The 72,089-nt window shown below is 43.1% G+C and overlaps 1 protein-coding gene and 1 non-coding gene across 2 annotated transcripts; one reads left to right on the top strand and one right to left on the bottom strand.

The window, feature by feature from the left end:
* Positions 1 to 4,544: 4,544 nt before the first annotated feature.
* On the bottom strand, positions 4,545 to 4,615 carry TRNAR-GCG (transfer RNA arginine (anticodon GCG)). The gene has a single exon. It is a non-coding gene; the product is annotated as a tRNA-Arg (tRNA).
* Positions 4,616 to 21,298: 16,683 nt separating this feature from the next.
* On the top strand, positions 21,299 to 65,111 carry LOC146206191 (spermatogenesis-associated serine-rich protein 2-like). The gene is made up of 15 exons (XM_084590819.1): positions 21,299 to 21,424; positions 26,941 to 27,020; positions 28,530 to 28,638; positions 32,950 to 33,002; positions 33,447 to 33,621; positions 34,395 to 34,545; positions 35,873 to 35,991; positions 36,567 to 36,696; positions 41,449 to 41,507; positions 43,109 to 43,218; positions 45,647 to 45,727; positions 47,255 to 47,276; positions 47,358 to 47,483; positions 49,698 to 49,747; positions 62,532 to 65,111. The coding sequence occupies exons 1-15, from the start codon at positions 21,406 to 21,408 to the stop codon at positions 62,880 to 62,882; spliced, it is 1,635 nt and encodes a 544-aa protein (XP_084446945.1). The 5' UTR covers positions 21,299 to 21,405; the 3' UTR covers positions 62,883 to 65,111.
* The last annotated feature ends 6,978 nt before the right edge of the window (positions 65,112 to 72,089 follow it).

The following is a 72,089-nucleotide window of genomic DNA, read 5'->3' as shown; positions in this document are numbered from 1 at the left end:
TTTGTATGGCTGCCACTCTTCACAATCGTCCCCGACCATCATGCGCTCGGTTGGCTGTCGTTGTTAAAGAACTTATCAGGTCGGCTCGGCCGCAGTGTTGCCAAATGTCGGTGAGCAAAAGTAGCTAGATGGCAACGTGAAAGTAGCTAAAAGTAGCGAAAAAATCTAGCAAGGAGCTAAAAGTAGCTAGATTTTTTTCCATGAATTTTATTTTATATTTTGGATATATAATCCATTTATTGGCAGCTCTATTACTGTAAAATTAAACACAGCTATCAAGACATGGTTTCCTGCAGGCGACTACGCATGACAAGTGCTAACTAACGAATTACGAGTGGTAAATGTGCTCAGGTTTCGATTCCGATAATTCAGGCAAACGTAGTTTTCGCAAAGCGTTAAGGCTTGCGCGCTAAGAAAAGACGACCTGTGAATGCATCACTGCTCTGTAAACATGTAAAGAATGGACTTTTATCTACTTTTTGCGCGTACACAGAGGCCTATGAACGGAGAGTTGGCTGTCCAGGCGATATCTTTAGTCCGTGACTCGGCGTAACTAGGACCGGTGGGCCTCTTGGCCTCTTTCATTGCTCGCTGCAACACTGAAGCCGCCCAGCAAGAACGGAAGCACCGCTATGACCAGCGCCACCGCACTGCCTCCTTCTCAACCGGTGATGAAGTGCTACTCTGAACGCCGATCCGCAAGCCTGGATTGTGCGAGAAGTTCCTCCATCGCTATATCGGTCCTTACACCGTGCTCCAGGCAACATCTCTCGTGAACTACCGCGTTGTCCCGTCGAATACCGTCGCCGATCGGCGTCGGCGCTCAGAAGTAGTTGTCCATGTTTCGCGCATGAAGCCGTACACCCGCCGACCCGCTTCCATCTAAACAGCGACCAGGGCGGCCGCTTCCTTGCCGGGAGGATATGTATGAGCGCAGTGCCAGAACTTCCACCTCTTTCACCTGTACATACGCAGCACCGTCATCATTCATCGGTGTTCGCAAGATCACGCGCAGCGTTCCAGATTGTGGCTGGAATAAAGACGCTTGTTCGAGCGGTGGCTCACAATATTGTTACGAAAAAGATCGGCAGTGGCGCGAGAGGAGCCCTCGCGCTAGGCCAACCATTAAATCATCCTTCACCCTATCGTCGTGTTGTGCTGTCCTTTTCGCTTGTCACCACGTAACTATATATATATATATATATATATATATATATATATATATATATATATATATATATATATATATATATATATATATATATATATATATATTGAAGGCCTTGCCTTCAAAAAACGGGTCCGCGAGCCATGGTCTCGTCCGACGAGTGACAAGTCGAGTCTCTTAAAAACACCGGTTTATTCCGGATAAACGAAAATGCAAAACAAAGAAACATAAGGCGCTACTGCGCTGAGAACAGGCTGTTCATGCTCGCGACAATAGAACACCAACGGAAAGCGGGAAGAATGTCAAGGCTTTACCGAGGCGAAACAAAACACACTCCGGAGCGAATAAAACGAGCAATAGGGCCAAAGCGCTAACGGCGGCACAAGAAACATTGCTCCTCGCGGCACAGCAACTCACACGAATACGCCTAGGCAGTTCCCGCAGGCACTGCTTCCATCTTCGTGTCAGCGATCTTCTTTCAGTCGTCCGTGCACGCCCTGCTGGCCCATGACGCTCGCCGGCTGCCTCCGCCGGCCTCTGCGCCGGGGCAAGAAAGGCCCCGCGCTTTGCTTCTGACGCGCTTATCTACCATCGTCTGTCGCCGCTAACATCACGCACACCAAGATGCTGCGCACTCGCGCTGCCCGTGCGAACACAATACAAATAGAAAGACGCGCGCGCGGTTTAAAACACTTAAAGGGGCTGCGGAGCCCACATATATATATATATATATATATATATATATATATATATATATATATATATATATATATATATATATATATATATATATATATATATATATATATATATAACAGATTACATTACTAATCTCTGTAATTATCCAAGTAAACATTAAAAAAAAATAAGACGTAAAGTACCATCCCCAACGCTTTCCTTGGCCTCGCCGACTGTCTATATATATATATAGTATACAGGGTGTTTCATCTAAGATTTTACCTATTTTTTTTAAATATGAAAGTTAAGTTTTATTGTCGATTCTGCTTTTAGCTGTTGTATTAAGAGCACAGAAAAGTCAGGAGCACTAAAGGGTACTAATTAGCTTAATAATTAACTAAGATTACCTAATTAACTTTTTAGTTATACCAGCTAGGAGCTGCTTTCAAATTGCAGCAGTGAGCTACCGGTATGAGAATGCCAAATAGTATTTTAAACGACAAAAAACGCGCATTTCTTAAGGACTGCAGCGCTGGCAATTCTGGCCGCTTTCGACGCACGAAAACGAAACCCAGCAGTCGAGGCGCGCGCTTATGCACGCCCATGAGTGACGCACCGTGACGTCACCGAGAAAAACCAGCCGTCTGGAGGCGGCCGCTGCCGCCCGCGAAGTACGCGCCTGGAGCTGCGTCATGGTCTAGTAGGATCTTGAGATATCACCAACTCATTGCGGACGAAGCTTGTCATGGTGCGGGCGTAGCGCTGCCGGTATGGGCAAATCACCCCTCCCTCTCGACTACAAGCTTTGGCTCCCAGAGGGTGAAATAAAAAGAAAAGCAGTGCATGCACAGATATCGCACCACTGCATGTGATAACGCAGCGCCAGACGAGTAGTTCACGAGGGGCTTTAGTTCACGAGCGGCAGCAGGCGCCTTCAGACGGCTTGATTCGCCCGGCGACGTCACGACTGCGTCACTCGTGGGCGCGTACAATTGCGCGCTTCGTCTGCTAGGTTTCGTTTTCGTGCGTCGAAAGCGGCCAGAATTGCCAGTGCTGCAGTCCTTAGGAAATGCACGTTTCTTGTCGTTTAAAATACCATTTGGCATTCTCACACCGGTAGCTCACTGTTGCAATATGAAAGTAGCTTCTAGCTTGTATAAAGAAAAAGTTAATTAGTTAATCTTAGTTAATTATTAAGCTAATCAGTACGCTTTAGTACTCCTGATTTTTCTCTACTCTTAATACAACAGCTAAAAGAAGAATCAACAATAAAACTAAATTTTCCTATTTTTAAAAAATAGGTAAAATCTTAGATGAAACACCCTGTGTATATATATATATATATATATATATATATATATATATATATATATATATATATATATATATATATATATATATATATATATATATATGAAGCAAAGAAGCCAACAGTCGGCGAGGCCAAGGAAAGCGTTGGGGATGGTCAGTTCAGTTCAGGCGTTCAGTCGTGTCCGACTCTTCGTGACCCTATGGACCATGTCACGCCACGCTTTCCGGTCTCTCACTATCTTCTTAACATCACACAGCTTCATCTGCAATGCCTCGAGAATGCCATCTAACCATCGCGTTCGCTGCCTACCCCTTCTCCGGCGACCCTCAACCTTTCCCAACATCAAATCTTTCTCCAGCGACTCCTCTCTTCTCATCAGATGACCAAAGTAGCTGAGCTTTAACTTTAGAATTTGACCCTCCAATGAGCAGTCAGGGTTTATGGTCGACAATATCGACTGATTTGATCTTCTGGCAGTCCAAGGAACTCTTAAGAGTCTTCGCCAGCACCACAATTCAAACGCGTCAATTCTTCGGCGGTCAGCCTTTTTCACAGTCCAACTCTCGCATCCATACATCACATTAAGCTAATCAGTACGCTTTAGTACTCCTGATTTTTCTCTACTCTTAATACAACAGCTAAAAGAAGAATCAACAATAAAACTAAATTTTCCTATTTTTAAAAAATAGGTAAAATCTTAGATGAAACACCCTGTGTATATATACATATATATATATATATATATATATATATATATATATATATATATATATATATGAAGGGATGGTACTTTATGTATTTTTTTTATGTTACTTGGATAATCACAGAAATTAGTAATGTGATCTGTTAGGGGAAAGATAATTAAACACAAAGTAGAAGAAAAAACAACGTGCCGATGGTGGGAACCGAACCCACGACCTCCGAATATCGCGTCCGGTGCTCTTCCAACTGAGCTACATCGGCCGCTGTCCCCCCTGCTACTTGCTTGGGTATTTATGTTGTCTGTATACAAACCTTGAGAGTGTTCACCAGCGCCACCTTCAACCATAGCGGCGGACGTGGAATGTCTTTTGTTACCGCCAGCGTCACGTAGAACGTGATCAAGAGCGAGGGCGAAAGCTGTGCTAGAACCCTCTTACGCTACCTATGGCTTCAAGACTGCCAGAACCAAGACCCCCGTAAGCTACAAGCAGATAAATGAAGGGGAAATGAGGGTGCTCGTTATAATACATGAAGGAAAGAAGTCAACAGTCGGCGAGGCCAAGGAAAGCGTTGGAGATGGTACTTTATGTATTTTTTTTAATGTTACTTGGATAATCACAGAAATTAGTAATGTGATCTGTTAGGGGAAAGATAATTAAACACAAAGTAGAAGAAAAAACAACGTGCCGATGGTGGGAACCGAACCCACGACCTCCGTATCGCGTCCGGTGCTCTTCCAACTGAGCTACATCGGCCGCTGTCCCCCCTGCTACTTGCTAGGGTATTTATGTTGTCTGTATACGAACCTTGGAATATAGGAATATAGGAGAGTCCCCTTTGAAACGGGGTGGTAGCAGTAGCTATCATGCTCATTTTTCTCCATATATCTTAATTATTGATTTAGAATGGATAACTAAACCATCATTCTATTTATTAAATTTTGCTCCTACACTACTAACATTATGTCACTTCTCTGCTTTTAAGCCACCAATCCTCCAGCCGTTTTTTGCTAGTTTCCACCGCCGGTTTATTCACCCGGCCATTGTTATCTCTAAACCCCAGAGCTTCAGGAACAGTGATTGCGCCTGCATCAGCTTCGGGATGGATACCATTGCATTCGAGTATAATATGGTCAATTGTTTCACTGGAGTTTCCACATACAGCACATGCGTCATCTCCATTGTTAAATTTCTTTTTGTAGCTGCGTGTTCTAAGGCACCCTGATCTAGCTTCAAAAAGTAGGGCACTGCCCCTTGAGTTATCAAAGAAATTTGACTGGAGATAAAGCGCACGGGAAGACACACACAAGAGAAGAAGACACAGGACACGCGCTATGTGTGTCTTCCCGTGCGCTTTATCTTCAGTCAAATTACAATGCACCATCTAGCCCAACTTCAAGTTTTGTTAAACTATCAAAGAAATCTTCCTTCCTGATCTGCATTTTCCACTATCGGTATAATTCCACACTCTGTTTTTTTTTTTTTTTCATCGAATTTATCCAATTTTTACCTTCTGTGTTTTTCACCTGTTGCTTAATGCTCTTTATTTCTCCGTCCTTGTTACTAGCATACTTACTAGTTAGTTTCCTAGTTCTTTTCCTCCATTGTGAGTCAACGCTTTTTAGGTACAGGTATTTAATACCTTATCTGCCCATCTGTTACTGTCCAATTTCCTCAGGCGTTCCTCATATAATATTTTACTCTGAGCTTCCCGTACTTCGAAAGATGCCCAGCCCATATCTCCTTGTACCGCCTCATTTGTAGTTTTGCCGTGGGCACCTAGTGCTAATCGTCCAACGGATCTCTGATTTGTTTCTAATGTCGACTGTACCTCTGATTTTAGGCACAAAACCGCATTTCCGAAAGTAAGTCCGGGCACCATAATTCCTTTCCAAATACCCCTCAAAACCTCATACCCGTTGTTTCCCCACATTGCCCTATGCTTCATTGTCCCGGCATTTCTTCGCCCTTTGGCCTTAAGTGATTGCTCATGCTTTCCAATGTATGCCAATCCTTTGTTTACCCATACCCCCAGATATTTATATTCTTCTACTCTGGGTATTTCATGGCCTTGTATTTTAAGACCCTGATTAGTTGAGCCGTTGAAAATCATCAGACCCGACTTAACTGCGCTAAAACTGAAGCCTAGAGCGTCCCCTTCGTCTCCGCAATACTTAACTAGAGTTTTCAATTCTTCCAAACTCTCAGCTAGCAGCACAATATCGTCTGCATACATCAAACCGGGGAGGCGCTGCTCTACCGCCTTTCCACCTAATCTATATGACAGGTTAAAACCTAGGTTAGTGTCTTGTATCCTCCGTTCCAGGTTTATCACATAAAGCATGAACAGCAGCGGTGATAGAGGACAGCCTTGCCTTAATCCTTTGCATACTTTGACATCCTCCGTACTTCTTATCCCTTCCCGTGTAATTTGTACTTTGTTATCCCGATATATTTCCGGTAGGACCTCTATTATCTCATAACCGATACCTTCTTCTTTTAATATGTTCCACAGGAGTTCCCTGTTTACATTGTCGTAGCCCCGTTTATGTCCAGGAAGGCCAAATACAAAGGTCTATTTTCCACTCTAGATACTTCGATGCATTGGGTAAGCACGAACAGGCTATCATCTAAGCGCCTACCATTTCTAAAGCCGTTCTGAAGTTCTCCGAGTATCTTGTTACTTTCTACCCATGCTTGCACCTTTCATTTCACCGTCTGCATAGCCAACCTGTACATAACAGATGTTATGGTAATCGGCCTGTAGGATTTTATGTGCATCCTTTCTCCTTTCCCTTTATAAATCGAATTCATTTTACTCTGCCGCCAGCTGTCCGGAATTTGCTTATTCGCTATGACCGTGATATGATACGGTGTGACATGAGCGATGGAATGGCGATGGATTGTCTCAGTGCTGTGATACTGGTTTTCTTTGAATAGCAAGATGTTATAAATCGGATGGCGCGATTCTGTACGGCTTCAAGGTCGGTGGCGAGATACGCTTGTGATGGATGCCAAATGGAGGACGCATATTCTAGTTTGGGGCGAATGAAAGTTATATAGGCTAGTTGCTTTATTTCCGGGGATGCGGCCTTCAAGTTACGTCGCAGATAACCGAGTGTGCGTGAGGCTTCAGCGCGAATGTTTTGAATGTGGGTTACCCATGATAGTGATGGTGTTAGGTGGAGGCCAAGATATCTGTAGGATAATGCGGGGGTAATTAAAAGCGAGCCAATACTATATTGATGCTGATTCACAGTGTGCTTCCTCGTGAAAGTCATGGATTTACACTTGCTAATGTTTAAAGGAAGGAGGAATTTATTAGACCAAGAGGCGAGTGTATTAAGATCAGATTGAAGCAAACATGAATCGTCGGTCGTCCTAATCTCTCTGTATATGACGCAGTCATCCGCAAAAAGACGTAATTTTGATTTTATATTACAAGGGAGATCGTTAATGTAAATTAGGAATAGTAGCGGTGACAGTCCGGCGCCTTGTGGGACTCCCGATGTTACATTGGCGAGAGGTGAGTGGCTATCATTTGCGGAAGTGAACTGCTTGCGTCCTGAAAGAAAATTTTTAATCCAGCGGATTAGGTTGGCGGGAATTCCTAGGGATGAGAGTTTCTGAAGTAAATGACTGTGGGGAACGCGATCAAATGCTTTGGAGTAATCGAGGAATATAGCATCTATTTGAAGGTTATTGTCCATGGATTCTAGTAAGTCATGTATGAACTCAGCAAGCTGTGTTTCACATGAGAGATGTTTTCTAAAACCATGCTGTTGAGGATAAAAGAAGTCGTTAGATTCGAGGTGTGCCATTAGGTTCGTGGATATAATGTGTTCGAGAAGTTTGGATGGGACACTGGTTAGAGAGATAGGACGGTAGTTGGATGCTGATTTGCGGTCACCTGTTTTGAAGGCTGGAATGATTTGAGCGGTTTTCCAATCGTCCGGTATTTCCTCCGATTGGAAAGACTGGGTGAAGATTAATTGTAATATCTGTGACGAGGTTTCCGATGTGTTTTTCAGTAGTTTGCTATTGATATGGTCAGAGCCTGCCGATGAAGACAATTTTAGAGAATCAATGAGGTTACTGATACCGTTTGCATTAATCTGTATCTCAGGCATTGTGACTGGTGGCGACTCTGATGGAGGCTGGGTCGAACAGTTGTGTGCGGGGGTGAAAACCGAAACGAAATAACGGTTCAAGACGGCGGCACACTGTTCTGATTCCACTGGTTCACCATCAGTTCCCATGAGGGCTATTTGGTTCGGTCGAGACCTGGGGGACAGAATACGCCAGAATTTGTTGGGGTTCGATTGCAAGATTCCAAGTAGATCGACTGAAAAGAATTTATACGCTTTCAATGTATGTTTTTGCAGACTGGTGATATCGGTCCCACGTAGCACGGCAGTTAGATGACTTTGCTGATCGATAAAGGCGTTTTTTCCTGTTTAGGAGACGTTTCAGACTTACGGTAAACCACTCATTGGTATGATCGGTTTTTATGTTTATTTTAGGGATGTATTTGTTTCTTAGGTTTATTAATGTTGTTTTATATAATTCCCAGTTGTGATTGACCGTTCTCGACAAGTAGGACTCGAGAAAGTACGCGTGAAACTGTGAAAGTTCGTTATTCATAACTTAAACGTTCCCCTTTTTATAGTTGAAGATTATCTTTTGAGATGCTGATCTCACTTTTAGTAGCAGTGATATGGAAATGTGTAGGAGAGCGTGGTCACTGATTCCAGGGAGAATCGTTACGTTTTTAATGTCGTCAGGACTACTTGTCAGTAAAAGATCAAGAGTATTATTCCCTCTCGTCGGAAGTGATATGGACTGATGAAGATTGAAATCAAGAGTTAGATCGAGAAATTGCTTGGGCTCACTGGATTGTGAATTGCCAGGTACGCTGAGTAGAGGCCAGTTAATCTGGGGAAAATTAAAGTCGCCAAATAGAAAAATAGGTGAGTTGGGGAAGTTGTCAATGATATATGTTAGGCTATTGTACAGTGAGTTGCCAAAAGATGGACCATGATCGGGTGGCCTGTAACAAATGCCAAATACAGCTTTCGCAGTTGAAGTATGGACACAAATCCACGATAGTTCGAGTACGTCGTCGTGGCAAACTAAGGATGATGATAGTGTATTTCTTACAGCTATGAGTACGCCACCCCCTCGACGGCCACTGCGATCTCGACGATAAATGGTGAAGTTCAGATTAGTGGGAAGCAATTCGTTATCAAGGACTTCTTCAGTTAACCACGTTTCGGTTAGAATGATAATGTGAGCTTCAATGCCGTCAACAAAGCTAAGGAGCTGGTCACGCTTTGGAATAAGGCTTCTTATGTTGGTGAATGCGATTTGGATGTCGAGGTATGATGAAGGACGTCTGTTGGGAGCATGATTTGTTGCGCGTCATTCGCTAACATCGGCGTTGGAAACACGTACAGTGCATTCGATAACCGAGTCAGTAACATGGTTGTAAGTATAACACTTTTTTCCAGCGTACAATTTATCAAGTCGCAGTTTGAAGGCGCATTTTTGAGGGCGAATAAACTTCAGAAGTTTGGAGCGGGCAAGACGTGTTTCAGGGGCAAAATCTTCTCTGATTGCGTATGGCGTGTCTTTCAGTTTAGGCCCACACGCCAGGATGTTTTCCTTGGTCTTGAAATGCGCTAGCCTAATGATGATTGGCCGCTGTTTGTCTGAGCAGAATGATCCTAGTCGATGTGCGCGTTCTATACATCCTGCGTCCAGATGAACATCGAGCTCAGTGGAGCACAGGTCTCGAACTTTTGTTTCCGACTCTTCCCAAGTTTCCTTTTCGACGTCTTTAAGGCTGAAAAAAAGTAAGTTGTTCCTTCGCATGCGATTGTTTGCATCGATATTGGCGGCATGAAGAACTGCAAGCTCGCGTTTTATTATGTTGGTTTCGTCTATTTTCACATCGTTTGGGTCATTTTTGTGAGCGAATTCCAACAAAGAAATGCGGTTGTTAAGCTCTGATATTAGCTTTCCGTGGTTGTCTTGCGTAGCCTTAAGTTCTTTTAGTTCAGCAGATATGACGGATTGCGCGTCCTCGAGGCGTTTGAGTGCGTTTAGAACAGATGGGTCGCCGAGTGATGCTGGCGGGCCTGGGTTGAGCTCAACGTCCCCTGATAGATACAACAATATTTGGGACAACAGGTGGAAGGATATACAGTCGCAGCATATTCGCACAGCGCTTCGCCACTTGATCACATAGGGGCAAGACACCGCTACAAGACAACGGTTGCTAGTTTTACATTCACATGCAATTGTTCATATAACCAACCTGAAATGTCAGCAGAGGGTTGAGCATGTTGTAGCGTGCGGTGTCGAGCCCCAGATGACCGGCGGCAGATGGTGGGTCCGGTGACCGATGACGTCGATGAAGGGCTATGTTGCCAGGGGAGCAACAGTATCCGGGCTAAGTTCGGAGTGTCATTCACTACGGCGCTGAGCACACGGTCACTGACCACGCACTCCCCGCCGCGAGCGGGTGACGGGGCTTGAGAAAAGGGGCGTTCAGCAGCAGGCAGCCAGAGTAGCAGAACCTGAAATGTCAGCAGAGGGTTGAGCATGTTGTAGCGTGCGGTGTCGAGCACCGAAACATGACACTACACTTCGATCAGTGATGTCGTCGGAGCACATAATGGTGCGGAGAGACACTTGACCTCGACCAATAATTTCGACTGCGATCATTGTTTTTGTTATGAACGCCCCAATGTTTGGCCGTTTGGCCCATTCAAATTCGACGGGTCAAAGCACGGCGTCTGCGGCACGCCACGGGAACCGCAATCTTAGGCTGATAACACTATGAGCAACTACAACATGTGGAAATAAAAATTAAAAATAAAAACGGCGGAAACAAAATACAAACAAGGTTCAAGCTGAAACCATAAACGAAGATGTAAAGTAAAATCCATAAAATCCGCTGATGGTGAAAGCAATTCCCCACTGATAAGCAGGGCACTAGGCGAGGTGAAGCTTGACGTTACAGTATGCTTGATTGCATCCGTTTGGGGACAATTTTTCCTACTTCGTACTTCGCAGATGGCGACTTTCCTTCCGGGGACGTTTCTACGGGGCCATTTTTTTCCGGGGACGTTTACTCTGGGGCCGTTTTTTCCGGGGACGTTTTTACCGAAACCCGCGCTGACTAGCAACCAATTGGCTTATTGCTGCAGTTAAGGGAGCAAATAAAGGAGATGACATGAAAAAAAAAGAAACAAGAAAAGGAAAGGCAGAAGGCTCTTCCTAGACCGGGGCGAGTATGCCCAACCAACATGGCTGTCAAATTATTAATTCTATCTCTATAAACCTGTGCCTATTATTAGTGGGGAGCTCAGTAGTCAATTGCATTTCATTAAGTTCATTACAGAACACGTCAAAAATCTCGACAGCAGGCAGGTGTCTTCGAACCAAGCTCTATTTAATTGTTAATTTTTTTATGATTTTATAATTTGCGCAATTTTTTTTTGCACAATAATTATGCACGTAAAAGAGTTCGCTAAGAAAAACTAGTTAATTATATTTATAAATGTGAATCACTTATGACCTTGGGGGACATAATTAATAAGGCCTAAAATAAGAACCATCAAAATCGACGTTCAGCTAAGGTTTAAAATTTTTCAATCAGGAATGTTCGAAATATCAAAGCTTCAGAAATACTAGTACGAAACTGAGCTGGTTTTTCTGCAAAAAATATTGGCAAAACTGCGTCGGTGAGTACAGTCTTATCGCCTAAATTTATTTTTCTCTATCATCAAATCAACATATGTGTTTGCATATGATGCATAAAAAGCGCGAAGGACGGCATTTTATAAATATGCGAAGTCAACTCAGCATGACTTCAGCGGCGTATTTTTGCGTCAAACATTTCGAATGACACTGCCCAATAATAGGAGAAAATGTAAGAGGAATTGAGGCGCTCGTTAGGATATACAAAGGGAACAAGCCAACAGTCGACGAGGCCAAGGATAGTGTAAGCAGTGTTTATTTTTTAATTTTATTTTGGCTGTTGACCTGAATTAATACAACAATGAAATTGGCTTAAAAATCATTGAATACACAGTAGAAGAAAAAACAACGCGCCAGTGGTGGGAGCCGAACCCACGACCTCCAAATATCGCGTCCGGTTTTCTTACTAACTGAGCTACATCGACGGCCGCCCAACCTTTTACTTTTCGGGGTATTACTGTTAACTGTAACCGAACCTTGATAGTGTTCACTAGCGCCAGCCTCATCCATAGCGGTGGACGTAGAGTCCTTAGTTGCAGCGAGCGTCACGTGGAACGTGATAGATGCTGCGTTCGATTGAGCCGTGGTTCTCTGCACCGCCCCGGAACCGGTTCACAGTGCGCTGCACCAAAGCGCTCGATTCAGAGCGTTCCCTGCACCACCGTCCGCGATTGATTTTGGTGCAGTCGTGGTGCCGTTCTGGTGCAAAGAACCACGGCACCCTCCGAGGAGGAGGTGCAGGAAAGTGGTGCGCGTGTTGACGGCGCTAGCAGACGACGCGTGCTGCCGATGAGATGCTTGTAAACATCGATGGTCTACTATACAGGGACATTTTTTCCCGTCGTCGATGCGGCTTCATTTTCCGTGAAAATGGCGAGTTCCTCTAAGGTCTCTTGTGACAACCTGAATATCTTCCCGAGTTCAAAGCTGAAATATCTAGCAACAGCGCTTCGGTTGTTCGGGAACTCGGTGGCTGTCTGTCCGAACCAGTCGATCGGTCTCGGTATGAACCACGATATGTAATAACTCTGTTGCTGCGAAGGAAAGCACGGCGTCGGGTTCCTCGTCCTCACTGTCGGATGACTCTAGAAATGTCATAAAAATGACTTCGACGATGTTGTCGTGTCCATGAACTCGCGAGACATGACAATAGCCGCACTGCGAGAACTTAGCTCACGGCCAACAGGAACAAGCGAGCAGACGACAAGGCTCGATTTAAAATGCCGTACCAGTAATGTGTGGCGCTCCTGACGCGCTGCACCTGAACCAAAGAACTGGAACTGCACCTCGCCGGCACCTGACTGGCACAAGCGGAACTTTTTCACAATTGGTGCCGAGAACCAGTTCTGAATCGAACAGACCTTCGAGAGCGGAAGCTGTGCGAGAACCCTCTTACGCTACCTGGGGCTTCAAGACTGCCAGAACCAAAACCCTCGTAAGCTGGGCTTGTTTCGATACACGAAGGGAAGAAGCCAACAGTCGGCGAGACCAAAGAGAGCGTAGGGCTTTTTTGTTTGTTTGTTTTTCTTTTGCTGTTGAACTGAATTAGTACTATGACGAAACTAGCTCAAAGAAGATAATTGAATACAAAATAGAAGAAAAAACAACGTTGCATTATACCTGCTGTGTCAGCTACCTTAACCAAGGGCTAAAAGGCTAAAAATAAACTTAAAAACAAGTGATGGAAACCGGTCTCATATTGCTTTCAGCCACTTTGTGCAGCATAGGCAATTGTTTGATGTAAGTAGTGAATTAAGGTTATTTTCTCCAAATACTAAATATTCACTTTAGACAATAAATATGATTTGCAAAGTCGGAGAGCACCTTCAGAAACCCCCTTTTTCATTATTTGCGATAAGGAAACCTCACGTGAACGTTTTATTTTCCTATCTGTGGAGAATGTCTGCGAAATGTAAAAAAGAAAACTGTTACCAGCTCATTATTGCGCCACAATCATGCTGCTCTCAACCACAACTTGAGCGAACAAAACCTGCAGCCATGGCCCCTTTTTACAGCGTACGTTAATTTGCTAGCGATGATTGCTTCGCGTCAGCCATTTGGCGCACATGAAGGCGGAAGTTATAGCAAGCGCGCCGCCCTTTGCTATGGCGATAAAGGCTACAAAGCTGTGAGGACATAAATGAAAGGAGCATTATTTGTCAGTTGTAACTAAAGCAAGCAAATATAGTTGCGTGGAATCGATTGCCTGAGGCGGGCAAAGAAACCATCGCCAATATATAGGTCTACCGCTGCACTAGGCCATCTAGTCAAGGCAGCATTGAAATTCTCTGGCCACGTGATTTTTGTATATTTTCGGGGGTCTTCTCCTTTATCTGGGAAGAAAACACACATGCGAGGGTTCTTTATAACAAATAATGGAGTGGAGGTTTGTGGAGATGCTCTTCAACGTAGCAATTCCCATTTATTTTATCAAGTCGATATTTAGTAATTTAGGGAAATAATTTCAGTTAAATAATGAGAAGAAAAACTTTTCTGTGCCGCGCAAGGCAACTGCCGGCAATATATAATGCTTCCTTCTCCTGCCTTTGAAATTTTATTTTTTAGCTCTTGGATCATATTACCTGGGTCACCGCAGTAAAAATGGTACACCCCATATTTCAATCGCCTTCAGATATCATCCGATGACTAAAACAGAGAACCTCAGCACTGATGAAACTGACGACCATTATAATACTGGTCTGAGTGGCAGCCTTTTGTCATTTTTAGCAAGCTCCAAAGTCATCCTTCCTATGAATACGAAATTAAAGGAGACATTTTTCTTCCGTATATTTTCTATGATGCATGAGGAGGGACAGCGTGCCTCTGAGAGGTCCTGTCATGAGGTCGTGACGACAGCAGTCAATCGAAGGCTCATAACAGCGAAGGAATGATACAGCGCGTACAACGAGCAAGGAAAAGTGACATCTTTAACTCCGCCAAGCTGAAAGTCAGAATAGATTACTGTGGTGCCTGACAAACGTATTAATTGGATAGAAAAGTGCTATTTATTGTACTAGAAGAGTTTCTGGTCTGTTTCGATAATGTAAGAACAATAGACCATAAAAAATACTCCTTGAATCTGCCTTTGTCGGTGTGCAGCCTTTCTTTTTTTTTTTACCTACGTATGGGTTGCTTTTCACCTACCCGAAGAACTTCGGCAGTATATATTGTCAATGCTACAAAGTTAGACCCGCTTCAAGCAAAAGCTGCGCATCTGAAAATGCTGCCGCAGCAGATTTTTCTTGAACAGATTGATTAATTGATTTCTGGGGTTTAGCGACTCAGGTTATGAGAGACGCCGTAATGGAGGACTCCAGAAATTTCGACAACCTGGAGTTCTTTAACGTGCACTGACATCGCACAGCACACGGGCGCCTTGCTTTTCGCCTGCATAGAAAAGTGGCCGCCGAGGCCGGAATTCGATCCCGCAACCTTGAACACAATAATAGAGCGCTCTAACTATTGTGCCACCCAGGCAGAGCTGATCTGCAGACGTTGTGTGGGTAAACCACGGGCAGAGCCACGGGCTACGAGCGAGTAGACCACTGCCCAGGCATGGGTAAACCACAGGACAGCGAGTACCCGACGTGGCTAGACTGCGGCCATGGTTGGGCCATGCGTGCATAGACCATGGTTCGTGCATGACCAGACCACGGCAGTAGGTTGGCCAAGTCGGCCATACTCGTTGGCCCGAGGTCGACTGCCCACAATCGGCCATTTCTACAGCCATTGTCAATCGCTGACCTCAGTCCGAGCTAGGCGATCAAGCTCGGCCCGATGAGTTTTAGCAGGCCATGTTGGCAGTGTTTAAAGTATGACTCCATATGAAGGCGGGTCTACAGTGTTTCGAGCATATCTGGAAAGGGAAATAAAGAAGGAAGGTACCTGGTGGCCTGTTTGGCACATCGGTTTATTGAAAAGGAAGAAATCATTATTTTTCTCTGTCTCGACTTTTACAGAACATGTTAAACTACAAAACTGTCGAAACAGTTGTGAAGGAACGTTCCAACTACTCCTGACAAGAAAAAAAAATGGTTGCCCGGTTCGTATTCACGCATTCCTAATATTTTCAAGCGCAAGGGGTCTCAGACCCCTCTTAAATACTGGTGAGTGTGTGTGTGTGTGTGGGGGGGGGATCACTGACCCCTTGAGGCCCCCTGACTTTAAGCCCTACATATCGGAAATGGCCGAGCGCGGGCCGACCACATATGCTTGCCGATTGGTCATCATCATCATCAGCCTGACTATACCCACTGCAGGGCGAAGGCCTAGCTCTCCCATATTTCTCCACTTAACCCGGTTCTGTGCTAGCTGCATCCACTTGACCCCTGCGAAGTTCTTAATCTCATCCGCCCACCTAACTTTCTGGCACCCCCTGCTACGCTTTCCTTCCCTTGGAATCCAGTTTGTTACACTAAGCGACCATCGGTTATACTCTCTTCGCACTACATGTCCTGCCCATGCGCATTTCTTCTTCTTAATTTCCACTAGAATGTCGGTAACTTGAGTTATTTTTCTGACCCACTCCGCGCGCTTCCTATCTCTTAATGTTACCTCTACCATTTTTCGTTCCATAGCCCCCTGGGTTGTCCTCAACTTAAGTAGAACTCTCTTGGTTAGCCTCCACGTTTTAGCCCCATGGGTGAGTACAGGTAAGATGCAACTGTTGTATACTTTCCTCTTGAGTGATACCGGTAAGCTGCTAGTCATAATCGGCGAGTGCTTGCCAAATGCGCTCCATCCCAATCTTATTCTTCTTGTTATTTCCTTTTCATGGTCCGGATCTGCGGTTACTACCTGTCCTAAGTAGACATATTCGCCTACTACTTCCAGTACTTCGCTACCTAATGTAAACTGCTGTTCCTTCCCAAGGCTGCTGAACATTACCTTAGTCTTCTGCATATTGATTTTCAAGCCTACCTTTCTACTTTTCCTGTCTAGGTCATCAATCATTATTTGCAGTTCATCCCCCGAGTTGCTTAGCAAGGCAATGTCATCAGCAAATCGCAGATTACTGAGGTATTCTCCATCTGCCCTTATCCCTAACTGCTCCCATTCCAAGTCTCTGAATACTTCCTCTAAGCAAGCTGTGAAAAGTACTGGGCAGATTGTGTCTCCTTGCCTAACACCTTTCTTTATGGAAATTTTGTTACTTTCTTTATGCAGAACTATGGTTGCTGTGCAGCCACTATATATATCTTCCAGCACTTTCACGTACGGCTCGTCCACCCCCTGATTTCGCAATGCCTGCATCACCGCCGAGGTTTCAACTGAGTCAAATTCTTTTTCGTAATCAATGAATGCTATTTATAAGGGCTGGTTATATTCCGAGAATTTTTCTATCACCTGATTGATGGTATGGATATCCTGACTACTTTGGCTACTGTAGAGATCCGTATAGAACTCATCGGCTACTTTGACCATCTTGTCCATATTCGTGATGACTTTGCCCGCCTTGTCCCTTATCGCATACAACTGGTTTTTGCCTATGCCCAATTTCTTCTTTACCGCTTTAAGGCTTCCCCCGTTCTTTACAGCATGCTCAATTTTCTCCATGTTATACTTCCTTATATCGCCCACCTTGCGCTTATTGATTATCTTTGATATCTCGGCCAATTCGATCTGGTCTGTTGGATTGGAAGCTTTCATACTCTGGCGTTTCTTAATCAAATCTTTCGTCTCCTTAGACAGCTTACCGGTATCCTCTCTAACTATCCTACCGCCTACGTCTACCGCGCACTCAGTAATGATATCTCTGAAATTATTGTTCCTATTTCTTCTAGGGTAATGTCGCCATCCTCGGTTAGAGCTGAATACCTATTCCGTAGCGAGATCCTGAACTCTTCTGCCCTTCCCCTCACCGCTAATTCGTTGATGGGTTTCTTTCTTACTAATCTGCTGCGTTCCTTCTTCAGATTTAGGCTAATTTGGGACCTCACCATCCTGTGGTCACTGCATCGCACTTTCCCGGTTGCCTCTACATCTTGCATAATAGCGGGGGTTGAACACATTATGAAGTCGATTTCATTTTTAGTCTCCCCGTTAGGACTTTTCCATGTCCATTTCCGGTTCTTCCGTTCATGAAATGGCGACATTCACCAAGCGATATTCATCATTTGCCGCTTGGTGAATATCGCCATTTCATAAAATTTTAGGCGCAATTCTAATCGCGCTACATTTTTTGGGCCCACTGGTCGTGCGTATACTCTGTTTACTGTTTTCGAATCTATTTCGAATCCAATTAGTCGACTTTAGGTCCCAGCTAGGTAACAAAGCCGCGGCGTTTAAGCGTCCTAGCATTGAATATATGTTTGGCGATTGGATTTCAGCATTGCCTGCATGTCTCAGTCACCTATTTGCCGCATGCGGTGAGTGGCGCTCACTTTTTTCGACGGCGGGACTTGCTATCCTGTAATTTGTGCGACTGTACTGTTCGTCTGATGCTGCCGTCATGCTGACGTCTGACCAGATGAAACAGAAACTGATCCTTATGGAATAGTGACCTTATGAAATAATATGCCATAATGACCTTAGTGGAAGCTCCTTTAATGAACAATTATTTATTTATTATTTGTTATCCCATGTTCCCATGACCCCATTCACATTTATTATCGGCAGCAAAAATTAGTGAGATGCTTATTTTCAGAAAAAAAAAAAAGCTCGACCGCCGCTGGCGATTAAGAGCGTTACAGAAGGGAAATTGTTTGGGCGTGTTGGTTCATCGTCAACAAAGCAAAGCGCAAAAAACCACAAAGGAAAGGTTGAAAGTAGCGCTTGTCCTGTCCCCTCCTCGTCCTTTGTGGTTTTTTTTTTTTTTTGCGCTTTGCTTAGAGAATATGTGCCTAGGTCACCCATTTTGGTATCACGAAACAATTCGTTTCGTTTGGTAGCACCCGCACCTTTCTACGATCACTGGTTCGCCCGCCACGGCCCCCGAAGGTCGCACCCCATCATGGTTTCCAGGAATGAAAGTCGTTTGTACGAATCCCTAGAACGCGTTAGGACTCAGCTCGAAAAACAATTGTGTTCACCATGAGGTGCCTATTGGTTTGACACCACTCAGAACACACCCGTTCCCACGTGGAGTATATAAGGCTGGTCGATAGTATAGTAATGCAGCGGTGGTGAAAGGACCTCGGTCACATGGCTTTGGGAAATCATGACGTCACACATGGTGGACCAGGTGGTAGACTCCATTGTATGGGTGGTCACGGGGTAGTTAAGAAATTATTTGCAATGTTGTAGCTATGATCACATGACTTGGCCACCATATTGAATCTGAGAGCGACGAAGAAACGGGCGAGAAACCAACAAATGTAAGTAGTAAGCGCTTAAAAAAAAAAGGTTATTGTAGCATTGTTTCACAAAACATTACGTTGACAACCAATTTATTCGGCATTGTTGTCATCAAGCGGGACATGCATGGTCTTTCATGCCTTCATAAATTTCAGTTGACGGCCCCGAAATTCTTTTTACTCGCCAGACAGCATCTCGTAAATGTTTGCTGCAAATAACACCATCCTCTTGTTGTCAAACGCCTGCTTGTTGCACGAGTATGCGGTTTTTCCTGTCTCTTCATTACCAACACAACGTTCGGAACTCTCGCGAAAGTCTGCCAAGGCAAAAATAGGTTGGTGCTTGAAATTCATTGGGTCGTTCGTCTTCGCCTGGCTAGAAGAGTTGCAACTGGAACTGCTCGCAGCGACGCGCACGCACGAATACCACTGCTGTTAATCTTTTTGTCTTCTGTTATTCATATGTCTTCGGCTGTTATTCTCTTGTTAATTCGAACAAATGAAAGGAAAAAAATTGCTACCCGCGGCACAATTGTTAGCACCTGAGCTGCGGCCGGCGGGAATGAAACGAACAGGGAGGAGATAGTGAGGGGAAAGGAAAAATGGGCGAAAGGAAGAAAGAACAAAGACAGGGTATGTAAAGAAGCGTACAAAATATAAAAAACTGTAAAGGTAGCGCGCCGCCCGCCGGCTACTGAGCGCCCCACATAACAGAAAGGCGGAGTGGCGCTGCGCGCCCGAGTTCGTAGTGTTAGGAACACTACGAGAGAACACTATGAAAATAAACAGTTGTGAGTCAGCGCTGTGTTCGTCCCTACAGTCTTCCTTCTTCTTCTTTCCTTTGGCCGCGTGCCTTTGCGCTGTAAACTATGTTCTTTAATTCCAGGCTTGTTTCCTCCTCGCCGCGAAAGACTGTTACGGAGAAATTTTATATTCACCTCACTCTGACAGAAAAACTGCACTCATCCTTATATATCTCACTGCAACAGCCTCCTCGTATGTCCTCTTGGAGAACTAAGAGCAAGATTACACACGGTATTTTTGCGGTTATTAATATATTTGTGTATAGAAGTTACAAAGCAAGATTCTGTTGTTTAAACATTCTAGTTCTTACCAAAACACGAAAAATAAACTCAAAAGTGAAAGCTGCATTTTTATGGGCACAGCTAGCGCATTGTATATAAATTATCAAGCAAAACGTTTGTGTAGACCGTCAAGAAAAGGTGTGTATTAGTCGGCTAAAAGAATCCCTCTTATAAACGTCGTGTAGCGCCATTTCAGCCCATGCGGGACAATATATATAATATAAGCTTCTCTCTACATGACCGCAGGAGAGCCACAATTATCCTGTTTTTGTTTTTAAGGCGAAAGCCTTTCTAGGCTCATGGAGCGAAATCCGGTGCGTGAGAGTTGTGCGCGAGATCTGTCATATTCCGCGAGATGTGTTCTTGTCTCCATCTGCAATGCGAAAGGCAGAGGCACCCCGGTTCAATCAGGATCAAGCGCACTACAATAGGCAATTGTACCCTTATGCGACTCTCGCCCCCCAAATTGGCGGGGGTGACAGTAGGAGCACAATTCTCTATTATAGTGCGCAGGGGTGAGAGGCACTTAGGACTCCTTTGCCAATTTCGCAGTGCTGCAGATGTCTTGTGAGACGAAGTATAGTGAACGCGCGTCAATTGGAACGCCACGTGGCAGGAGCGATGGTGTACCGTCCAAACTCACACTTGCCGGAGGAAGTGTGACAGATACTGCGCCTTTCCTTTCCTGCAAACCAATTATAATTATATGTAGCATTGCAACGAACGCCTATAAGATGCAAACGATATGAGAGGCAAATGATAGGAGAAGCATGCTTTCGCCATTCTCCTCTTAAGATACTTTTCTTTTTTCGCCTGTTCATATCTATATGACTCTGAGTGCTGATCTGCACTTGTGTGAAATGTTTATCGTCAATTGTGTACCAAGACTTTAGAACTTTATTTCGCACAGCTGCGTGAACTGCCCATCCTTATGAGTGAAGTACGCAGCGCAAACTAGCAACGCGAACGCTACGCGTTTGGTACGGTTTCAGTGTACCCACCTCCGCGGTCGAGGCCGCTTTTATGCTTCCTGAAAATAATCATAGCTAAAGTATGAATCTTTTACAAAAAAAAAAAAAAAAAAAAAAAAAAAAAAAGAGCAGCTTGAATGGTTCTCCTAAGCCAAAATTTCCAACAGAGGACGAATTAAGAGATACATTTGATTTTATTATTTTTTATTGTTACGAATAACGCCCAATTTGTGCCGCCGTCATGTGATAAAGAAGACAGGAGAAACGCACTGCGCTCTTGATCGTGCGAACGCGCAACGAGCGCACGTACTGCAACGCTATTGTTTCAGTTTCAGTCTTCTCCATCCCCGCGAGGTGGCTGACAGGCTTTTCCGGTTCCGTCGATCTGTCAGGAGCACTGTTCGCGGTCAGGAAGCGTTCTGTATGTTATGGCGAGGAAGCTTGGAGGTAAGCCCTAAAAGCCTTCTTTTCTTGCAGTCTGTGGAATTAGTGGCCACAGAGGTATTGATTGCTGTCGTGTTGCTCTCTGCTGTATTCTACCTTGCTCTAACGCTGCGACTCTGGCTGTGTTGCGAAGACTAGGCCTAGGGCTTCTAGCAACTTCGATCAACGTTTTTTCAGTGGAATCTCCTTGCGCCTTTCCACGTCCACTCTGGTTATACGTGCGCAGTTGTAATAGGATTCGCTGCGCTACGCAATAGTTGGGATTGTAACGCGAAACTGTTTTCGCTGAATTCGAAGGTTTCGGTTTCGCGGAGTTCACGATATAGTGTGGGCGTTGACCTCATGTGCGAAGCAATCACAGAAAGCGAACGCGACTGACGCTGCTCAACAACTTTCACTTATCGCGTTTGAGAAATGTCGCTGCTCCAGGTCTTTCGCGAAAACAACGAACCCCGATATTTCCGTGCGCAGCATCGATTATGACGTTCTGCGCAGGAGCGGCACCGATCTTTTGTATTTATTTTCACAGGGTTTAAACAGCGACACGTTTGAAAACTGAGTTGCTACAAGCGCGTCTCTGTTTTCACGCTGTTTACGTAACTATGCGTGCTCGTTCGCTGTGCGGACGCAGGTGGCTTTTCGAAAAGAAAGTTGAAGAAAGCTGTCTTTTGGATCAGGTGTTTGCCGGGTCCAGTCGCGGCTCAGGGCCGGAAGTGAACAAGGCTTGGAAATAAACCGCGTTGTGCTAAAAATTGCAAATTGTGCCGTCGTGTAAAGCTTAACATAGCCTCCTGAAAGCAGTGTGCGGTTGCATCATCTCGATCGCATCATTTCGCAGTAAATTTCGCGTGAGCGAGGATGCATGAAATTCAAGTCAAGGAAACTGGTGGCCTGATTAACGGCACTTGGAATAGAATACTCGAGCGCGGTTTAATTCTGGCCGCGTACTGCCTGTTCTGGATGAAAGATGGGATGTTGACATTTTGGTATTCGTAAACCTCGTGAAATACTCAGTCCTCTGTGTTTTGTTGGCATGTATAACGTACCTGGCGAGTTCAAATTAGGAGTGCCTCATGTTGCCATATTTGTTTTTGCAATAAATCCTTTGGGTGCAGGGACACCATCCGAGGACACAGCTTGAGCATGTTCCTTTTACATGTATGTCGCAGTAAATGTAGCAAAAACGAAGCAAGCCAACAGATGACTTGTTAACCTTTTTGTGCCTGAAAAGCTCGTATTTGTGATTTGATTGGGGAAATGAAAAGCAAAAATACAACAGTGCAGAGAACAGGACAGAGCAGGGAACATAACAAGCAGTATGACCTCCCACATTGCAGAGAAATTTATTTGGCTTGAAAAAGCATGGGAGCAGAGCAGGAAAAAAGGCTGTAGTTAAGATTGCTTCCAATCAAGTTGTTGACTTTATCGTTACAAACAATTGTCTGAATGATGAGTGCATTTTCTCATCATTCAAGTAATTTGTGCTGCGTATTGATATGTGCGCATGCTCCTTGGACATTGTGTCTTGTATCCATTCAGTGTTGGCAGAAACTATCTGTTGCTGAGCTTTTTTACTGCAGTACATTTGCTTCATATTTAACGGTGCGAAATAAGCGTGAACCAAAGCTAAGAGGTAACAACACTGGTTACGTCTTTGCTCTGGCCCTTGTGTTTTTTATTTTTTTCTTATGCTATAAAATCTTACTAACTCTGCCAGTTTTCTTCTTATCTATATGCTTATCAAGCTTGATTTTCTGTGCTTCTGGTGGATAGATTGACGGTATGACCATTCACACACCACAGTATAGGAGATATACACTGGCACTCACGTGGCACCCAACTACGCAGCCGGCCGCCATACTTGTGGTGCAGGTAGCAGACGAACGCCTCCACTAGCATGTTTTCCTCGTGCGGTGCTTTCAGATTGCCTTTTGGAACTCTCGAACACGGGAAAATCGGCTGGCCGTCGCCGCGCGTTACAGCAGCAAGGAGCTAAATCTGAAATAAATGCCATTTCGGGTGGGCAGCAGTGCTGCTTAGCGCTGCTCGAGCTGAGGTCGAGAAACAGGTCCAATGACGCTGTGGACTGACTCTAAACGGAGAGAATGGTCAGGGGCAGCAGCGCTTCCGTGAAATTGGAGTCTGAATTTGGAAGCGATACACACTAATGATTTTTTTTTTTTACACAAAGGTAGCTGCCCACTGTCGCATTCCGTAAAATCGGAGAGTTGGATTGTAAAAGCATTATTGTTGGCACACTAGAGAAATATTTTGTACACAAAGATTGCTATCCACTATCGCATTTAATGGAAGCTCATTGAGGCACCAAAATGGGCTAAGTGCATCATGGTGGCTCATTTTTAAGCTTGACAATCGAGTGTGAAGCCGATACTCGGAACTCAGCGCTTTATCTCTGTCGTGTCTTTCGTGTTGACATCTGTAAACACAACGCACATACAGTGCAGTGATCAAGTTAAACTGGCTGGTTGCCGAGCTAAGCGGCGAGCTTGCATTATCGCCCTGGCGCAAGCATAGATTCCCAGCATGTGTACAAATAAAAAAAAAAAATCACCAGGGTGGCAACGATACCCCCGGGAAACGGCACATGTCCCAAGGACTCTATCATTTCAAGGTCCGAAACAGGACGAGGTCACGTATTTCATACATACAGCTTTTAGGAAAATTTAATTGGTGTCCATACTGAGCTTATCCGGGATGCACCTCGTCCTAAACGTTCGCAGGTAACCCCTTGGGTTAACTAGCACTATGTCTCGGTCACATATGCAGAAGAGATTGAAATCAAGGCGTCGCAGATATGTCTAGAGTAATGCAAGAACCTCCCGTAGACCCGGTGCAGAACTACATGCGGCTTTCGGCATTCACGGAATGGCTGTTGTCGCCATTGTCCGAACTTTCTTTTTGGAACAGAGGGAATCCTAATTTCACGAACAACGTTCGTCGCTGCCCGATTTCCGATGCATGCAGAGTCTAAGGGACATGAATGTGGCAAGCGAGCCACCGTAACAAGACGAAAGCACGCTTTCGGAGCAGTACTGGCAGGATTTAGTCTGCTACGTGCACCACAAAAATGACTGGCGGCGGCATAGTTAGGCGCCTTGTGGTCTCAGTGCATTCCACCTGTATACCATAGCGTAAGGAAATAGTGCACACCTGACTGATGAACATTTTTGCTTGTGATTATTTTACACATTAGTGTGCTTTAGTTCTACTTCCCTTATTGGTGCTGCATCTCTGTTATATTAAGGACACTTGTAAGTGCTACCTATGTGGCACTGAGGTAAGAAACCATAGGGCATAGTTCTACTCTCAACTAGTATTTTTTTACTGCGGCTTCTTTATTTACACGTATATATGTAAATCCAGACCACATGCTCCATGCTAGCTTTTGGGCAGGGCGAATTATGCAGATGTCTTTCTCATTTTCCGAAAGCCGCTCTCATTTGCAGACAGGCTGACAGACTGATCTTTCACACATCTTCTTAGTTTAGATGTGAAATGCTTCCACTACATCCTGTGTCACTCGATCTCTGTGAACACAACACTTGCTTTAGAAAAAGGCGGTGCATAACTATCATTGCACTCGCGGCACTTCAGACAGTGACTACCTGTCTGCTTTTTGTGCCTGCTTTTTGTGCGAGTGATCAGTGCGCATGCAAAACCCTAGCAGCTCAGGATGGAACCAATCTGAATGGCATTGCTCGGCACCACTCCCATAGGATACACATGGGAAGCGGCTGTAGTTTTCTGCTGGGCTGCCTTCCAGCGTGATGATGCCATACCCTTGTGCAAAAGCCCAATTGCTCAAAGTGTCATCATTACTCTTGCAGTTTGCATTCTCTGCACCTTCTGTGATGTGTGTGCCTGATGTGCACCTTCTCGTATCACAGTGGGACTTGATATATCACTCAGACTTTGTGGATGACAAATGACTCTACGTGCTTGACAGCACATTCCCCTTTTCCTTTCATCCTGCCACCCTCAGACTTCCTTTCTATTTATGAGCATGTACAATGTAGTTTTTTAGGACCTTTAAAGATGGCTGCACTGTCATATCTTTTGCCGTGCAAGAGCCACTAAACATACTGTGTTTGTCTTCCTGCTTATGCCTTTTGATTTTTAGCCACCGAATAATTTTCTCACTTGCTTTGCAAATAATGTGACCAGTCTTTCTACCTGATAGCTAATGCTTTCTTTGTTTCATGAAATGAATGGACTTAAGGCATGACACGGCAGTACTGTCCTTGATTGCCAACAAAGTCAGCAAATAAGAAGTAGACAAGTAAAGCCAACAGATTTCAACCCTAGATGGAGAAACTGCAGTTAACCTTTGTTGGGGACCTTATTCGCGATCATCAGTCAATTCTTAAACAATTTAATACGTTGACGACCATCCGGCGTTGCATGATATCGTTCCATGTAATGTCCCTAGTGGGCTTTTGAGGTACCAGTGAATAAAAAAATAAAGTATTGCAGTTGTTCGTTATGATTAAGTTGTCTATGTATCAGATCGCTCTTTTAGATAAGCCACTTGAATTCTGAGCTATGGTTCTGTCAGCAAAGCTTAAGGAAATGCTAAAAAGAGCCATAGCTATGCCGGACTTTGTGCACACACCTTCTTGCTGCACAGAAAAGAGGTGCTTTTGACTAATCACAGTGGACTTAAAACCAAAGAAAGTATCTGCAGGGAAGTGTCAAGTATATAACATACTTGAGGCTTTCCTTGATATTAGATATATGTGTCACTGTATCGGCTGCAGGAGATGATGGGTCAGAACAGGCCGCAGGATTCTTAATCACATGCTGACTTGCATGAAATCTGTGTACTTTTTGGTGGTCATATGTTAATCTTCAAAATTTCAAAACGAAATGATGGGGTGCAGTGGTCTAGTGGCTGTATTTTGCTACTGTTGAGCATAAATTTATAGGTTCGATCATATCCACATGGAGGCGGAATGCAAAAGAGCCTGTGCACTGAGATTGCAGTCAAATACTTAATATTGCAGGGATCGTGTAAAGCCATCGTGGCTATGCACAAAAAGGACAACACCTAGCCAACTAGCCCGACAACAACTCTTATTGCAGGGAGTCAAAATTAAACCGGAGCCCTCCACTGCAGTGGATCTTGCAGCTTGGGCATGGCTCTGACATGCAGAAATCTATTAATTTGAAATTAATATCAAACTCCTCAAAATATTTGGTATTGCTCATGGATGCACTTATGTTCGTTTTTTTGGACAGGTAACCAAATAGTGCCACATCTATGTGTTAAACAATGTGATGTGATGAATAATTGCTTTGCCTTTGTTGAAAGCTGACAGTTCATTATGCTTTCTCCTGTAAGAATTTTATTGAAGCCTTTTGTCGACTTGCTTCACTATTTTTTTTTTTTTTTTCTGTGACCTTATATCAAGGTTTATGCAAATGTTGTTTGTTGACAGAGTTTATGTCAGCAGTGTTGCAAAAAATGTTTTACGCTTATATTTTTCATGCCTTTACAGTTCGCTCAATTTATGACACTCACAACAATGTCGCTCTCGCTGATGGGGAGCAACATGGTCCTGAAGACCTCAAGGAAAAAGTAAGTGTCCAAAGCCACAGAATCAGCTACTGTTTGCTGAAAGGTATATAGACTCTGTGGAAGTGGCCTCAGTTGATTGATTCAGTTCAGGCCCCATTCCAAAGAGATTAAAGAGACAGCTAGCGTGAAGATGTTAAAATGCCTCCCATGATTTATAGTAGTGAGAAACATTGCTTTTCAGCATGAGTGCATAAAAAATAGCAGTATTACAATATCCTTAAAAGATAACTCTGGGAAATTTTTTAGCGTTTTGAATTAACAATCGAATTGCATTCCTTACGTCCCGCTTACACTTGCAACTTGCCGAGGTCGCGCAGCCGTTTTGATCAAAAAGGGACTGTCGCAAATGGTTGCATTAATCGAAAAGCGACAGTTGCAGGCCATTCAACCACTGCTCGAATTTCCAGCTTTGCTTCTGCTGGTCGCAAACCGTTAAACCAATCAGTGGCTCAGCTGATGTGAACGTAAGTTAGCTTTACTCTATGTGGTGAACAGTCAAGGTAGACAAGATGTAGAAAGTGACCCGGAGGTCGCATTTGCAAGTGTGAACAGCGGTCGCGCTGCGCGGCTCTCTGGTTGCATGAGACAGCCGGTCGCACGCCCTTCGCGACTCGCAAGTGGGAATAGACCCATAGTCTTCTCAGATTCTGATACAAAACACTGTTTCTTCAATACACCAAGTAGAAGTGTTTTCAAAGAGCAAAAACCAGAAAACCGAAATTGGTTTTTGAGCCAATGGTGACACCACTGACAGTGTCATGAAACCTGTTGTCTGCATGCTGTTTGGCTAAACTGACGACTGGAAGTGATAGGGGGTCGCCGTCTACAGTAGCCAAAAAGAAGCTCTCAATTTCATCCTTTCCCAAAAGCAGAGTGAATATCGATGGCTGTGCATTCAGTGACACCACAGAGAAGTTTCTGTGGCCTCTAGTAATCTCCATAACAAGGGCCACAAAACAAAAAATCTTCATATGCACTGCAACACGACTCCACCCCACTGCAAAATTTGGCACAAAAGACCAGAAAATTTTGGAGAACATTGTGAAAGTTTCAGTAAAATCTAAGCAGGTAGAAAAAATACTGGAGTTGACCTTTATATAATCGTGCTTGTTTAGCCTCTTGATATGTTGTGTAATGTAATATTGGCTACACATGCTAATAGTGAATGACATACCTCCAGCAGCCGTTGAGCTGTAAGGAGTGGAAAGTTACTTTGAGTGGTAGTTGGTCAGGTCTCTTTGGTTGTACAAGACCATACACAATTCTTGCAGACTGAAAAGCGTAGTGATAACCATTTGCGGAAGAATAACACTCAATTGCATTTTAGTTCTACTGCTGTAGCGATGAAAGTTCTTGTTCGTGGTCTCTTGATGTTGATGTATAATCTTGTCTTGGAAATGAATGGTAGTTAGTAAGCTTTCTGAAGCTTTCCTTCTAAGTAGACCCCTTCTATTGGTTGTGTATTGTGATCAGCATAGAGAAAAAGGAAGTCTTCTTTTCTGCTTTCAGCTCAGCAAAGTCAGGGAAGTGGTGCCAAGCATGAGCAAGGACCAGATATGCATGGCCCTGAGGACTTACGACTATGATGTTAATGCTACCATAACTGCTATATCTGAAAGTAGGTATTTTGTTGTCATTCTTGATACTTGTAAAAAAAGTGATTGGATTTACTTTTGCACATGTATGAATTTAAGGGTATGAATTTGGCAAAATGGAATGTTGCCACATAGCTCATTGTCGTCGTAATACTGGCAAGGAGAAAACTGGTATGCGTCGTCACGTCGGATGTACCCGTAGTTCGCATGCTCATCTTTAGGCGTCGGTGACAGACACTTGCAACATGGCTGCGGATGCTGCAGTAGAAACAAACTGGACAAGGTGAGAGGGGCCACCAGTTACCATACACCAGTGGTCACGAGGACAGGGCAGCTAAGCTGGGTGGGATAGGCAGGACAAGGAGCTCCTCATGAATAATGGAGCGGATCATGGTGGGCAGATCGGCCTCGGAGTTTGGCTTGGATCCGAGGTGTTTTGTGCCGCAGTGACTGTCAAGTAGCTGGCAAGTGGCACGAATTTCAGCTACCATGGATGGATTCTGGGCACTAGCACTGCCAATTACTCTCAAAATATGGCGACGCCTTCAACCATTGCGTTGTTGACTTGCCGAAAAAGGGTGAGGACGTCCTCGATGTAGGATGTGTAGGTCTCGCCCGGAAGCGCACGCACTTTTCTAGCCTTTTATGAGAGAGCAGCCAGACCAGCACCAACAGTGCCAAAGATTTGTCATTGGGACCATTCAGGAATGGCGTCCTCATGGTTGAACGTCTTAGCAATGTCACTTAAATGAAATGAGACATTATCTACATAGAAGCGTCCCTGCAATTAAAAGCGCTGGCTTGATCATACTGCTGTAGCCAGTCGTCCAAGTCATCACCTCAGAGACCGCCGAAAAGAGGAGGGCCACACTGACAGGGGCTTACTGACGAAGTAGGCTGGCTCAAGGGCTGAGGAATAGGGGCTGCAGGGGACGTCAGGTGCACAGAGGAAGCATGGGCACCTGTAGAATGCACGTCAGTAGCAGCAGGCGCCAGAACAGTAGTCAGAGCAAGGGATGCGACTCTGCTTGCGCCATGAAAGTTGATGTGCTGCCAACAATACGACCGAAACGGAGCTCCAGGGGGTGCCGCGTAGAGGACGCTGGGAACAAGAGATACCTCCACCACTTGTGAGACAGGAGAAGCCACAATTCATCCACACTTCTTCTTAGGACTAGATGACCAATGATGATGAACATGTTCAGATTAAGATGACGTTCACTCACAGTGCTTATGGAATTGTAAATACCGTATTTGCTTGATTCTAAGCACTCACTCATTTCACAATCACGAGTGAAGGGGGCACTTAGATACAAAAAATCTAAACTACCCCCCCCCCCCCCCCCTCCCCTTCCCTGTTTTTACATCGACATCTTGATGAGATGGGCACGAGAAGTAACAATTTATTTGGCAAACAAACTTTGCAAAAATCTTTAGCATATGCGATTGCAGTACGCTTGAAGTTCAAGCTGTGACAGTGCTCTTCAAACTCATTAAAACTTCCATTATGGATGCCAGACAGTTGAAACCAAACAGTAACACAGACCAGCAATGCCTGTGAAACCTGCAGAGACCTGCCAAGACCTGCTGAATAGCCGCGGATTCCGGGTCCGCGTGACAACACACACTAATAGAGTGATCGGGGTCGCTTTTGGCTGGCTTTTGCTGTCCTGTGCTGCCTGCTGTTGTGTATTGTGGGAACGCACCAGTACAAAAAGTGGCGATCGCGTCGCAGGCACCGTGCCACCTCGCGTCTTCAACGGCTCTGGCTCGACTGAGTAAGCAAGCGCTTTGGAACCCTTGTCTAAGCTTTCTTTCTTTCAAAAAGTGGCTGCTTAGACTCGATTGCAAATTTTTTTCAAAATTTTTTTTTGCGAAGTTAGGGAGCGTGCTTATAATCGCAAAAATATGGTAAGTGTACATGTTCTGTAACGTTTTTTGTGTTAAACTTATTTAATGTTGTGAAAAGCATGCTGCCGTGGAGCATTTTTATGGTGAGGAGATGTAGAACTGCTGCTCTAAACGGTGCCATGTGCTGTGTGATGTCGGTGCGTGTTAAGGACCTTAGGTGGTCTAAATTGACCCGGAGTCTTTCACATTATAGTGTCCCTCATAGCCCATGCATCACTCTTGGATGTTAAACTGCACATACTGCCACCATGACCATTCAAAGGCTGAAGCAACCATGAAGTGAGCTGCCAGTAGAGAAAGTGAGAACTTAGTTGTCTGGATTTGAGTTACTTTGTTGCCTGTGAGGCTTCTAGAGGTTGAACGAACTTCCGCACAAGTGTGTCAGCTACTGCAGTGTGCTCATAACTTGGCAATTTACTTACAATTGAGTGTCCACAAGACGGCGCTGACTGGGTTAAGGGCCGTACTTCTAGCAGCTGTGAAGCCTTGCAGCCTTGGTTGAAAGTATTCAGGCCACTTTGCAAAGGGTTTGAGCATTTTCCAGACTAGGTTTTGTGACGTTCGATGTTTTTACCTCTTGGCAGTAAGGAAGAGTGTGCCTGTCACTCATTACGTTCCTGAAGTGAGAACGGTGTTAGAAAATCCTGAAGGGATTTACATACCCGTCTCAGAGGTTGGAGTGATGTCCCCTGTTGTTCAGACATATAAATCAATCTGAGTTGAAGGTTGCATATTATTTTAAAGAAATGCATTACTGCAGTGATTGTACTAGCCATGAAATTAGGAGACGCCTGCTTCTGGGAAAGAGAGCAATGGTTAGCCTTGACCGCCTAGTAAAGAGCAGAGACATTAGTCTGCCAACCAAGATCCGTATAACTCGTGCTATGGTCTTTCCAGTTGTGATGTATTGATGCGAGAGTTGGACTGTGAAAAAGGCTGACCGCCGAAGAATTGACGCGTTTGAATTGTGGTGCTGGCGAAGACTCTTAAGAGTTCCTTGGACTGCCAGAAGATCAAATCAGTCGATATTGTCGACCATAAACCCTGACTGCTCATTGGAGGGTCAAATTCTAAAGTTAAAGCTCAGCTACTTTGGTCATCTGATGAGAAGAGAGGAGTCGCTGGAGAAATATTTGATGTTGGGAAAGGTTGAGGGTCGCCGGAGAAGGGGTAGGCAGCGAACGCGATGGTTAGATGGCATCCTCGAGGCACTGCAGATGAAGTTATGTGATGTTAAGAAGATAGTGAGAGACCGGAAAGCGTGGCGTGACATGGTCCATAGGGTCACGAAGAGTCAGACACGACTGAACGCCTGAACTGAACTGAACTGAAGTGATTGTACTGATGCTATCTCGGGAATATATAAGATGCAGTTTATAAGAGGGGCATAATTGTCTACCTCCACTTTCAGCCTACAATTACATTGTTTTTTTGGGACATTTGCTGAAATTCTCTGATTTTTTGGCCCCAAAGAGTTTGCTAGTACACATAAAATGAGTTTTGAGAACTTTTGGGAGGAACATCTGGAGCACAAGTGTATTCAGGTACTGCACATTGACTGTAGACAAGCTTTTGAGAAGCCCCAGGTTGTCACTGGCTATATAATATAGCTGTTGCTTAGCTGATTTTTTCACAGCCTTGTCATCATCTTGATAATGTTGCATGCTGCACTGCTGGGTTGGTAAGAAGCTCGTCTTGAATTTCTTTGCTTGTTTATAAGGTGCATTTGCTGTATCCTTGTATTAAGAATTTCCAAATTGTAAAGTCTCTGTGGGACACCGTAGCAGAGGACTCCAGATAAATTTAGCTATTGGATTTTATCCTATAACCTTAGGATCAGTAGCGGAACGCCAAAGCCACTCACCCACAGTGGTAAGCCTTTTCTGGCTCATGGATAATGCTGTATTGCTCAGAGGTCTGAATGCCTAACTGTTGAGTTGATCATAAATTAAGCTGTGCACTTAACTGTAATACACGCCATTTATGAAAACACTTTATGCTCTGACTAATTATCGGCTTAGAGTAGTTTCTGCATCACTAGCCATCACACATTTGTTCTGCTGTCACCATGCTGCTTCAGATCAGGCTGTGTGGCTTCACACCTGTTTTCAGTTTGTTTATTTTGTTTATTGGGCAGTTTTTATGGTGGAGCATATGTATGTTGGCTAATGTTATTGTAAAGCTGTCATATGGTTAAATTAGAAATGGCGGGAAAAGTCCTTTCATTGCACAGTGCATAACTGGTAGCCGTTGTCATTCGAACATTGTTGAAAGGGTAAGCCGGGAAATGGACTATGATTTTGAAGTACCTGGACTGCCTTTCTGGCAATGTGCACTTTGTTTTTGATTGTCTAGTTTGCCTCCAGAGTTGGACTTTTGTGAAAAGGGGTATGTGTATAGACTGATTTGAATGTTTTTTCCAGATGGACCTGAAGAGGCCTTGCGTGAATGGAACTGTGCTGGAAACAAGGTTAAGGTAACTACCTTACACAGTGGATCTAGGGGAATGTGACATGATCTGAGCATATTACAACAGGATAATTTTGCTTATGTTTCCTAATGTATCGCACATCAGTAGTTTCTACCACTTAAGCATTGTTTTGTCTGAACATGGGGGGGGGGGGGGGGGGGGGGGGGGGGGGGGGGGAATTTTTGCACGGCTTACAGTCCTGACTAGGCCTTGCTAATTTGTGTTCTAATGCGCTTGAAAGGCCCAGCATTACAGCAGTTCATGCTCACTTTCTTTTCTGCCATTAAGTTTGCTTCTTGATGGCAGTAGGTCTCTCTCTCTTCCAAGCCATAAATATCTGTGTGCTGTTGTGTTTTTCAGGGTGCAGCATGTCTAGCATGGGGCAAAGTGTCTATGAGTGCATGCTACCAGTGCTGGCATTAATGGCTGTAAATATCCCTTCTATTCAAGCTGGCAAACAAGAATAGGAAGAGGAAAAAGAAGCCAAAGAAGGACTCAGCTTCTGGATCTATGGTAGAAAATCAGGATGCTATTGCTGCAGGCGACAGCAAGGATGTGACTTTGGGAAAACTGGAAGAAGAGAAAGAGCATCTGGAAGAACAGTTTTCTTGCACCTCTCCTGAGGGTAGGTAGCCTGGCTATGTTAACTGGCCTTGCTTCATAGAAAAGTTTTTGTCGAGGTAGTGACAGGATTAAGATGTACCCAATTCACATGGTAGCCATGTAAAAGATGTGTGATTAGTGATCAATTCTGATATTGCCTTCATCAGAGCACCAAAGTTTCACCTATGCATAGCAAATGAGTTTTTCATATGTGAAAAAATGTGGAATAGACATTCATTTTCTTCTCCTGGGCAATTCTGAAAATTTCCCAGATGGCAAGTGCAAGTGCTGCATGTGTGTTGGCTCTCAATTGTACTGATTCTCTGGCATACCCCCTCCCTATCTTAACATTTATTCCCCCTTCTGAATAATATAATCAATCGTCATGATGAAGAAAAGTTCACTGATTGCTCATGGAAAATTGTTTTGTGACCTAGTGCATGTGTTTTGGCAGTTCATGACTGAAAAGGCATACCTTGTGCTTTTTGTGCTGGCTGCTTTGGTGTGTGTTTTTGTGTGAAGTGAGCACTGCAAAGATATGTCAGCACTTGATCGTAATCTATTGAGAAGGAGTGACTAACTGGTTGGCGTTTTTTTGAAAGAGGGGCAAAAGTAATAATCGGAAAGCTTGCAGAACAAAATGGCATTTTTCCTTATTTTAGTTTGGTTATTATCAATCAATCAATGTATTTTATTTTTCCAGAAAACAAGAAAGATAAACACCAATTTTTTTTTTCCCCCATCTGACCTTTGTGCTTTGGAGTGGTAACGGCATACTAGTGTGCTTACTTTCAGATGCTCCTTTGAGCTCTTACAAGCAAAATGGTAGTGAAGTGGAGAAGTACTCTCCAGTGTCCTATGGCTGGGGTGATGAGCCACTACCTGACTCTTTCCTAGAGGATGAACCCAAGTTTGAAGAAGTTGTGGATATTGAACCTAAAGGAAGGTGTGTTTGTAGTGGCCATCCTTTGCTAGTGCAATGAGCGAGAAACCTTTAATATGGTTTTTGTTGTTTGCATTTCTTTTAATGCTTATTTAAAATTCTTGCCACAGTTTCTAAATTATTTTTTCGCATTGAGCAGCATAAATTTATTTAAGGTTAGCATAAGTCATTTGCTTATCAATTTCTGCAGCACTTGCAATTACTTTGAATGCATTTGAAAAAAAAAGCGTGAAAAAGGGAAGCTGCCCTTCGTGTGGGGACAGCTTGTTTAATCCATTTACTCACATACGTATTGCATGTGTGGCGCGTACATATTCCAAACCGGTATTGTTATGCATATTAGTGTCAACATAAAATTGCGCACTACGGCGTCATGGTAGAAGCCAGCTCTATGTAAATGAGATGGTCCGAAGTTTGGTTTCGGCAGAAAAAAAAAAATGCAAATAAGGCAGGAAGTGAGGTGAGAGGTGGGAGGCTGAGCCTCCACATGAGAATTTAACCCCCCCTTTGATTCCGGCATCTATGCATACAATTTTGCAGCCTTAGTGCTGCTAGCAGGCGCACAAAGCTACGTAGGGGTCCTGGATCCATGCGTGAAAGGTGATTATGTGAGCACCATTAGGAAAAGTGTCTCTTGCAGGGGCACAGCACACTGTTCGAGAATTGAATATGTATACTGCTGAACGAGAGTTCAATAAATGCAAGCAGCACTGCTATACCTCTGCATGGAATTTTCAAGAGGATATCCTTAGAGTTCAGTATAAACGATAATTCGATATATATCCAGGATCAACTGTAAATGATTCATCGTTACTCTTTTTGAATGTTGAGCTTTGTTTGGCTGCAAGAATATTTTGCACCTGGTCGAGACGTGTTATTCTGTGTTGTTTATTGAGTGCTTTGGCTGATACTGTCACGATTTCACACTTAAGTTTATTTTTGCTGCTTGTTTAACTAAATGCCGCAAATTATACTTAATTCTCGACATTAGAAATTGCTAGAAATGTAGCATATTTTAAGCATGTCACCCTTTCAGTTAAATGATGGCATAGCAAGGTTTCACTTGCTGGTTGAAGCAATCACTCCGGGGCAGTTTATTCCTCTGTTTCTGGATTGTATGTACTTTATGTTCATCTTAATTTGGCCATGCTTGTAAATTTGCTTCTGATAGTGTAAGTTTGGCTGATTTTTCATGTGCATTTACCGACTGTGCATGCGCTTTATGATTACTGTTCGCCCGGTTTCATTACAATGTTTTGGAAAATATTTAAGAGCGGATGTCTTAAATGTCAAAGCTTCTTTTATATTCTTTTTTTCTTGCCTGTAACAGGCCTTTGCATTCGCACATCAGTGGCCGTTCTAAAAGTAGCCCTGATGTCAAATGTGGGGATGGCTATGGAGTGAGTGCTACATCCTCGGGCAGTAGTAGCACCCTTCCGAAGAAAACATGTAAGTAAAGCTGACACATTATTTGTTGAATGCAGTGTTGTGTTGCTCGATTTAATGATTTCAATTCTGGATATTGCCTTTCGAATGATGCTTATGCTCAGGTCATTCAGTTTTATGTGTGGCATGTGATTGCTTGTAGGATAAAAGCATTTTCTCACATAAAAGACTGGATTTATGCGTTTCGATGCCAGTAATTATGATGTTGAGTTTTTGGCCTATTTAGACTGCATATTTTGTGCATTGTGAATGCTTGTGAATTATGGGATAGACTTCTTTTGTGGTTAAGAAAGTTATTGCTTTGTTGTTTTCTATTAACATGACACAGGTGCACAACACTTATGGTGCTTGTGACTTAAGTTTTTTTTTGGAAGGTCCAAGTGCTTGCTTCCTTAGGTGTGTTTGTGTGTGTGTGGGTGGTTGACTATTATTTGGTTAATTTCTGCTTTCTTTGCTTTTGCACACAAGCTATCCAGGATGGACTTGGTACGATACTTTTGAGCTTGTGTTTCTGCTCGGGGCTCTGGAGGGATTATGCGCCTGATTTTCTTGCCATTGCTGCACTGTCTGTTTTGCAGGCCTTGAGAAATCTCTGAAGGATCTTTCTCGCCAGACTGTAGCACTTCAGAGGGTGCAAGTTCTGTTGGAAGAGCAACTCACGAAAGCTGAGAAAGCAATCAAAGCTGCATTTTCGGAAGTACAAAAAGCGTAAGTATTGTCTTCAAGCATGTACTAGATGAATGGTTTAATATATTTAGAACCAAAGCAATTGTTTTCTTCTTCCTTTCTGTACTTGTAGTTATGGTGGGAAGCAAATAAAAAAAATTGCTGCAGGATTTTTTGTTTGTTTGTTTACAGATGGGGGGGGGGGGGGTGCATTTTAAAAACAATGAGAAGTACATCTGTGCAATCTGTTCAGATGAGTTATACAGCAAGGATAACACCATAGAGCTTAATGATTAATGATTAGATGATTAAAATTAAGTATATTTAAATGAACTTCCTTTTTGGCTTTAAGGGGCAATATTATATTTCATTTCATTTTTTTTTATTATTATTATTTTATTTTATTACCCTAAAGCAGGGGTTCTCAAACTTCTTTGCTTGGAGGAACCCCAAAAGCCTTCAATAAGCCTTCAAAAGCCCCCCCCCCCCCCCCCCCCCCCCCTCGTGCTTCCACTTGCCAGCAATGTTGTCGAGTGCATTTTTGCAAAGAGAGAGTTGCAAAGGTTAAATGTTTATTCCACAGATTAATAGAAATACTAATGTGATGGGTGGTACTGCTTCCCTTTTAAGAGCAAGTCAAAGCGTGGCTCAGTAGCACTCAGAGCCAGTCTCATATCAGCTACCGGGTCAAGACTGCTCCTGTGCTCGTTCTTCAGATAGGCGAGGGCTGAAAATGTCTGTTCACATGCATATGTAGTTGAAAAGGGAAGCAAAACGTCCACTGCCCTTTCAAAGAGGCGTGGAAACAGTGGAGCAGTCCCCATACAAAATGTCACCAAGCCTTCACCATTAAATTTCTCTTTGAGAGCAGTGCTTGCCCTGAGCTGTGAGGATTCTCTCTGAACACAAGAAGACAGCCCGCGGAACCCAGTTTGAGAACCCCTGCCCTAAAGGCCCAAGGGGGCATTACATGGGGGGGGGGGAGAGAAGTCATAAAAACATTGTTAAAACGTTTCATAGTGTCATCACATGTTAACAAGCAAAAATGAAAAAAAGTGATATACAGAACTAACAAACAATTACAAACAACATTACATACGTAGATTAATGGCAACACGAGCACAAATCAGAGAAAAAAAAATAAACGAGCGTAAAAACTTATAACAGGCGCAGTTCTCAATTTATTAAGCATTTTCGACTAAGCAGGGAACATCGTTTCCAAGGCTTCTCTAAATTTTTCATGGTTTGTAAGGCAAACAATATTTTTATTTAGATTGTTCCGTTCACTAATTGAGAGATGAAGGAATGAATACTGTAACAAATTTGTCCGCGCAAAAGAAGGTTCCACTTTGTGATCATGGTCGCGGCGAGGAAAGATTTGAGTGGCTGGTTTTATTTTCTCGATGCTGTAATTTGAAGGGTTATAGTAAAGCTTGTGGAAAAATATTAGGCGATTAATTTTTTGCCTAATCTCTAAAAGCCGGAGACCTAACTCTTGCTTAATAAAGAAATGCTAGAATACGAGGAATATTTGCATGCAATAAACGCGCAGCTTTGTTTTGCAGAGATTCAGGTTTAGCTATTAGGTATGATTGATGAGGATTCCAGATAATCGAAGCATATTCGAGTTTCGGGCGTATGATTGTGTTATAAACAAGAAGTTTAGCGTCTTTGTTGCAATGGCGTTTCAATGTGCTAGTTCCAAGACAGGTTGGCTGACAGGTATACTCCTAAGTACTTGTGACTGGGTGTGTTCTCAATGGCTAGATTATCAATCGTATATGTGTAGTAAATTGCTTGATTACGTGTTGTGAAACGAACAAGTTTAATTTTTTTAATATTAATAGTCATCTGCCATTCAGAGCACCATTTGGTTAGGCGTTGTAGGTCATTTTCTAGTTGTAAACATTCGGTGAGGTTAGTCACAGAGCGATAAATAATGCAATCATCTGCAAACCATCTGAGCGAAGAAGTAATGTTAAGAGAGATATCATTTATGTAGATCAGGAATAATGTGGGCCCCAAGATGGAACCCAGGGGTACACCAGATTTTATTACCTGAAATGAAGATAGGGCATGCTCTATTTTAACGGCCTGTCGCCTATTGTTTAAATATTCCTCAACCCAATTAACCACTGTGCTATTAATGTTAATGTGCCTCATTTTAAGTAATAATCGTTTATGTGCTACGCGATCAAAGGCTTTTTCGAAATCAATAAATATCTGTTCTAAATTGTGTACACTGTAGTGGATGTCTGTGGTTAGCTCAAAGAGCTGGGTTTCACACGACCGCCCACGCTGAAAACCATGCTGGTTAGCAAAAAGTATGTCCTCACTGATGAGAAAATTTATCATTTGGGAAGATAGAATATGCACAAGTAATTTGCATGCTATAGATGTAAGAGATATGGGCCTATAATTAGTTTTATTATTCCTATCACCTGTCTTATACACGGGAACTACGTAGGCAATTTTCCAGTCATCTGGAACGTGTGCTTCATCAAGCGATTGCTGAAAAATGCAAGCAAGAATTTTTGCTGAATTGAGTTTTGTAATCTTTAGCAGCTTGGCAGTGATATTATCAGGCCCAGGGCTGCAGTACGATGGCAACCGTTCAATCGCTTTAAGAACACCTCCTGTGTTTATGGTAATGCTAGGCGTGAGGGTTGTAGTATGAGAACATAAGCTAGGTGAACATGTGGTTGATTCGTCCTGATAAACACTACAAAAGTAATCATTGAGTTCGCGTGCAACTTCCTTGGGCTCTAAATAAATACCAGAATCATGTTTAAGGTTCGGAAGTTCCCTCGAAGACGCAGGTTAAATGACCCTCCAAAATTTTTGTGGATTGGTACGCAAAAAGTTTGGCATATCAGTGTTATAAAAGTTGTCTTTGGCCTTCTCAATTTCTTGTTTGCATACCTTTGCAAAATCTAAATATTCGGACCAGTCAGCGTCAGTCTGACTACGTGAGGCTTTGCGGTACAACCGTTTCTTTTTATTTAGGGAACGTTTTATATCTCTTGAGAGCCATGGCTGATTATCTGTAATGTGAAGGCACTTTTTCTTTATATATCTTTCTTGTAGTCTTTTGAGTTCATCTCGAAATGTAGTCCAGTTTTTAGAGACAGTACAACATTTATAGCTTTGCAAAAAGGAATGACAAGACATATTGAATATTCAAGGCTGTCAGCATCAAACTTGAGCCCATTTCTTAATTGTTTTTAATCAGCAATGTGGTTTGAGATACTGAATTTCAAAAATATGCCTTTGAAAGCTTGTTGAGTTGACTTTTTTACATTGTACATTTATAAAATTGTCTCTCACATTCCTTATTCATCAAATACAGATGTTGTTTGTGTATTTGATGATATAGAAGTAGTTAATATGATTTTGGCTTTCATATGCATATTTTTGATGTTCAATATTTTGCACCATATTGCGAGTTAAATCTGAAACTAGGCTTTCCTTCAGTGTTGATGGCCTTGAATATTGAAATATAATATTGCCCCTTAAGGTCGCACATAGAAAAGCTGTTTGGTAGATTAATCATTTAATCATTATCCCCTGTCACGAATATGTTGTCTACCTTGTTGTACAGTCCACCTGCATAGATTACACAGTCTGTCTTGCAGGCCTCAAAATAAAGGCCTGTAAGCGCTAAATAAAAATCGCGTGGCATATTGATCCAAAGGATGCAAATAAATAGCCACTGCATTTCTGTCTGATGCGTGTGGAAATGAGTTATGCTGAATGTATTGACCTGATTGACAGTATGCGGCAGAACAGATATAAAATTCCTGCCTGACGCACTCCAGTGAAACCTAACCTCCAGAAAGACTTCATCATTCTGGTAGGTTTTCACAAAGTCTAAAATTGGGTGCATCTATTATTACCTGCCATATGTGGAATATAATTAACCCTTCATTTTCAGGTAAAACCTCTTCTAACCCGATTTTTCAAATTCCTTATCACTTTGGTGGAACCTTATTTAATGCCTAAAAGTACACCTGCTGAAAAGGTAGTTCCCTGGTGCACAAAGCTGAAGATGAAGACATCAAATAAAAATAAATGGTTGTCATTCTTATTCCAGTGAGGTATTTTCAATTTACTGATGATATTAAACCTTATCGAATGCTTGTTATTTATGATGCGGCTTGATTTGAGGATAAGTTTAGAAGCCGGAGGCCAGAACGATACCGACCAGACATCACACTATCATTATTGTATTAAATGCTGCCCAGGCTAACAAATCCCTGCTTCAGTGCTTGTGCATTTAAAATGATTGCTTTTGATGTTTGATAAATGTGACTGCAGTCTACAAAGACAGGCACAGAGACACACAGGCACAGCTCAGCAAATGCAAATATATTCACCAAACTGACAGTAATAAGAAAATCTCATTTTGTAGTTAGTACTTTCATTTCTTTTATGAAAATAATGGGTAAAAGTTCAGCATTTTATGCATCCTACAAAAATACCTCTAGCATATTGTCTTTTCTGTAAAAGTGGCATCACTTTATGGAAAGAAGAAAAAACTAACAGTGAGTGAGTAACCCTATCTGTACACAAATTTGAGCTTGGAAAAGACCAAAACTAGGAAACTGAGGGCCCATACCGGGAAAATATTATGCATTGTGCGTACTGAGTGCAATGAAATTAGGTGTGCAGTGTTACTTGTAAGTACCGTTGACTCGAAGATAGCGTATGCATGGATTTGCAGATTGTATGACATTATATTGAGTGGCTGGCAGGTAGCAAGAGGTAACATGGCCTTATTCAAATTTTGTGCAGCTTGAATGACCGACAGGCGCAGCTAGAGGATGAGATGGAAAAAGTGAGGACCGATGCTCGTAAGTATTTCAACATTTTGACATTACTTTTACTTTTGTGGGAAGTTTCTTTGAGTTCTTTGGAAGTTTGCCTGCATAGTTTATGCTGGATGTCCCAGTTAACTTCAGCTAAGGACTATAGAAGATGAGATATTTCAGATACAGCTGTCAGCTGTCTTGCAAACCACAGGACTTTCTTTGTCCTGCAATTGATAGGTAATTAAGTTGATTTTTCTAAATTACTAAATATTGATGTTTATACAATAAATGTGGTTTGCAAGTTGGAGATCACCTTCAGAAACGCCCATAATCAGTTGATCACCATTCCAGCTAAGACTCGGTTCATGCTGTTCAGGAGTAGCCATAAGTCGGTTAGTTTCGGTCCTACTTTATTCCTTGATCCATACAAAATTGTTCCCTCTCAGTGCACTGATTTTCTAGGTATTATTTCAGACCTTGCACTAAAGCTTTCATGCCGCATCACTCATCTGACAAAGCAGTGTGCATTTGGTATTCATGCGCTGATCAAAGCTCGCCCTTATTTTCCTCAGCACACACTGCTATCACTGTACTTGGCATTTGTACATAGCCACACCAGTTATGGTGTTGTTACTTGGGGAAACACTTACCCAATTCATATTTCATATGTGCAATATATCGAAAGCCAGACCATCCGTATTGCCACTAATACATATAGTTCCACCATTGCTGCATCGTTACTTCAAAACAGTTGAATATTACCAGTTCATAGCTTATTTCAGTGTACATTAGGCTCTGCTCAGCTGCCTTCTTCCAAGAGAAGAGGTACATTAGGCGTTTTTTCTTCAAATTAATAATTGCATTCCTTGCCAGTTCATTGACTCCAGCTATTTCATTAATGGTAACTTCACTCTGTTTGCTGACTCCATGGAATAATTTTCTTATTCCGAAATTTTGCACCAGTTGTGCTAAAACATCATTTCAGCCACTTCATTTTGGAATTGTATATCACCCTCTTTAAAACCCAAATTTCATTCGACACTTGTGTATCATCTTAAAAATGCACTTGAAGATTTCTTGCTTGCTCGAGGTAGTGTGTTGGCTTTTTTTTTTATTTGTGTTGTTCCCTTTTGGAAATAATTGCTCTATTCTCTCTGCTGTTAGTGTCACTCCTAACATGTTACAAGTAACCCTGTGACTTACGGACCCTCGTCTATACTGTCGCACCTGCATTCAGTTTTCTGCCAAAGATAAGTTTTACTTGATTTGATTCTGTTATTTGTGATAAAGAAAGCCTCACGTAAATCTTTTCTTTTTTCCCCGGGCTCCAGAGAAAGCCACAAAATACAAAAACAATCATGACTAGTGCGCTCGCACACCGCCACTATGCAGCTCTCAATCCTAGTTTGAGCGAATGAAATCAGCTGCGGCCGTGACTTGATGGCCCGGTTGCAGCGGTAGGCTATGTTGGCGATGGTTGCAGCGAGCTCGCTGCAACCATCCTTCCTGAATAGAATGAGTGCTGGCTCTAACTGGCTCTAACTTTTAAGTTCTCAGCTGAAAATTTCAGCTCCAGTGTACCATTGGGCAGTGCAGTGCAAGCAAGGCTCATTTATGTTGTTGACACTGCTCCTCCTGCACAGGTTCAATGCTTCAGCAGCGCCAGAAGTTGGCTGCTGAACTGAAGACACGCAGTGAAAGTGCTTACACGCTGTCTGAACAGGGTCTGACTGAGCTACGTGATGACATCAAGGTAAGAGCTGCTTGTCTAATTGTGTGTCCAACTTTTGTTGTAAAAATGTTTGATTGTGGAATATCATCACTATACCCACTGCAGGGCAAAGGCCTCTCCCATATTCCTCCAATTAAGCCGGTCCTGTGCTAGCTTCATCCACTCAACCCCTGCGAACTTCTTCACCTCCATCCACTTGACTGCGCTTTTCTTCCCTTGATATCCAAATGGTTACTGTTATTAGCTACTATTGGTTATCCTCTCTTCACACTACATGTCCTGCACACACCCATTTCTTTTTATTGATTTCGACAAGAATGTCAGTAACATGAGTTATTTGCCTGACCCACTCTGCACCTTTCCTATCTCTTAACATTACACCTACCATTTTTCATTCCATAGCTCTCGTTAGCCTCCACGTTTCCGGCAGCTATTTGGCCGGGAAAAGCAGGCAAGTGATCATATCTGACCTGGCAAGTCGACGTGCCAGATCGGGTCCAGTGGGGAATGAGGTGTCACTTTCGGGCTTCTCTTCGACCTGCGAGCCTGCGTGTTCATGTGGCTCACGCATGCTAGGCAGCACACGTGGCTCTAGCTAGACTCTGCTAGCATTTTTATTTTTTGTTTCGGTGACGCGCTCTTCGCCATATCGCCACTCCCGTTTGCCTCCATCGAGATGCAACCGGGCCGCCACGGGAGAATCGGGAAAGCCTATTGTCGGCACAGGGTCTGCGGCTCTCACCACATGGAAAGTAGTCCGCAGCACTAAGGCATTCACTGGCTAGGCTCACGGATGTTTGTTGTAGCTAAGACAGAGTGCCATAACCCTAATGTATATTTTGATGGTCACACCGGACTTGTTCGTCATAAGCGAGCATTTGTCTTAAGTGGGGCCATTATAAGGGCTTGACTATAAACATATGGCGCATCTATGCACATTTCTCTCAGCAATATGGTGCCCATGGGCAACATAGGCAGTATACCTTTCGCTGGGTGTCACTAAGCCTAGCTCACTTTGTGTGATGATGTAAGATTTATTTAGGTGTTCACACTCCACTCAGAAGCAACTAGAACTTGTTCATCAGGCGAGCCTTCTGCTTATAGCACAATCTGTCAGCGTTCCAAAAAAGTATGAGTTGCAGGCTCATCAGTCGGCAGTGCTGTGTGAACATGCTCATGCATTGTTCTTGTGATACAAAGCAGGACACAGCGCTTAGCTTCATATGTCGAATCCTCTGCTGCTCTGCACCACAGTACTGCCATGCCATACCCCCACAGCTGCAATCTGCACACACACACTAGAGCTCAAGCATTATCTGTGCACATTCTCTACCTCGACGAGTCGCGAATGTCAACACCTATATATTCTTGCACTGTGTCTTGCATCGAATCTGCAACAAACGGTGCATTTGCAGGAGAATTCGCCAATCATAAGGGGTCTTATTCTGGTACTGCTGTCTCTCCTTCTGCAACAGAGTAGGCCATGCGAGAGTCATTGCAAGCCTTGGTCAGCTAGGCTTGCTTTCAACACATAACTCGGGTAGGCAGTGCTGACTTCCCCGCACGACAGCAATGTCGCGTTGAAAATAAGCACCCTGGACAGAAGGCGACCTTCAAGCACAAGCTGCACTGACCACCTTGTCACACGGTTTTAGAGCGTTGACAATGATACCATGCGCCTAACTCTGCACAGCTGACCTGGCTCAGTGCTCAATGTGCCTGTGTGCTGTGCGATGTAAGTGCACATGAAAGAACTCCAGGTGGTGAAAATTATCTGGAGCCTTCCTCTACAGCATCCCTTAAATCCTGAGTCACTTTGGAACCTTAAACTCCACAAAGCAAACAAACAAAAGAGAAAGACAACAGGACCGGTACTCTTCTGTGTTTGTCTTTTGTATGCGCTGTAGGGATTCCTGAAAACCTCAACCATCTAGCCTGTCTGGAAGCTCTTTGAAAACACTACTGTACATTTTGTGATATATTAAAGGGGATATTCAAAACAGTTTGATATGAGCAATACTGTAAAAACCATATATAATAAGGACCCACACATAATATGAAGTATAATCTCAGGATAGCGAAAATGAGAGTGAAGAGAGCTTGCCATTAATATTTATTTGCATTGCATTTCGAGGTCGCCCCACAAAGTGAATGCGCTCTACGCTTGTGCATCTAATGCCACCCCACACCTGGTGTCCAATAGGGCCAAGCACTTTCATATGCCGGTACTGGTTTGCTCCCCTTCCATGAGAAGAGCAGCTCACATTCTTCCTGGCCCACACAATCCTCTGGTTGCTGTAAACCGTTATGTGGCGTCCAGCTCAGGCGCGGGACGGCAGCGCACAAGTTACCCGTTTATGCTGAAGTAATGCTAGCCTACTATTCTCGTTTCACATTGGATTACCTTGCACCTCAACTGGAGTTAAACACTGTTCAAATTTTTTTTCAGCACTTTGTAGTTGAGCGCAAGTATGACGAGGAACTTGGCAAAACTGCAAGATTTGTGTGCTCAAAGGACAAGATAGAAAAGGTGAGAAGCAGCTCTATTTAGGGGTACACTTGCTCCTTGAATATTTTGAGAAAGCCATTATAAGTGTGTCTCGTATTGTAAGCTATCTCTGAGCTAAAGCATGTGAATGCAATGGGGCATTGAGAGTGTGATGAATGAAATTTCTTGGTTTTTACAGACAGATTATACCTAGCAAAGCTGTGTCCTCAAAGCTGGGGAGTTAGTAGTCGGGGGAAAGCAGTGAGCATTATTTATTATAGTTCTGGAATAGTGCAATTCAAGGCATCTTTTTTTCGTCACCAGCAGAACTTTGCAAAATAGCAGTCAAGGTGGAAGTTCTTTTGGTTTAGTGCATAACACAATTATACAGAGATTGGTGTTAGTGCATCTTTGGTGGTTTCCGGACTTTATGATGTCAAAATCAAGAATAATTTCATATGCCACAGCGAACTTGTGTGCAAGCGATACTTATGCGAGGATACAGGGTTTCATGCTTCTGAAAAGCTGACCTGTAAGCTTGTAGTTCCGTGAAGATGAAATGAAAATGTTAGGATTGAGAAGTGCTTGCCTGCCAAGCCAAGGCCACCAGACACAGGAGGCAGGCGAACCACAATGGTGCGGCTCGGTTGTTTTCACTTTCGAATGTGTTGTGGATTTCAGTGGTAGCCGTGCACTTGGCCTTCTTGTTCTCCAGTGACATCTAGGGAGGCAAGTTAAGTAGCCAGCTAGCACATAAGTTTGTGGCAACTGTATCGGTCGCCTTCTAATTTTCGTTTTGTGCATTTGTGCTGTTGCTTTGAAAGTTGCCAGATGTCATTTTCTTTTAGGGGTTAGTGGGGCAGACATGGAGTTTTTATTCTTAATGTTGTTTTTTGTACAGGTGTAAATGTCAAAGCTGCTTGCTGCCCAATATTGAAGGTCATATGTAATAGACGTTTTATTTAGTGGCTCTGATTGAAACTTGCTGGTGAGAAAGGGGTTTAGGCACTTTGTTGGTCCTATAAATTTAAACGTGCTCTTTTTCACCTGTGTTGACATTTTGACTGGTATTTATGGCACACCGGGAGCGTTGGCTTTGTTGTATGTGCAGTAGCCGGCATTTTGAATTCAAAGAAACAAAGGAGTGCGACGTGACCTCAGAGGCTTTGGTACTTTTCAAAATAACTACTGCATAGTATGATAGCCACACCTCAATTCTACAAAACCTTCCTGAGCAGCCCTTATTTACCCAACTGATTTAAGTCTTTTGACAATAACACTGAATTCTTAGAGCATGCTTACTTCCCTTGTCTCTGATCACTATGCCGCATGCAGTTTGTTGCTATTTATATGAGGGGCAGCTCAATAATCCAACAGAGTTATACTATGTGGCCACTTGGTGAGACATGATGCTCAATAGAAACATAGCGAATTGAGGACCGTCTGCCTCCTTATCTTTCTTTATCCTGTCTTTTCGCTACATTTCTGTTAAGCAGCTCATGAATGACTATATTGTTTTGTCAGTGTATAAATATTTTTTTTGCTTGCTTTCTTTTTTTTTTTTTTCAGGAAATTAAGGACTTTGGTCAAGGCAAGTAGCTATTCTATTCCTCACAAACTTATCATCGTTTCAGCTGTGTTGGTGTGCTCATGAGTTCCTCTCCTTCTGCAGTGGTCCATGTGCGTGATCCATACACGTCGCGGCGGCTGTCACTCTCTTCCGTGGCCAGTTCAACCTACCACGATTCTGGATACCAGCCTTCTGTCACGTCAAGCCCGGTTTACCGGAGCCAGTATTGTAAGTGGCAATTTAGTTCCACTAGTACCCATATTGTCATCTCAATCAAAGCCACAGCAATCCCTTCTTCTAGCGTGCAAATATTGCACTTCTATGCTTGTTGCAGAAGGTTCGTAAAGAAAAGGCTTGTTACTTTGGCATTATAGGATGACTATGTAGGAAGTTAATTTTGTTCTTTGAGATTGAGTCTTCTAATTAAATTCATCCTGCTTCAGGGCTAGCACCCAGGCCATTTTAGTAAGGCACTTCCATGCCAATTAGCCAAGAGTCATGTGTGGCTACACGTTTAAAAGGGTGTATGCACCAAGTTTTAGGCTGTATCATTTTTGCTGATAACACTACATGGGTTCTTAGGATCAGCAGAGCAGGAGACGATATGCTGCAGTTCACTTTGATTTGTCAGCACTTCTAGGGTTTTATTTTCAACTTCCATGAGCTATGACATCAAAGCTCTGTAGGCACAGCCACTACCAAGTCTCATGCAGTCATAGAACAGTAGCACATTTGCTACTGTGTCATCTGCTGGAAGCGCATCTGACTGATGGGGGTTCTGTCATTCATAACAAAGTTTTCTCATTCAATTTTGGCACTACTAAGCAAATTACTGTAGGCACAATTCAAGAGATATAGCTTAAAATTTCTATTAGTTCTGAGCTACCACCAGTAGATCACACCACAAAATCATTTACAGTAAAAGCTCGCTAACTCAAGCTTTATGGGACCAGAAAAATAAAGCTAAACTTATTGAATTACCTTGAAAAAACACAGAAGCCACTTGCATTGCAGCAGATCTATTTAGTGAAGGACTAGGCAGTGGTTGGCCTGCTTTGGAAACAGTGACTGTTTTGCACATTTTCATCGATGCTTCAATGTGTATGCACTGTCAGGACTGTCAAAGTAGAACTGCTCAAAAGTGGCAAATACCTCCCCTCCGTCTTTCACCGTGCAGTGTGATAGCGCAATGGTACCCCCTCACAAGCAGCCTGCGTCGTAGGAGGCTTCACTGCACAACATGTTAACAATGAGAGTGCACAGTTGTGGTGCAGTGGAAGAACCACATGAGTGGAATTGAAAACTGCAGCTCTGCTAATGACTGTCCAAAACTATATCATTAGCTGTGCTTGGTTGTTGTCAGGCTGATATGTAGCCGATCGCCATTGCAGCCATGGGCTAAAGCTCATAGAACTAAACTGAAACTGTGTGGTCGGCCCATTTTGAAAGACAAGGCCATCTGTTTTTGTTTCACACCTGCAGTTATGTGCACATATAGGTGCATGGTTGACTCTGTTCCGGTTTAAGTAGGGATACTCTGACAGTCGCTTACTGTGCTGATTATGCCTGGATGTAGCCTGCCTAAGACTGTAGCGCCCATCCAATGCCGTAGGCTTACATGGGTGATGGCCAGAATCTTGCCGACAGATTTACGCATATTTTTCTGAATTAACAGAGATTGAATTGACAAGGTTTCAGTTACAAGTGTCGGAGGCCACATAGAACAGAGAGAGGAGACAGCTGCCACCAGGGCTGCCACACTGTTCATGGTGCCAATTTTGTTTCATCCCATTCCTTCATGGTTTCGTTTGATTTTACCGTCCGTCCTTATTTTGAAGGCCTCGTGACTAGACCGCGGCGTCACTGGGGCTTTTCTCTGGGCATAAATGAGGACGCAGTTTGCCCAGGCCTAGCACACGATTCAAATTGCCGTAAAAACCCGCATATAGTACGAGGTTTTTTTTTTTTCAAACTTTTAGGATGTAAAATTTGTATCTTTGGTAGAACTGATTCGTGTTCGAATTGACGTTTTTTTTTTTTTTTGTCCACATAGACTTCTATGAGGCTTGACAAGATCAGAAGTACAGTTCAAATTGTTCAGAAATTCTAATTACTGAAGTTCGAATTAATGAACTTTCACTGTGGCACTTACTTAGGCCAGTAGAATCCAATGCACAGCCAATTAGTAAAATGTGTATGTCAACACAGATTTTTTGGTCACAGTTTCCAGAGAATATGCTGCACTGCTATTCACTTCAAAGTGGTGACAATCCATCCTTTGCAGCAAGGACATCACCTGCTAGTACCTAATGTCATCATCAGACAGTGTGTTATAAGGATGGGGTGCATTTATTTACGAGCAGGTTCATTATGCTCGTAAATACCGTATTTCCTTATATGTGTGTGACTTGAGGATTCTTTTCTTTTTTCGGTTTTCAACAGACTCTTATGACACCATGAAAGAAGAGGAGTATGGAGGAAGAAAGTTTGAGGTATATAAGTTTAGGTTTTTGCATGCTGATACTAGTGTATTGCCCTTCTTTTGTATGTAATGATTGGGAAAGGTTTAATTTGTGGACAGCACATATATGCTGTCTCCAAACGTGCGCGCTCGCAGAAGTTTTTTCCAGTAAGACGTGCGCACATGATCCTTTGCACCACAAAACCAACATTTTCTCTCTGATCACACGGTAATCCTCAATGATTAATTATATACATGTCAGGCTAAGAGCATGTCATAAGTAATTTCTTGGTTAGTATGTTGGTGATGAGTTAATTGCCTTAAAATTTGAAGTTTAAAACACTGGTTGCACCTTTGCTTGTCTTCTGAATTTCTTTAAAAATTTTCTGTCTCCTTAGCTCAGTTAGAGTGTATAGGAATGCATGTGCTACAACCAAGCATGAAGCAACTGGACATGAGTTAACTGTAAGGTGTAAGCTCTTCATGGCAGATGTGTTAACTTTAAAGATATTGAAGGCACTCAAATTATTAATAGGAATGTGAATATGCAGTTGTTTTGGTTAAGCATCATCAGGGTGTTTACCAACCGGGAATTCTCAGGGAATCTGGATAATCTGGAAAAACTCAGGGAAAACTCTGGGAATTCGTGCCTATATCAGGGAAAATTAACTGCAGTTCTACTAAAGTGCGATAATACTGGCTCGTGTAAACAAAGCGGGCTGGTGTTGCAAGATTGTACACCACGATAAAGCATTGCGCCGTTTCGAGTTTCGAGGCGCACCGATAGTGGACCCCGGAGCTGTGGCCCACGGCAGAGCAAGCGCTTTCTAAGTTTCCCCTGTGCGCCGTTCAACGGGCCACTGGCCTCCCCTTGTTTTGTTATGTTTTTCGATAGACAGCATCCTTTCTCCCTGCTCACGGCCTTGATCGAAGCGTCCATATTCACTCTAGGGGGTGCACGCACGCGGTAGCACTAATAGCACCCGTGATGAGGGGATGCAAGCGGCGCAGTGGCTCAGCTTCGGGCTCCGGCGGCCGCTGAGGCCTTCTTCGTTTTTGTCCCCTTGTCAGTGCGAGAGCAGAGGCGGACTTTGGCCGAACTGTGACTTTGTGATGGCGTAAAACGCAGAAAATTTAGGTTCAAGCTTTATACTGGTCTAAAAGGCGAAGAAAGGTAAAGATAGGCGCGACGGAGACTCGACAACGCGCCATCATGTTATCAGCAATCGGTGATGAAGCGCCGACGCTGCACAATGGGCCGGTAACGGTCGGATAACGGCGTTGCCGGTGGCGCTCGGCACGACAAACAGGAGAGCGTACAATTTCCTCAAGGCAATTCTTTTGCGTACGAGCATCGTAACCATGACGATGCAGATGAAAAAGTGATACCTAAGCAGTTTTCATGGACGGGACAGGTCGAACGCTCGGAAATGGTAGCGGCGTGGCGACAGCGGCGGTCTCGAAACGGCATCACGCAGGGCATGCGGAATCGCAAATCATTTCGAAATAAATTTTCTTTAGAGATGCAGGCACAATTATCTCGACGGGAAATGGTGCATTCACACCAAAAACCAGTCATAACTCATTTTATTGACTTGCTGTTAGCCTTGGTAATTAAAAAATATGCATAACGTTTATCACAGATTTCTCAAAATTTCTCAAATTTTGGACACAGTCACCATATTGGAGAAGCGATGTCTCGGCTTCTATAGCAGTTATTGCTATAATTTTTTTCTTTTTGCCAGAAAGATAAACTCATATAAGTTTTGCAGCAGCATGGCTTTTTAACCACTGCTTTTTTTTTCCAAAATTATCAAAATAAATCTTTTGTCCCAGTCGCCAAAATGAGCTTTTTCTTTGCCACATTTGCCAAGCCATGACTTTCTTCCAAATCAGCCTAGAATGCTCATTTATGCTTTATTGCAGTCATTTGTGATCCAAGACCATAAATTAAAAAAAATAGTTCTAAAAGAGAGTAATCTTTTTCTCGTTTTCTCAAAACACCCATTCTTGACTGCTTGCTCATTTGTGGAAGCGATGTCTCTGCCTTTAATGGAGGTAGAACCATAATTTTTGTTGTAGCATGTAGCTAAAAGTGCAAAGCGCACAATGTTAAAAACAGATTTTGCAATTTACATTTCAAAAGTTTTTCAGACAGTAGGGCACCCACGTTTGTAACAGTGGACTTTAAACTGCTATAAAATTGCTAATATTCATTATATGAAAAAAGTGCTCCTAACATTATATTCCTTATGCTTTCTAAAGTTTTCATGTGAATTTTTTGTAGTGTGGTTATTTTTTCATTGTTTTTGCAAATTATGAACTAATTGGCCAATTGGAAAAATAGTGACATATTTGAAATTGGTGCAAGAAACTGAATCAAAATACCAAGTTTCTTAATTAGGAAAAATAGCTTTAAGAGCCAGTCCCCCCCTTAACAAGCTTACTGGAGAGGGATAGCATCAGGCAGCATTGTGTCAACCCGTTTTAGCATAAAACAAAGTGTCATTGGGGAATTTTACAAATGCACTCAGGGAAAACCTGGAAAACTCAGGGAATTAGGAAACATCATTTTGGTAGACACCCTGATCATCATGCATATCATGATTATTATTTTATGCATGTGTGGTTATGCTTTCTAAAAAGTGGTAAGGCTGTAGCTGGGAATAAACGTAATCTGCCTGAATATAGTAAAACTGCTTAATAATAAAGCTGGGCAGATTTTGATACTTATGCTGGTAATCTTGCATCTGAAAGTTTGCTGAACTGGTCTCTTATTGTCTTGTGGCCTTGCACCAGTGCATTCTTTCAGTAGGTATTGTGCATATTTTGCTCCCTGAGTAGCTGCCCAATGCTAAAGACACCAATCAGAGCAATTTCCTAATGTCTGGCACCTTTTTGGTAACCCTGGGATTTTGCATTGATCGGTGTCTCTTAGCCGCTCGTGAAAATTTGGTTTGAGAGGCCCAGTTAGCATGTGGCACAGGGGCACTACTTCCGCGCCAAAAGGTGCAGAAATGTCTGTTGGAATGTGTTGTTTGTACTGAGCCAGCATTCGTGTACATTTAGAAACTTGGTGTGGTGTCTTGGTACTTCAAGGTAAACACATAGTTTGTAATAATGATGTCGGAGCCCTCAAATCCTTCTGGCTGATGAATTTGGAGTTAATTCAGCGCTGTATATCAATTTTTGCCAGTGCAGACACAACGCTCTTGAGGCCTTTCATTTTCCTGTGTTCATCATCTGCTTGGAATGTCAACTGGTGTTTCAGACAGCTTAAAAACAGGGGTGCTACTGAGACTGTAAATGGGCAGAGGTGGCAGTTTCAAACAGTGTGGAAAACTGTGCTTTTGTAAAGGTCATATATGGTGCGAATCTCACTGCTGTAACCTTTTAGGCCAGTGTTGCATGGTGCGCAGTGGTCATGCACTCTAAAGGCAGTTCTCTGAGGTCTTATCCTCATGTTTTGAGCACAAATTTCATTAGGTGTCTAGGCATCCAGCTGTTGTAATAACTAACACAACAGTACCCAGGTGGCCATAATTTTTCTCTGAAATGTTCCACCCTGTCACAGTCAAAAGATATAATTCAATAGTTATTAACTGCATTTGGACACCTCTGATAGGCTACCTAATTAAGCCAAGTAGTAATCCTAGAATATTCAAGCTGAAATTTTTTAGAGTGTCTGCCTTTTGGGCCCTCGTAATAAAAGGAAGAAGTACACCTAGGGTTGTAATTGACGTTTTCACTAAATTCACTCTATTAAGTATGCAATTAGCATTACTTTGACATGCTGAATAATTATTGGGAATTTGCAGTTAATACTGTTTTTGTTAATTATGCAGGTAATGTAGTAGCCAAATGTGGCATATTTATGCAACTTTCTGTGCTGATGTTAGAATTGCATTTTAAACTAAATGGTATCATTTTTAAGTGACTACAATGAACTCTTTTGAAAAGTCATCTTCCTGGTAAATATTTCAGTATGTTTACTAAGCCTAGTGCTGTGTAATAAAGCTGTTTTCATTTCTTTTATGCCAAGTACTTGCTGAAATAGGTTATTCCACCATGCATATCAACCTGAAAATGTTTCTTAAAATCAACTTTCAAAGTTTATGCACAAATACATAGGAAAGTCTAAAGCTTATTGCACTCCTCAGCATTTCATGATTCATATGGGCCAAAAAACTCTTCTACTGTAGTTTGCTGTGAAATGCCAAAGGGTGAGTTATATCATATTGGAAAGTGAAAACTGAGAAGGTGACCCTCGGTGGCCATATTTATTGACTTGCATGCTTTTGGCCAGAGAAATGCGACATCACGACCAACAGAAACTGTTGTCTGACCTTTCCTCTTCACATTTATACCAAGATGGTGGGGCTTCATCATAGAAAACTCATAAAATTCATGATATGCTGGCACCATCAGAAGTAGCATGTTGCTTTCAGAGTTTTCTGTGACCACATAAAAAAAAAAAGAAACTTAAGTTCCTAAATTTGTTAAGCATAGTCTGTTTTACTTTTTGTCAAAGACTGATGAAGACGCAAGATAACTGAAATATAATTGTGGAATAACTATGATCAAATTAGTCAATTTTTGTTTTGCATCCCCCCCCCCCACCCCCCCCCCCACCCCTCTCCTGCGCGCGCACACCAAGGCGACAGGGTAAAAGGTAAAATTCACATTTCAAGGTTCTTTCTTGGTGGCTTACCAAGAACCGTACTAGTGCGGACAAAAGTAAACGGAGCACGCTATTTCCTTCTCAAATTTTTCACACAAGCCGGTAGTAGACACCAGTACTCTTTCACTTGGACAAATAAATTTTCATATCTCCATCACAAAAGGCGGGATTTTAATTTGAACGAAAAAGCGTGCACCGTGTACTTATGTCCGCACCTGGGCATTTTAGCATGCTATGGTGGGCACCTTGCATTACATGCATTTCATACAAGTTTGTCAGTTGGCTAGAACAAAAGATTCTGCAGCAAACAGATTCAGTGGAAAATGTGTTAAAGTTTTTTGTTTCTTTGGACGGAATAATTTATGCCTGATTCAGCTAAAGTAAGGTAGCTACTGCAAATAGAACGTTTTTTTTTTTTTATAATTCACTTCAATGTAGCTCTATTCTGGTTATGGACAGTAGTATGGAATGCAAAAACAATGAATACACGCAGTGTAAGTTCTAGAAATTAAAAGTACTAAAAGCTAACACGCGCAGTCGCCTCTGCGGAGGAAGCGGGAGGCGGGGGGGTGTTCACAGAGAATTTAATGCAGATTGTGTGATTAATCTGGTAGACATACCATTTGCTACCACCTTTCCTAAGTAAAATCGTAGACTAAGAAGTGCTCCAGAGACCTGTACATTTTGCCCACTGAGTGCACTTTCAGGGCACTGCTGTACCCATTTATTACTCGGCTTCAGATAGAAAGGCGTTTGAACAGAAAGTGGTTTCGATCTCAATGGCATTACTATTACCAAAGCAAAAAGCACTGTTATGGCACGCTAATGCAGTTCACAGAAATGCAGAATGTTCTCATTGTTATATTTTCTTTTGCAAAAATAAAAGTTAGGAAATAGTTCAATTTAATAAATGCTAGGCATGTGCAAGTATTGAAACTTTCTAATACAAATCAGATATGAATATGGGGGGAAAAAATGCCTTCAAATATTGAATATCTGTTCAGTGAAGAAAAAGAAATGGACAACTAAAAATTTGGAATAATTGTTCATCTTGTTTATTTCAGAATTCATATGGTATATGCAAGTAAAATTAATTTAGAATTGCCCAGAAGCGTATACCTTAGTGAAAAGTCCAGTGTATAAGTATTATACCATTTCAGGCTTCCGTATCTGTTACTGGGTTGAGCTGTCATATTGCTGCTAAATACAGTAAATTCTCAGTAATTGGGTTCCAGGAACCTGGAAAAATGCCCAAGTTAACTGAAAGACCGAATGGGCCTAAAGAGTTTGCCGAAAGCCGTTTGCATCACAGTAATTTTACCTGATAAACACTTGTAAGGTGGATATCTGCATTTGGGATGAAACAAAAGGACATTTTTACCGGGTTTGGTCAAGTGCTTCGCTTTGTGCATACTTCCGTTAAGGCCCGCTTTCCAAAAGGGAAGGTCCCTCTTCACAAAACGGCCCCGTCACGTTTTGAGGATGCTTCACTGCACAGCCCACGCGGTCAGGCATTGCTGTGAAGCGCGCAGTGCGGGGTAACTGAGGTGAATATGAAAATTTTCGAGGTATTCGGTAGTAATCGAGTATTCAAAAATTCTGAAATCAGTACGAAGACAAAGCGCATAACAAACATATTCGATTCATATGCAACATTTCATATCCGCACACCCATAATAAATGCATTTTCATGTGCAGTGGCTTTGCAGGGTTCAGTGTTGCCATTTAACTTTTTATGCGTGAATTTTCAAGCGTTAACTCTTTCGCTACCACGGGAAAAAGGGCAGTTTTTACTGGGTGGAAGGAAATATTTTTTGGCGACTAGACACTGATGCCTGAATTACATTGTTTGGTATCAAAATGTAGCTAAAATAATGTTCTATTCAATAATATAAATGTTACATATATATTTATTAGACAAATTAGTGTAAAAAAATGTTTATAATTTAAAAATTTGTACACTGAATACATCATTCTTATTGAAAAAAGAGCAAAACTTTAATAATATCAAGCGTAGAAAAATTTAGATATACATTCTGTAGCTAATTATGTCATAAAAAGATGATACAATTTTCAGAAGGTATTGCCGAAAACTGTTCTTTCAGCAGAAAAAAAAAAAAAGATAGTGCAACCAACTTCGACTCTCTGGTTTCATTTAGGAAACAACTGCACACGCTTCACAGCTGCTGGCAAGGAATGATGTCCGTATGACGTTGTGACCATGAAAACAAATAATATAGCCGTGAGCACATGCTCCGCCGCTCGTAACTATTTATTAGTAATCGAAATATGCGCCGCACATAGAGCCGACACATCCGCTGGATGTTCCGGCTCGACTTCGACGCATCCTCCTCATGGGTGCTTGACTCTGATGTGTCCACCTCTTCTTCTGGCTCGCTACTGCTGTCTGCATCCGCAAAATCAGCTCCTGAAGCACTCGATTGATGAGAAACGCGATCTCTTCTAGAGACGCCTTGCTCGAAGTGCTCACTCAGCTCCGAAACAACGCTGGGAGAAGCGCCGAAAAGCAAAAAAACCAACAATACATGTCACATGTCGTTTGTTTCCCATTTCTAACCTAGATGGCACTAGGTGCCCGCAAACCGCTCGCACGCGCAAGAATTTCAACCGTTGATCAGATTAATCGATTTGAATAGGTGCGGTAGTGAAAGAGTTAAAAAATTAATTGTCTGCCACATTTCTTTTCTTTTTGTGGCTCTCACAGTCATTTGCATTCACAGAATGTATTGGAATTCCCCGCGATGGCTCTCCGTCTGCTTAAGCAGCTGTTGGTGGAGGGGAGGCAGCAGTGAAGCAGGAGACCTCGCAGTGCAGACTAAGTTTGGGTGCACATGCGCATTTCTGCGCTGTTCTTGTGGCAGCCGCTGTAACTCCACACAGTCCTCATCTGTTGGAACTTAGAAATTGCATTTTTAAGCTGCAGGCGACAGACAAACGTGGATGGCAGAACCATGCCTCAGAGCTGACCCGCGTTACTGTGTCTCGCACAGCACTGCCTGCCCACTTAAGTTTCTCATCCCGCCATCAGTCGTTAGTGCTCGCGTTACGGTACTGCAAGATTCATGCTGCCCATCAATATGCCGAGAAACAGCGTGGGTGCCACACGCCAGAAGCCGCCAACATGTGAGCAGCCAAGCACCAGCATAGTTCAGACTCCTGTTCTGCTGTTGCTGTCCTGCGTACACTAATCTGTCAAAATTCTAGCATGGGTTACAGCACCGTTACGATGGGACAGTCACTATGTATCATGTAGGCACACTGCCACGGTTGCAGCATAACAGCTGGGTCTATTTCAAGAGCGTTTTGACGCTGTGTGATGTCAGCGCACTTTAAAGAACCCCAGGTGCTCAAAATTTCCGGAGCCCTCCAATACACCTCTGATAGCCAGAGTTGCTTTGGGACCTTAAATCCCATAAACCAAACCTTTTTCTTCTATAGTTTGCATTATTAATTCTTTTGATGCCAGTCGACTAGATGCAGTCGATAAGCCTGGGTGGAAACCAAACTGAGCGTCGTCAATACAGGAGTGTTTATTAAAGAAGCGTTCTAGGCGTTTGAGCAAAACTTTTTCAGTGGCTTCAAAATGTTAGAAGAATCGACACCGGGCGGTAATCACTTCCTGCTTTGAACCACCTTTGTGAAGAACAGTCACTTTTGCCTGCTTCATTTTGTTTGGAAATACACTGGATAAGATCGATAGGTTAAAAATGTACGATAGTTTAGTTTAGGTGTTGAACGTCCCAGAGTGACTCAGGCTATGAGAAACGCTGTAGTGGAGGACTCTGGAAATTTCGACCACTTGGGGTTCTTTACCTTTAACTGACATCGCACAGCACATGGGTGCCTAGCATTTTGCCTCCACCGAAAAGCGGCTGCCAAGGCCGAGATTCGATCCCGCATCCTTGGGCACAGTAGTCGAGTGCCCTAACCACTTACTGCACCACCCCGGCGAGGTGCGAAATGTATTGTAAGGCGCAAGAAAATTGTCAGCAAATTTAATTGGCTTAATTGTGACCCTCACTGTCTAAGCAAGGACTGTTATTTAGCGTTATAAGCTTAGAGAATACTTCAGATGGATCTGTAGGCTGTAAAAATAAGGAATTTGTTACATGCTTCAGAATAGAGCAACCTGCATCTTTATTGTTAGTAGTATTCATTAGATTGATAAAGTATTAATTGAAGCGGTCTGCTAGGCGTGGCTCCCATTACAGGAGGCTGATTAGTTTATTCATAGTTCATATTTATTATTATATTTATTTATTAATATATTTATTATAGTTCATAGCTTAGCTATGCAGTCATTCCGATTACGGCTGTTGATGACCTCATTCACGGCCTGCCACATTAATTTCGGTTTGTTGCTCCTGTTTTTCTGAAACAGTTATTCAAATAACCTCTTTGTGCCTTGCGTAGCTCAACATTCAATGAGTTCCTAAACTGTTTGAAAGCCATTAGGTAATCTTTGTTGCTACTTAATGTGAATTTTTGATATATTCTGGCTTTGGTTTCAATCCTATGAAAAAGCTTGAGGTTGCTGGAGGTTTCTTTTTTTGTGTGTGGGGTTTTGCTTTGTTTAAGAAAAATGGGAATTGTAGACTGTTTTAAACTTCTCAATGAATGAAATGTAAGCATCATTACGCAAGCGTGGTTGTAGACATCTGACAAATCCAAGGTTTGTGTTGTTTGTCTGGATGCAATTAAGTTTTCATTACTGAAGGGTTGGAACTTTATAAACGGATATGTAGTAGTCTTACACCACTGCTTTTTTACTAATGCAAAAATTGGACAGTGATCACTAATATCACAGGACATAGTGACAGCACAGTGAATACTTGAGTCAAAATTAATGATGAAATCAATGGTGCTCAAGATGGATGTCGTAATTTGTTTTGGCGAAGAGCTGACATTGGTAAATCTATTCGATTCAATGATGTGTAGCATGTTAAAGATGTGGGGCTGTTCCCATGCATGTTACATTGAAATCTTCACCAAAAACTAAGCTTTACCAGTTTAAAGGTGAGAATTCTAGAAGTTGGTTGAAATATTTGAAAAAAAAAAAAGACCGTAGTTTTCGTTCGGACATCAGTAGAAATATATTTATGTTGTAATGTTGTAGTGGTCTGTCACAGTCTTAAAATCCTCAATGATTTGACATATCACACAGCAAGTTTTTATGTATATGGCAACAGCCCCCTTCTCGTGACTGCCCGTTTTGTAGTACTGTGAAAAAAGATCCAAATGTATAAAATCGCTTTTTTTTTCTTGATGGCACATTTCAATAAACATGTATTAATTAATCAGGCATTTAATGCTTGCACTTCATTGAATGTTTATGTGCAGTGCTGTGCAAGAATCACTTTTAACGCGATAGCGTTAAGGAGCTCGTGTCGCAGAAAAGCCGGTGTCGTCGGCATCGGCAGCGTTGGCCGTGAGCGATAAATCCCGGCATGCACTTCATAAATAAAAAGCAACTTCCAAGATGGGCTGGGTGGGAATCTAACCAGGGTCTCCGGAGTGTGAGACGGAGACGCTACCACTCAGCCACGAGTTCGATGCTTGAAAGCGGTACAAAAGCGCTTCTAGTGAATGCGGTGTTGCCTTAGAAACGTGCCGTAGAACGTTATACTGCGGTGTATATCGGTAATTATGAGCATGTTACTTACAGATGTCGCAGTTACACGAGTAGCGAAGTACGTTTCCGCTACATTTCTTCTGCGCTCTGCGCATATGCAGAGCCATCTTGCGGCAAACGCAGAAGAACCCCTCCTCGCAATGTGCGGTGCTGCCCCGACACGTGGCGCGCCACTCGCCCCTGACGTTTCGCCGTGCACCCTCATAGGTTGTAGAATCAAGCGTCTTTCCTTTCGTTAGATCACTATCTTCTCTCACCCGCTTCTCCCCTTCGGGCCGCGCGGGTACCGTTGCGAGGATGCCCCAATATCCTTGCGTTTAATAAGTTTTCTCGCTCTTTCCCGAGGTGCAATAACGCTATCGCGTTCCACTCTTGAAGGCGAAGCTTAAGTGTCCTCCAAATTTTTGTGTGCACAGGTTCGTAAGGTACGACGAAAAACGCTGTCAAGATATTTTGTAACTGACATTCACAGTGGGGAGAAACATTCTGTAATTGACCTAGAACAATAGGGCTAACCAAGCGACATTGAGCCATGCTCATCCGAAAGGAAATCGGCTTTCACTGGCTCAAAAATAAATTACAATGGGCTCACTAGGCATGGTGGCCATTTGGGCTAGTTGGTGTGAATCTAACACATTGAACCAGCGAAACACAAGGTGAGAAGTATGCGGGACAGTGCTGGCTCACTGCTGTCCTGTGTACTTGTGTTTCTGTGTCTTTCACTAGTTCAGTATGTTAGGTGCTCACTAAGCATTATGTGGATGAAAATAATTGCCAATGTATGATGAAATCTGCAGCAGATCGGAAGTGAGACCAGGGAAAACAAGAGGTAAACTCTGCCATCTGCAAATGTGCAACCATAGGGGGTCTTTCTAGCATAAAACCTGAAGCCTCTGGGGGCATCCTCAGTGATTGTGAAGCTTTTTTTTTGAAAAATCGTGAGTGTAGTTTTTGAAACTGAAAGTGATAAAATGACGCCTTCATGACATAAATCTTACATGAAGGGGGAGCAAGCGTAAAAGGAAAATGCCTTTCATACACCGCATGACTGCAGAAGTGGCGATATATGCTGTGTTGTCGGGTTCCATCATGTCGGGGGGAAGTTTCAGTTTTTGAGCAAAAATTTTTCCATTTCGCAGCCAGACGTATTTCCATTTTACCTCGCATTTGCACACAGTGGCTGTACCAAGAAGGCGCTTTAGTCCTTGGCATTAATGCTCATTAACGAACACTGCTCAGTCTGAGTCAAAGTCAAGGTCTGTGGCATTCAGTTTTACCTGGCGAGCTTTCTCAAGAAAGTTGTTACATGTTTGTCTGCGAGTGAACTGCACCGGAATGTTTTTAACGGAAGAATTCTTTTGCCATTGGGACACGATGAGTAGCCCTGATGTCAGTGGGATGAAAAGGAATTTCCAGTTTGCTTGCAACTGTGGTCAAAATGTCAGGAAGGTTTTCCAAAGAACTGTATGGGTCACCTTTGACTTAAGCGTTTGCGTATGCGAATACTGTTACATGTTCCGAATCTGGCTTTCGTGGGCTTTCACCTGGTGCTCAAGTTCACTGCATCATGTCTCAAGCTTCTCGTTAGCTTCCTTCAATGCCTTGTTTCAGTTCGCATTTCTTCATACCTGTCACAGCTCGCCTTGATTTCTGTCATCTCTTTTCTCAACTACCTGTCAAACGTTTTCTTAAGATCCTTCAGATCAGCCCGAATTTCTTGCTTTAACTCTTCCATAAGGACAACAAAGTATTCTGACATTGTGGAATAGAGGAAGCACTGTGGCAGAAGCAGCAGCAGCAGTTCCAACTTGGAAGAACGATGCGAAAGGCTGAGAATCCGCACCAACCTGCACGAAAGTTCGCAGAAAAGTTGTGAGCAGATGAAGTCCGCTGTCGCCGCTGCTGCCAATTATGCACAGAATACACAATAGGGACGCACATATTTCATTTTTTTTATGTAGTAATGGCTTCTGTTGCATAGCATTGCCAATAAAAAAAACATGTAGTGTGGTCATAGCTGCACAAATGTCTGCGAGATATAGTTGAAAAATCTCGCAAATGCCGCACATATTGTAGTCCTTTCTCTCTGCCATATGTGAAATTTTCATTTTGCACTCCTGTCCCGAACCAGTACATATAATGGTATTGACAAAGATAGCAGTTATCTTACTATTTTATTTTTGCGTGGTATTGTACTCTTTGCTTACCACTTAGTGCCCACTGCAGCATTTTCAGTTCTCTCCACTGTTGCTTTAATGACGGGCCTAAATTTATATGAATTGAACATGCACCTGCAGGCAGAAGGGAATGGAGCAATCTTTCCTTTCTGGCTGTGTTCGTGTCCATCCTAGCAGAAGTTAAAAAGTGTGTCATGCTAATGCATGACCGATTTAGCAATTCTGTTCGGAGCAGCATGAAGTTTGAAGTTTTCGTCTACGTGTTAGTATTCAGTATGTTCTGAAAGAGCAGTCTGTCTCGCAGGGTACTGGTGGCTACAATCGTTCATCGGACAATCGTGGTCCAGACAGCCGTGCTTCCAAAGTGTACACCAACAGTCACCGCAATGCCTACCCTGGGTCTTCCCCGGGTGGTGCACGCTCCGGTGGCTACCCTCGTGCCGGGCGTAACCGTCGACCAGATGACATGCGTTACTCAGGCTCTGACCGTGGTGGCGGAGGTGGTGGCCGGGGTGGCTATGGGGGCGGAGGCCGTCCTCATCGTTACTCCTCTGGCTCAGGCCGAGGTCGCTACCCGACTGATCCAGGTCGCCGCTCACGAGATGATGAGGGCACTCGAAAGCCTTCACCAACTGGAGTGAATGGTCAAGCTTAGACCATCAAGCTGTCTTGGGGAGTCCACTTTCCTCCCCCAAGACACTTTTGTCCCACTTCCCCACCCTGGATGTCCCAAATTTCTGGATTCTGTGGCAGTGCAATATCGTGTCCAGGCACCAGGAAGTGTCCATGTGTGCCCCTCTCCTGTCCTTCACTTGTTTGTGCCTGGTTCTTTATGGCTTGTGCCAAACGACAAAAAAAGGCATAACTTTGGGTTTCTCGTAGTGTGTGCCTTAAACACTGTTTGATGTGGACCTCCTCTCAGTTCTGTAGGGGTTTGAAGTGTGCTGGCAGTTGATCAGTGATTTTGGCACAGTCCGAGCTTAGATGTGTGCCTAGTCCTGTATTTTGTTTTGTTTTTTTTTAGTACACTGTAGCTGCCCCGCCCCTTCCTATGCCTGCCATCAGCTCCTACTCTAGAGCCTGGATAGTGCTGCTCCCTTTGAGTGTTTTCCTTCACTTTTGAAGCTCTGCAGCAATCAGGCCTGTATTGGTTAAGTGGTGGATGGAATTTGTAGAGTGTTTTTGCTTTGTCATTGTCCAAAAAGAAAACCTACTTTTTGACCTTTGTTTCTCTGTTCAGAGATAAATTTTGTACTTGTCATAATTGGTCTTGTTTGATTATTTCACTTCCTTTTGCTCTAGGTTTTCAATTCCTTTTGTTAAATGTATTTAATTCTTTTTGGCATGTACATCTATCTGTATATACATATTATAAAAAGGTTGTGTACATAACTAAACTGGGAAGAACATGCACATGTCAAACAGTAACACTAACCCTTTATACCTAATATTAAACTTTAAACTATGTGTCCAAGCTTCTAAGCCTTGGTTGTAGCTTGCATTTGCTATGAAGCTTTTGTATATTTAGCTATGTGTGGTGCAGACTTTGTTGTTATTGTGAAGTAGACATGCACTAACTGCTCTTTATGTTGCTTGTTTTAGTTATGTCGAGCCACTGAACAGGACACTAGTTATGACTTTATACACTATGGAGTGCCTTTAGCAGCTTTTCTTTTTTATCTTGTCATGTACTTTACATCCATTCCTTAATTTCTTGTTCAGTGGGGCTCTTCTTCATACCAGTTGTGAAACCTCCTGCATATATGTGCTTGAAAAAACAAACAAAAAAACATGCCAAATGCCCTAAAAGATTAGTTTGGTATGATGCAAACCTTAATGTGGATCATTACATCACCTCAAAGCAGGATACCCCGCCGGGGTGGCGCAGTGGTTACGGCGCTCGGCTACTGTTCCCAAGGACGCGGGATCGAATCCCGGCCTCGGCGGCAGCTTTTCGTTGGAGACGAAAAGCAAGGCGCCCGTGTGCTGTGCGATGTCGGTGCACGTTAAAGAACCCCAGGTGGTCGAAATTTCCGGAGTCCTCCACTACGGCGTCTCTCATAGCCCGAGTTGCTTTGGGATGTTAAACCCCACAAACCAAACCAAACCAAACCTCAAAGCAGGTAGATGTATAAAATAGTACAGACAACCCAACTTATTCCCCACATTGCCTAATGGAAATAGAAAGGTTTGCTGCCTTCATGTGTACACACTGATCAATTTTCACTAGCTGCAACATGTCTGAAATATGAGGTTTGCTGCCAAAGTGTGGCCTGTATTATTCTGTCCTCAGCACTTCAGGCAGCTAATATGAGGCAGTATATAAATTTTCCATGGCTTGCAAGAGACATGTTTCTATAGAAGACCAGTGGCACCCAATGCAAAGGTCTGGCCCATTGCACCTCTCCTCCTCCTGTGCACCTTATTTTCTAACCTCATGCTGTGGCTCTCCCCTTCCAGCACTGCACCCAGTGTGGTCAGCATCTCTCTAGTGATTCCTCTGAGTCTACCCCTCAGAACAGTCATTTAAGATGTGACCAAATCTTTGAAGGGGAGGTTTTGCACCTGGTATGGTTAATGAGTTCTGGGGCTATTGATACTCATTTAGGTTACAAGTGGAGAAGTGGGGTCTTAGATGCCCTGTTTTATTTGTTATGAACATTGCAAGCATGCATTTCCACATTTCCTGTAAATGCACTTTATAGTTAATTTAATGTACTTCTGCCTAGAGTGTTGTGTGTATATTGACATGGAAGTTTTCTTCCTTGCAAGCACTTGGTTCTTGCAATGCAGGGTGGTAATTCCACCCTGCCAGCAAACAAAGTAAAGTGTTGCATTTTGGTACTCTGTCCACTGAACAAAATAAAAGTTGCTTGGTGCCTGATTTTGTTCCGTCTATTCGTGCTGTGGGATAATAGCTGCATATTTGTCACTCATGCTTCACACCGCCATGGTAGCTCGGTGGTTAGGGCACTTGACTGCTGAACTCAAGGACTCAGGATCAAACCCCAGCTACAGCGACCATGTTTTGTTGAAGGCAAAAAGCAAGGCACCTGTGTACTATGCGGTATTGAAACCACAGGTGGTCAAAATTACTGGAGCCCTCCACTATGGTGTCCCTCATAGTCTCTTTGGCTATGAGCAAACAAATTGCATGGTTCAGTACAATGGTTGTGAACAAAGACAAATGCAAGTTTTCAACCTGCACATTAGGAGTGCTTCTTAAGCATCCTTTTGTGAAAGGACAAAATGCACTGCATATATCTAGCTCGCTGCTAGTTGTACTTGACTCATTTGCTGTAATGGTGCTTGTGTCATGCGCAGCTTTCTACTTGGTTTAGTTTTCATTGCAGTTTCATATACCGGCATTGCATGGTTCAGTACAATGGTTGTGAACAAAGACAAATGCAAGTTTTCAACCTGCGCATTAGGAGTGCTTCTTAAGCATCCTTTTGTGAAAGGACACAATGTACTGCATATATCTAGCTCGCTGCTAGTTGTACTTGACTCATTTGCTGTATTGGTGCTTGTGTCATGCGCAGCTTTCTACTTGGTTTAGTTTTCATTGCAGTTTCATATACCGGCATGTGCATTCACAGGAATGCAAATGCCAACTAGAAACTCACTTTCCGTCTTATGAAAAAACCCAGCTTATCAAAGTACTGCTTCTCTAAAGAATGGGCACCTTTTGCTGTGGTGTTCATGTTTTAATCGGGCAAAATGCTAATGTGCTGTCTTTTTCTTTCATTTTCACCTTCCTTCCTCGCCTGCGGCACAGTAATGGTTTCCACCACAAGGTCCATCGTAAAATAAAATTTCGTTTCGGGAAGTCTCAACTTTTTGCACACTGAAAGATGCAGCCTTTTAAGAACGGACAGCTACAGGGGTTAAGTGCTTACATTCAGTGAATGCAAAAGCGTTATGGCCCATTCTGCAATCATACTGCATTGCTCAATACTAATTTTCCACTTAATGTTCTAATGAACCATTTTGGCAAGGGTCATCATGGTTGGCCATACCACCTGACATCAGTATATCGCGCATTAATTCACTGGCCTTTCACGTTCAGAGCAACGACCTTCGTGGCCTGTGCGAAGTGTATGTGCCAATATCGCAATCCGAAGACCATAGGTAATTCGATCCTGACCCTGCCAGACATGCAGAAAAAATTTATTTGCAGGAAAGGATTCAAGGGCAGGCAGTCATGCGATGGATCCATGAGAAATTAACCGAATTTTCTTTCCAGCTCAATTATTTTAAACTCCATATAACTAATTTTCCTCAAACTGGTACAGAACCTCCCTGTGGAATTGGCAACCAAATGTTTTAAGGCTGTGGCTAAAGGTACGTCCGACGGACCCGATCAATGGTCTTAAAGGTACGTCCGACGGACCCGGTGCGTTTTTCTTCGGGATCCGTCCGACGGATCCGGGAAATATTTTTCAGAGGTACGGCGGACGGACCCGATCGGTAGGGATCTTCCGACGGACCCAACGCATTTTTCTCCGATATGGGCCTTGGGATCCGTCGGGAAAGCCGGACGGATCCGAGATCCCCAGATGTGGTTGTAGCAACAACATGGTAGCCATATGTAGCCAAATCGGAGTTGGTATGAGGTGTGTACGTGCGAGGTGCAAGAAGTATGTACTACATACTGCATGCGTGAAATGTGAAATTACAAAGAATAGTACAGTGGCAAGAATAGTGCCTAGAATGGGTGATATACTACGTGATGGCATGATGATAGGTTTACGTGAGTTGGACCGCGGCAGGGTGGCAAGCACGACCAGAGCGCAAGCGCATGTAATCGCGGTGTTGACGGCCAGCCCGCGGCCCGCACGCCCGCTCATTTGGTCCTCGTTATTATGTGGATTAACGTCTTCGACGGTCGTTAAGTAATTATGTAGTTTTGATTCTTCAAAGTTTCCTCACTTCCATCTGTGATGAGATGCGTCACGTAACGCATCGCTTTCTGCTCGCATTGAGGTTTGGTGCTGCAAGTTCTACGTAGTACAAGCGGCGCTGAAAAAGCTGGGCACCGCCGGCGTGTCTCTAGCCCAAGCATCGCGTCATTCGTGTTTGTTGTACAACTGGAGGTGTGGTTTGTGCTTACCGTGAGATGCTGTGATTACGGATTACGTCCTACTAGACTGCTGTGTGAGACTACGAAGAGTGCTGTGATGAATGCGCCGATGTCCGGACGGACATCAGTGTGTCCGTTTATGATCGGCGATGTTGCACGTGCATGTCAGTGTTTATTAGGTGCAGTGGTAATTTATTTACACGCGCTGTGCAACAATCAGACGAAAATAAGTCATCGACAATTTGTTAGCCTGTACTACAGAGCTCAAAACTCGGAAAATGGGAATGCACATGATGCAGTTTTCGCATGTTGGAGTGGACCGAAAAATAAGTCCCAGCCCACACCGCCGGGATGCGCATTACTACAGGTGAAATGGTTCAGGTTTCTGTAAAATAGCTGCCTGGCACAGCACCTTTCTAAATGTTCAGGCTTTGTACTATTGTTGAAGGTCACTTTATCATTAATAAAGGAACGAATATGCTTTATGTGTTAATGACTAGTGCTTTTTCAACATATTATGTTCATTTTTTTTTTCGTTTTTCCTTAGTTTCCTTTGTTTTTCATGCTAGACAAACACAAATAGTACACTTTTAAACTTGTCAGTCCAAAGCTGAACATGAATATCTGCCATGCATGTGACAGCTTTAATGCTAGAAAGGTTGACGTGTATAGCATGCACGTAGACGCTGCGACATCTTAGTGGCACGTTCCGCTACTTGCCCCAAGGTCGTGATGTTTAATACCAGTGATGGCAGTCGCACTTTGGTGCAGGTGAAATGCAAATGCTTCTTGTTGGTTTGCGCTAACACATTGAACGACAGAAAAGACAAACACCACGGAGCGCGACTGGTCTTTTCTGTCGTTCAATGTGTTAGCACGGTGAAACCAACATGAATAACCAACTAGGCCCAATTCTCGCCATTTTAGCAAATGCTTCTGTTTTCTGCAAGATGTCAATGCAAAGTACAAAGCCCGGGCAGTCAAATTAGTCTGGAGCTCTCCACTACGGTATTCTTCATAGCTACATATGTCACTTTAGGATGTGAAACCCTACATGCCACAGGTAGGCTGCATTGTTTTTTAGATTTTGTAACCTCTCATCTATGTTTTGCAACATTTGGCTAATTTTAGTTCCCAAACAGTTGCTAAAGATGAAACCGAAGCAGTTCTTGGCATGGTTTGCTGCTTAGATTAATTTGCTAATTGCAGTTCTTTGAAACTTGCATCAATGCTGGACAGTTCAGATAGCAAGTAGTTGAATTACAGAAATGATGTGGATCATGCAATTCAGTTCTGACAAGTGGAAAGTAACGGTCCCCTCCTTGCATGCATAGGTGCCTTTAGACAAATACATACTCGGGTGTGTGATTGTGACGCATATCAAGGGTCAACAGAAGGCCATGTGGAGCCAGTGTGATATTCTTCATGAAGGCTAAAGTAAAATTGTACAACAGCTGCTGTACCATGCAGAAAAAAATTGATCATTTAGTGTATGATTAACTGACCATGAATAGCATCTTACTCAGAGTATGATGTGATATATATCTGGTTTAACATACCAAAATAACTACGGCTATGAGGAACACAATAGTTGAGGGCTCCGGTATAATTTCGACCATCCGGGGTCCTTTTACATGCACTGACACCTCACGGTGCATGACGGCCTATTGTTTCGCCTCTATTGAAATGCCCCTGCTGTGGCTGGAACCAAATCTGCATCTTTGGGTTCAGCAGCCAAGCACTCTAACTACTGAGCCAGCACAACGGGGCCAAGTATCAAAATTTATGCCATTACATTTCTTTCTAGCCTGTGGTTTTCTTCACAGAACTAATGTATACAAGGAAAAGTAAACAGCAAGAAAACACTAGTTTTATTGCACATTATATTCACATTTCAGCAAACATTCTCTAGGAAAAAATTTCTCATAATGTTTTCATGGAAACCATGAACAAAACAAAACAATGCACTTACTTCACTCGAATTATTAATGGGCAAGGTTGTATCTATGCTACTACACTGCACTTATCACAAAACCACAAGCCCCATCTGCTTTGGCCAATCACTTGATGAAACTAACGGAGACAGATGTCGCACACCACAGACTGGTCGTCTCGCAACATATCTCTGCATATGTTGCATTTCAATTTCATGCCTTTCCACTTAGTTTCAACTGTTGCCAGCATTACTAGTCACCCATCTTTTCTGAAATTCCTTTTTACGCTGTTGGGATCAGCATCCTTGTTAACGATGGTCTCTGGCACTTTGGATGCTATCATTTTCACATCTTCCTCATCTGGAAGAACGAAGGAAATGACAAGCTTTGAGCAGACAAAAAATTAGGGAGATGCCTAATCTCCACCTGTAAGGGTATGGTGTGCCAGCGTTAATGGTTCTTGTCTGCAGATCCTACTGTGGATTCTCGTTAATTTACATGCCCTTTGCTACAAACATTATTACTAATTCCTTAATTCATGTCTCTGTTATCTCAGATATACTCATTAGCATACGGTCGTAGGCTGCCCTGTTAGGTGATAGACAACCTGGCATAGACCTCTGTAAGCCTCAACCTTTCTTAATTGGAGCTGAAACGTTGAAGCTGAAATATTTCAAATATAACTTTGTAAGCTTGGCTTAACAGCTCCTGCCATGTCGTGTGGCCTCGTGACATTTGGCTCGTGGCACTTTTGGCTTGTGCACAGGGGTCATCTGTTAAATACTGGTTAACATGCATGAAAAATACATTTTCGCACAAACTGGTGGCAAATGGTCAAGTGGTGCACTGCAGATTCTGAAATGTATACCTATATTCATGCAAGGATCGCATCATCACATAACATGGTCAAGAGTTCTATCAGTACCTGTAGTTACATAGCATTTCAATGCCCATTAAAGGACCACCTCAGACAATGGTTGTTGTTACCACAAGACCTGTTCTAACAGCATACTGACGCCATTCCACTGAGCGATGGACATGTATATGCATACCCTAGATAGCTCATGATTGTGGATCTCATTTATTTCTATGACTTCCAAGGAGTTCCTGTCGTCAGAAACTTTATGAAATCGGGACAGTAGTCTTGAAAGGTGATGAAAAGAAATAACCAGGTTACCTTGACGCAATGCTAAATTACAGAGGGTGAATATGCTGCATGAAGATACCAAGAAGCTTGTACAAAGAAAAGTGAGAGTGAAATGGCAGGATTTTTGAAACATTGAAATAAACTACAAACTATACTTGTCAAACCTGTCATTAAGGAATGGAAATCATGCAGTAATCAAAAACACAATATGGAGGACATTTTAGGTCATCTTCACAAAACACATACCCAAACCTCACACACAGCTTCATATTTATGAAAGAGGACAAACCAATATGCAAGGAGTGTGGAGATGAACTAACAATAAACCATATCTTACACGTGCGCCAGAGTCGAGAAAAGAGGAAACATTTTTTTACAATTTGCAACAGATCCCTTTCCATCCCAGCATGATCCTAGGAGAGACGTGCAAATTTCCTGCATTTTTGGTTTCCTAAAATGTTCCTAAACAAGCTACATCCTAAAGAACATATGTCATTACACACAAAATAAATACATTAAACCTTGTTCTTGGTGCATGGCAGCATTAGTGGCTTATGCACCATAAAAATCAACACAATGCTGTAAGGTATACCTTGGTTAGCTATGTTATATGAGACAAGCTTTCGGCCTGGTGTGGTCCTTATTCACGTGACAGCGCTGTCATGAGGGTCTATGTCGTAGCGATCGGAAAGTGACCTATTCCAATAATTTTACAAACTGAAGGTGATTGTACAGATTTCTAAAGACTGGAGTGCTCAACTGTTTTATCAACGTCCGCCTGCTTTGACAGCTTGGAGTGAAACTGTTGAAGAGAATACATTTTTGAACATTTAACGCGTTTCTGAAGGCGTTGCTTTCAATTACGGGGCCAACAAAAAGCAGGTGAATGTCAAACGCCGCCTAGGTAGGCTTTCTAGCAAGACAGCGGTGTAGCGTGGAAAATCGCTCCGCCGATCCATCGCTGGCGCCGCTGACTTGAAAGGCGAACTGTTCAAACTTATATAGCTACTGACCACACCTGAAACACTGAATTGCGCATGATCAAGGCAGAATTTATCTAACACTGAGCACTGGTAGCTATCGATTTCACGCCCAATATTGTGAAAATCTGTCCTCTCTTCGATCATTGATACGCCCACGGTTGAACATTTATGCGCCTCGGGGTAGGCCAGCCGTGGGAACATGGATGCGTGGTTGTAGCAACGATCACTTGCATGGCACACTCTGCAAAATTCTAAGAGTCAGCTTCTTCAACGAAATGTGCAGCGCACATTTTCTACCGCGTACCTAAGTCCGGCGATGCATGCATATCCATCCCGATCGTTTCAAAGCTGCGCGGCCGTTCAGTCGGGTCACGCTAACCTCGAGCATGCGGGGGTTTAAACTACATGTACGCAAACTTCAACGACAAGAAAAAGATGCAGCCTAAGCACTTTAGTCTAGTCTTCCCCAATATACCAAAGAACATTGCTGTTCACATGGAATTCGGATCATTCACGCTTCCGGCTTTCCGGTTGTGCACTCTTGCGGTGCGGTGCAGTAGGTCTTCGCCTCGACGAGTCGATGTGCAGGCCTCTAGTAGATTCGGCATGTCTTCTGTCACGGCTCTGAGGTAGAATTTAAACGAAGAATTTAGCTAAAAACATCCTGTTTCCTCGGTCTGCATGTGAGGAACGAGCATAATGCCATTTCACATAC

Source organism: Amblyomma maculatum, chromosome 1, assembly GCF_055883805.1.
Source record: "Amblyomma maculatum isolate TAMU_Amacu chromosome 1, ASM5588380v1, whole genome shotgun sequence".
Classification (NCBI taxonomy): Eukaryota; Metazoa; Arthropoda; class Arachnida; order Ixodida; family Ixodidae; genus Amblyomma; species Amblyomma maculatum.
The sequence above is the reverse complement of the archived record's forward strand: the minus strand, read 5'-3'. Positions and strand labels throughout refer to the sequence as shown.

Excerpts from the sequence above, each read along its gene's own strand:
- LOC146206191 (XM_084590819.1), top strand. Across the intron at positions 28,639-32,949 it reads CATAACTGCTATATCTGAAA|ATGGACCTGAAGAGGCCTTG; the intron begins GTAGGTATTTTG and ends TGTTTTTTCCAG. Across the intron at positions 33,622-34,394 it reads TTCTTGCACCTCTCCTGAGG|ATGCTCCTTTGAGCTCTTAC; the intron begins GTAGGTAGCCTG and ends GCTTACTTTCAG.